Raw genomic sequence first — 72,089 nt, forward strand, 5'->3', positions numbered from 1 at the left:
GCTTTCGCCAACATCATTCTTTTGGAAACACCCATCGCCGATCCTACACCAAGGCAGACCAAACAGCAAGGATTAGTACTAAAACAGCTACGCGAATTCACGATACGCGAAGAGACGTGAAATGTAAGTAACATGGTACAAGTGTAAAACAAGCATAATAGTATGGGGAAACAAACGCTCGATAGCAGGCTGTTCATAGCAAGAAAGAGGAGGGGAGAGCCCCTTACCAAAATAGGTGGTCAGGGCGTGGGCATTGTACTCACTAGCGACCAGCTTCAAGGTATCAAAGACGATCCCCAACCCCGCCAAGGCTTTGCTTACCTCCCTATCGGCGGGGGATAGCTCCTCCAGGGTTTTGGCCCTGAGCAATTTGGGGCGTTCCGTCCAGTAAAGGGGGAAGCCATCCAAAGCTGTGGGATCATGCTTGGCGCAGCACACCCTGAAGAACTTCCCTTTCCAGTTCTTGTAAGAATTCTGGAAGAGGGAGAGGAGGATCCTGCCAGCGATCCCGGAAAAGCTTACCCAGAAGCTTTTCCCCTGTTTTTTCACCTCAAAAAAATGCAGAAAGACATCTACGGAAGGAGGAATGCCCAGGTATCCACAAAGAATTTGAAAGCCCCTCACAAATGCCCAGCTGTTGGGATGAAGCTGAGCGGGGGCGGTGTTGATTTCGGTAAGAAGCTCCCGTTCGAAGGGAGTGAACGGGAGACGCACTCCCACGCGCTTGAACACGGTCTGGTACATGAAGAAGAAGGGTTTCCCCTTTCTAGGTCTGTCGTCCAAACAAACAGGTTCCCCAGGCCTGCCGGGACGGACGGATATGTGGGCGTCGTGTGTGCGGCAGAAGGCGTTAAAGCTGTACAAATGGGGATCCCCCCGGTGAGCTTCCAGGTCCTGGAAAGAAGTCAGGCTGGTGCATTCACTCAGGAGCTCATCGGAGGCCCAGGGGTAGAAGGCTTTGTAGTTGAACTTGGGGGTCGTAGGGGAAGAATCAGGCTCCGCGTTCGCGCGCGTCATGGTGAAAATAGATAGCTGGAGAAAGAAGAGAGGAAAAAGGGTTTAGCAAGTTTAGCCATGGCAAGAAGGGGAAAGAACCCCAGGAAGCGTCACCCACGCGAGAAAAAAAAATCAGAGGAGGAAGAAGAAGCGGAGAAATGCAATAATACGTGAATAACAACAGTCCCAGGCAGTTCAATAAATCAATCTAATGCGACGAAGGGAAAGGGTCGTGAGTATCCGAGATCATACCTTTGCTATTAGAATGGAGGCAACAGAAGGGCACAGGAAGGAGAGAATCGCAGTTGCAGAGAAAGGAGTTTTGAAGGCGATGAACAGTGCGGAGTTGCAGAGTGAATGAATGTAACAGTAGGGTGAGCGCGGGGTTTGGAGTAACTTAAACGTTACATTTCGCAACTCAAGAGGCGCTAACCTAGGGCCGTGGGATCGTGCCACGCGTCAGAGGATCAATTGCTCAAGGAGAAGCGCGAAGGTCTCTAAAGGAGGTCCGCGCGATGGGCCACGTGGCGCGCGATAAAGGGTGGCCCAAAAGGTGTAATCATCCCCATTGCAGGGAATGTCCAATCGGCCATTAAGAATACCCCTGTGGTTCAGATAATGTCGCGTCATTAATTCGAAATTTTTGCTGAGTCAGCAGAGAATGACACGTCATCAAGAAAGCACGTTGATAGCGGGGGCAAGGCTTTAGTCTTTGCGCTGAAGACAAGTCTTCGGCTTAAGACTGGGGGGCTTGTGTACCGTCCCGTATCAGGGCGTTGACTAAGTCAAGGTCAAAGTCAACAACAGGAAAGTCAAAGTCAACTCGAGATGTCGCCCAGGTGTAGAGACGCCAAGAGGAAGCGTCGCCAAGGCAGGACAAGGCGTCGCTAAGGCAAGGCGTCGCCTAGGTGAAGGCGCCGCCTCGGTGAAGGCGTCGCCTAGGTGCAGGCGTCGCCTCGGTGAAGGCGTCGCCCAGGTGAAGGCGTCGCCCAGGTGAAGGCGTCGCCCAGGTGAGGGCGTCGCCAGATCAAACAGCGTAAAGCAAGGCAATCACGGTGTGGTTCCCCGATACCCATGGGTAGGAAAGACCATGGAGGGAGCAACGTCGTGGGAAAGCCTCTGGTCCCGATATCTCGGGAAAGTGATAAAGAGAAGGAAAAGGTGGCTTCAAGGCCATAGTGATAGTACCAGTGAAGGGCAGCCTGACTCGCGAAGTACCCCTGCCGCCGCAGAGACGCCTTCGGGACAGATACGACCCAAGAGGAAGGTCACGCCCAGGATAACCGGGTGCAGGGTGTGAGAGGAAGGCAGATACGCTCTCAGAGTAAGTGGCTAGATACTTGGGGGCATGAGTTGGCACCCAAAAAGCCACCCCTAGCGCAGTAGCACTCCCAGGCAGGAGGACCCACACGTAGAAACGTCCCCAGATGGGCAGAAACGCCCCCAGATGGGGTCAAGGCGTCGTGAGGCCCTCCACGTGTATGACAGCAATGCCGGAATAGAAACACCCTCTAGTCAGGTGCCAGGTAATTAAAGATATTCAATACAGTTTCCCTTTTTGGCATTCAGGTACTATTTTGGCTCCCAAGCGTTTCAACGTCTTAAATGCGCTACGTTTCATAATTAAGCGCTTTAATGAGCGCGTTACGTTTGAGTTTAAAAGCGCTTTAAGGCGCTTTAAATGCTGGGGGCAGTTTAAATAGCGCTGAGAATGTCGGAAAAAGGGTTGGAACCTTTGGCAAATTTACGAGAAACTCTCTGGTTGCTTGCCCGTGCTTGAGGATTACGTACAAGTGACTGGAGAATATTTTTGCCTAAAGGGGACAACACACACACACACAGATAGACAGTTTCTTTTACCACCTTCAGAGTGCCATACGCGGTGCTCAGATACGTGGGTGGACAGTTTTGGTGTTTCTTGCTGGCTGACTTGAGCGTCGGAGTGCAAACGGCCGCTAGGGCGCCTCTTTGTCCTCTTTTTTGCAGGAAATTCACAGGCAATCAGTGGGAAGGAGTCCTTAGCTGACGGTTGAGGTCGTGCACGAAGACGTCCCGGTCAACCGGACGGAACAGAACAAAATGAATGAAATTCATAGAATTAAATTTGGTTTTATTCGACGATGTAGAAAACAAGAATAAAACAAGGCTTTGAAATCTCTCCACAAAAAATACAAAAATTAACTAAATGATTATTCAAGGACAAGAGTTTGATTATAAGAACAAATAAAGAACTAAAAGAGATGAAAATAAAAGATGAAAAACATGTCACACTAACCTTATATTCAAACTAAGTATCTTTAATTTCTATTTCACTGAAAGGAATTTTATTTTCTATATTTTTAATTACAGGAATTATTAAGAGAACACTTTTCTAATATCTTCTTCTAATTTCTTGTGCATTTATTTTTTTAACTCTTTCTCCATAGTCTCGAGGTCGTTTTGTAAGCTCTTTTTCTTTATGTATTCTCCCATGATCTTTTGTAATAACTCATATTTTTATGACATAGGTTCTTATTGAATTGGGATCACATTATTAAATTAAAATTTGTTGTAATTATTATTTGATTTAAGGAGATTTCATGCATATTTTTTCTATCGTATATAGAATCTCATGTTTCCTTATTGATCATGACTGTACATGATCCCTTTAAGTTGAGGAAAACCTTAATTGTTACCGATAGTCACAAGGGTCAACTTATGACCTACCTACACACAATCCTTTCAATACTAAGCTGCGATAAGAGTGCATAAAGATTATGCATAACCCAGTGGCAAGGGTTGGAAATCCTAAGAGTCTACATGGGTCAACACAAACTCTTTCATTCGATGAGAGATGATGTCATCAATATTGATGGTTATTGTGCCCTATGTTGCAAAGTTGGTGCAAAGTTGGAGATGTGGATGGTAGCAACTATGTTGGCGAACACAAAATCACCCAAATGTATATAACTGAATTCAAATGTGGTATCTAAATACGCAATGACATAAGACTCTCCCGGTCTCCATATTTAAATTTGTGTCTCCTCACACATAGAGTACAATCAAGATTTAGGATGGGAAAGGGCGAGCGAGCCATTGATCATACTTTAATCCACAACGAGAGGGTGCTAGCTTTTTTCCAAGTACGCATTGATGGTCGTGTTGTAATTGTTATGGGAGAGAGATGGAGAAAAATAAAGAGTTCAAATAAAAGAGAGAAGGAGAAATAAAAGAAAAATAACTGACAAACAAAGAGGAAGGAAAAATAATGATAATAATAATAATATCAAAGATATTTTTCTAATTGTGCAAATATTGTTGTCTTATCTATTTAACAATGGAAGGAAGAGTTATCCATGAAATGTCTCCTCAACATGTCATTTGGTATCAATAAATTAATAATATTCATAAAATTGATCGTACAAAACATGAATCAAACACTCTTATATATAGGTGCAAGTGTTTTGGAAGACAAAAAGGTGGAGGGGTAGAAAAGAGACATAAGAGGGGCGGCCTAGGGTGTTGACCTAGGTCAATGTCACCCATTGGCTAGATTTCTAAAAGGTAGGGCTACATTCCTACCCTAAAGGGCCTGGACACAAGCCAAAATGATAAATACTTATTATGCTAAATGTATCCTACTCTACTGAAATTACATATAAAGAAACTAGTTGATGCTCAACTCCCATGGCTTGGGCTCTACTCCTTGTGATCCTCAGAGGGGTCTTTGAACATGTAGAGAAAAGTTTCTCTGCCATCAGTAGTAGAGTCTCAATCTTCTTAAATCCTCTTTGCCATGGACCTAGTTGTTGGTCCTGAACTTGGACCTGAGCTTGGGCATCTTCCATCATCCCCTCCCTCTTGAAGAGGATTTATCCTTAAATCACATGCTTCTGCTTCTTCATCTTCACTACATCCAAAAGGTGTTAGATCCATAACATCGAAGGTAGTATGTACTCCATATTGTTTAGACAGGTCAATTTGATATGCATTATTATTGATTTTTTTTTAGAACTTGGAAGGGACCATCACCTCGGGGGCTAAGTTTAGACTTCCTCTGATTAGGGGATCTATCTTTTCTAAGGTGAAGCCAAACCCAATCTCCCTCCTACAAAATCACCTTTCTCTTCCCCTTATTGTTATGTTTCATGTATTTCTCTATTTGTTGTTGTATTTTTTTCTTAATCCTCTCATGCATTTTCTTTATAAATTCAACCTTTGTTACTCCTTCCTTATGCACAAAATCTTGTGAATTAGGTAAAGGTAAAAAATCCAAAGGAGTAAGAGGATTGAACCCATACACAACCTTAAATGGAGAAATGTTAGTAGTTTTATGAACTACTCTATTATATGCAAACTCAATATGAGGAAGGTACTCATCCCAAGATTTGTGGTTTCCTTTCATGATTGACCTAAGCATAGTGGAAAGAGATCTATTTACAACTTCAGTTTGTCCATCCGTTTGAGGATGACAAAAAGTTGAGAAATTCAACTTAGTTCCAAGGCCTTCCCAAAGAGTTCTCCAGAAATGGCTTACAAATTTAGGATCTCTATCCGAAACTATGGTCTTTAGGTAAACCATGTAGTCTTACCACTTCTCTAAAGAAGAGCTTAGAGATGTTGCTAGCATCATCCACTTTAAATATAATATACGAGTTTAGAATGGTTTGTAGATCCTGATCTCTTTGGCCCGGAATTAAGCAGTTTTATTCTACTATACTTGATTATACTTCTTGGACTGTTGGTACAAGTACTTTTGTTAATTTCTGGAATGATAAATGGTGTTCTACTACTTCTTTAGGAAATATTGTAGGGTTATCTGATGGTCCTAGCATTCTAGATACAATCTATCAGTTTTGGACTGGTTGTAATTGGAATATTCCTTTGTCTTTATAGCAGATGCCTCTTTTTTTAATCAAATCATGGTTAGGGAGGAAAAGGATATTCCTAATTGGATTCTTTATGAGTCTGGTTGTTTCACTCTTAAATCAGCTAGGACTTTTTCTTAGAACCAGGAGTTCCCTATGGCTGGGGTAAATTCATTTCGTCTTCATATATTTCGCCTTCCAAAAATCTAGTACTCTGGAAAGTTTTTCATGGGAGGCTTTCTACATATCAACATATTTAGAATAAAGGTTTGCATATATGTTCTATGTTGTGAAAAGCACGAGGAATCTATTCGACATTTATGTTCTAATGTTTTTCATATTTGGAGTTGGGTTCGACAAATTTTTCTTACTTCTCATTTCTCTAATAAGGATTATCTTCTTTCTTTTATTAAGAGTGATGATAGTCGTTTGGTTAAATTGATTAAACTTGTTGTGATAACTTTTTCATTTGGATGATATGGCATATGAGGAATTATGCTAGATTTCAGGATAAGATTGATGTTTCTAAGGCTATTTTGGTAATTAAAGATTTAATTTGTCTAGTGGGAAATTCTTCTAAAGCTTCTAATACTCGTATTCGTAATGTTCTTCGTCCTCTTCTTGTTATATGGGAGTTCCCTGCACTAGGCTGGGTTAAAATTAACACTAATGGGGCTGCTAAGGGATATCCTGGTCTTACTACTTGTGGAGGTATTTTCCGTGGGAGTATGAGAGATTTTATTGGTGTTTTCTCTGTGTTTCTTGAAGTTCAGACTGCTATGGTTGCAGACTTTTATGGAGTTATACATGTTATGGAGGAAGCTCAAAAGATGGGGCCTACTAATGTTTGTCTTGAATGTGATTATGCCTTGGTTTGTGCTGCGTTTACTGCTAGGACTAATGTTTTGTGGATGCTTCGTAATCGATGGAATACTTGTCTTAATTACTGTGGGAAAATTAGGTTTAGGGTTACTCATATTTTTCGTGAAGGGAATGTGTGTGCTAATAAGTTAGCTAATTTAAGATTTATTCATAGATAATCATTTCATTGGTTTAATAGGCTTCCATCTAGTTTGATCTTAGAATTCTCTATGAATAAGTACAGTCTACCTATGTATCATTTTTATTCACATATAGGCTTTGGTCTAGTCCCCATAAGAGTGAAAAATGGGATTAAACCACTCTAATTTACTCCACTTCACATTTGCAATCTAAAATGGGCTTGAGATAGCTAAACTGCATAATTGTGAGGTTTTTACGTCCAATTTATGTCCTATAATTGTGAGTTTGTGACTCGGTTGGCTTATCTACATAAATCAAACAAATTAAAAAAAATGTAAAAAACACTTTTATAATCTTTTAATTCTAAATTTTAGTATCTTATAAAAAATAAGATTCACTATAAATATAATAATTAAAATAAACATAAAAACTAATAACAGGTTATGTAGGGATGATAATGTGGGTTTTAGGTCTACAAAATGTAGGTCGGGTTGGTCCTCTCTTGTAGTGAACCTAGACTGATTTCTCTGTCCTGTCCCGTGTAAGGATCCGCATAATTTTTTAAAAGAAATTCAATAAAAATGTTTATTATTGAAAAATTGAATATAAAAGAATTCAATCAAAATATTTGTTACTTTATGCATTACTACTGAAAATTTGAATAATAAAATTCAATAGTTATAAAAAAATATTGAACATAAATTGATTATAATTGAATAAAAAATTGAACCTATGTTTTCTCCTGATATAAATCATCAGACATCAATATTATTTTCTTCCATTTCAAACATAGACAAGCATCAATAATTCAATTAAGATAAAACATCAAACATCAATATTCTTCTATTTCAAAACATACCAAAAGATTAAACAACTACACTACTACATTAAACATAACCAATTCAAAAACATCAATATTCTTCCATTTCAATAATATTGGATGCATGTTAGTACATTCCTCATTCTTTCCAATACAATTTGCAAATTAAGATCCTATAGGAAAATATATAATAAACATATAATTAAAATTAATGGTTCAACCAATATGATCATCATACAAAATAAATAGTCATCGTACAAAATAAAATATGAACCTACTTCCATAATAAATCGGGAGAAAGAAATTATGGTTCAACAAGTTTAGACCAATTTGAAAGAATATTATTGACATTTTTTTCTTTCTATATTTTGAATAAATTCAAACATAAGTGTTTGACATAAGTACATAACTTTGTTTTTTTTTGCACGGGTCAGAGGACCAACCTGTCCCGCCCCGCTATTGGCCCGTGCGAGTTGCGCGTTATGCCCGATGGGTTGAATTACTGAGCCCACCTCGCGCTTTTTGCTTGCCAGTTGCGGGTCGGCCCGCATAACCCGTCCCACATTACCATCCTTAAAGTTATGATTTCTCAACCTTAATCTCAAAAACATAGAAAACATAAAAAAACATTGAATATTTATAAGTAAATTTGCAAATTGTTTATAAACAGGTCAAAAAAAATTAAAAGGTGTAATAATAATACATATAAAATTAGCAACCGAAATATTGATCACAAAACTTGGTGGCTAAAAAACCAAAGCATAAAATAGCAACCGAATTGGTTTAGTCGCTAATCTTCACAAACACCAAAATTAACGACCGAAATACGTTTCGTCCCTGTCATGGAAAAAAGTTAGTCACCGAATTAACGACCAAAGTTTTGTTACCTACATAATTCCTTTAGTGACTAAATATCGAATAGCGACTGACTAAAAAAATGGTAGCTAAGTGGTTTGCGAATAGGGTTTCTGAGGAATGTCCAAAGAAGCTTTAACCATTACACTAGTCAAATTTTGTTGTCAATTATTATAATTATTAGTAAGATTATCAATATTAATATAGTTAATAATATAAAATTTATTAACATTATTAATTATTATTAATATTATTAATATTATTAAGTATTATTAAATATTATTAATATTATTAAATATTACTAATATTATTAAATATTATTAATATTATTAAATATTATTAAATATTATTAAATATTATTAAATATTATTAAATATTATTAAATATTATTAAATATTATTAATAATATACATGAAATCTCCTTAAATAAAAAATAATAATTATAAAATAAATTAATTTAATGATGTCATCCCAATTCAATAAGAACCTATGTCATAATGAGATGAGTTATTACAAAATAACATGAGAGAATATATAAATAAAAATATCTTACAAAACAAACCCCACACCATGGAGGAAGAGTTACAAGATAAATGTACAAGAAATTAGAAGAAGATATTATAAAATGTTCTCTTACTATTTCCTATAATTTTCTTTTAAATAAAAATATAGAAAATATAGTTCCTTTCATAAAATAGAAATTAAAGATACTTAGTTTGGATATAAAATTATCTTTGGGAAATAAGTGTTTTGGTTGTCAAATTATGAGTACGAATCAAGCAAGGCCTAACATATTTGTATTTCATGTAAGGACCCAGTTTTGGAAGCTAGATGTCAATCAAACAAGTTCTAATTCTTCATTCCCTTAAGCTATCCACCCATTTGTAAAATAACTTGCATTGAATCAAACAAGTATGGCCTTGGGCTTTTCTCTCATTTTGTGAGTACTAGAGGCTAGTTCATCCTCCCTAGAATTTTATCTTTAGTTTTCTAAATTTAAGTGGTGATTTTCCTTTTTAAATTATCTTCCATTGTGAGAGTGTGGCACATTTTTCATCTTTTATCTTCTCCATATCTTTTTTTTCTTTATCATAATCAAACTTTTATACTTGAATATAATTTAGTTAATCTTGTATTTTCAGTGGACAGATTCCAAGAGCTTGTTTTCTACATCGTTGAATCAAACCAAAGTTAATTTCATTCATTTTCATCCATTAGATTGAATCATTCTTAATTGATTTGAAATATTCTCTACAAAAACTCCATTCTAATTAGTTTAGAGTCATCCTTAAATCATTTGCTTTTGTTTTAACCAAAAAAATCATAAATATAATTAATAATAATGAGTTTCAATTATTCTAATCATGATCCTAATTCAATTAATTATGACTAAAATTAAAGTAATAATTAATAAAAAATTAATTAACAAAAATTAGAAATTGAGAAACCCTAAATTAAGAAATCTATTTATAATATTAAAGAAGGGTAACCACACTTATATTTTATAAATAGAACCTTCATAATTAAGAACTATTTACACAAACCAGACAATAAATGAAACAAATATTTATTTGTGTTACATCTGTTTTATCACTTCAAATGTGAATTTATGCTTTGAGTGGTTGAATAAGTAGCCTAGCCATATATACAATTATCCATTGAAAAGGAAAGTTGAATGTTGCAGGCTGCAGGAAGATGAACTAAATTGTCAGGACGAAAGTTTAAATATGGTCCAGCATCCACCAAACAACTACAAAGGTTTTTTATAGCTTCATCATTGTTGGCTCTCTGAAATGCCACTCTTGCTCCATCACAACAACGAGGAGTTGGAGGATTTGAATAACTACTAACCAAATAAGACACACATTGGAAAAGTAAAGGTTCATACTCATTGCATGTACTTGGAACTTGTGCTGTGATCAATGTTGTTACTGTCAAACCATAAGCCATAACAAGCACCACAACACCAAACACTTTCTTCTCTCCCATTATGTTTGATATAGGGATTGATCGTCGTATATACAATGAAACTCAGAAGAAGTTATGTTATGGACATTAGTCTTTACTATATATCTTGCCAATTTTGGTTGCACCATTTTTTGTAGTAATTGTTTATTCATTACAGTAGGAATCCTAACCCACAAAATGAATAGTACGTTGACCTCTATTCATAGCATTGGAAAAGTCTATAAAGCCTCTATATTCATATATTTTCCAAATTTGTGCTTCGTGTGCAAAAAAACCACTTGTATTTTCTCTCTATTACAAATAATGAACACTAAAACATATATCCAAGATTATACATACTGATCATAGAAAATTATTTCACTAAAACTATAATTATACCGATAATTCTTCAAATCACAATTTCGCCACATTTTGGTTTGAGTTCTTTACCTCTCTATATGTCTTCAAACTACCTTTAAATTTCCTTTTTATTATATAACATATCTAACATGCAATCTGAACACGAAAATCAAACCTGTAAAATGATACAATAGAAAATAGTTATACACGTTTTCAATATATAGAACAAGTGATTTAGGAATTAAAAAGTTGTTGTTGCTTACAAATCACAACATTTCTAACATAACTTTCAAAATGAATACATTCATCTTTATTGTATTGGTTCCGTCACCCATGCTTCGTATGCTAAATGAACTAGAAGATGATCCATGGAGTCAAAAAAATTGGAGAAAATATATTAGTTCTAGTTTACACAATGTGACTTCAATCTTATCTTACCAAATATGTTAATTGACTTCTTTTAACATTGATGAACAAATTTTTTAAAGATATTAATCAACTCCGCTAACACATTCCATATTGATTTAGGCAATACTTTAAAAGAAATTGGAAATAATCATTGGATTCATTCTAAATAATTTACATTCCTTCATTTCAACACATCTACTTAATTCACTACAAAAAAAATTTGAAATTACATACAATTCAAATCCGTGTGTAATACACTAAATCCATATGTAAATCATAATTACATACGGATTACATACGGAAAAAAATTCGTATGTAGAACTGTCGTAGGTAACTGTTACATATAGATTTCAGATCCGTATGTAATTACATACGGAAAAATCTGTATGTAAGTGTGTGTAATTTTACATACGGATTTATTCATATGTAAGTTGTTAGAATTAATGAACATAACAAGAGGGGGAGGTGAATTGTTTAAGGAAAGTTTTTCGCAAATACTGGCTAAGAATGAAGATTAATGATGATTTACAGATCAAAAGAATCAGATTAGCCAAGAAAACAAATTGATTAAAAACTGTTATCTGAAAAACAATTGGTTGAAAATACGATTTAATTGATTGTTTGGCAGTAGAGATAAAATCACAAGTCAAACAATTTTTAAATGAGTGAGAGAGAGAGAGAGAAGATCACACAAATAATTATACTAGTTCATTCCTTACTAGAGCTACATCCAGTCCCCAGAAAACCACTAGGTATTCCACTAGGTAATCAACAATAGATTACAACACACCATAATCTCAAAGAGGTGATCTTGACCACTCAAGAACACACTCCCTCTTTCACTTCTTACACACACAGTCAGAAAAACCCTCTGACTTTACAGATACACAAATTACAAGTATTCAAACTGAAAAACAATTACAAGAGCATATGGAAAAAATTACACCTGATTACAAGAAATCACAGTTGTTCCTAATCCACTTTTTAACCAAAGCACAGCCCAAGGTAATCTTTCTTTCTTGAATCCAATCTTTCACAAAATGTATTATGAATCACTTTTCTCTCTCTCTTTTCAATTAGGGAGGGTAATCCCAACTTTATAGCTCTTCAAACTAGCCATTTTAAGCAGTTAAACATGAGCCAAAACAGTTTGAAAACAATTGAAAATAGATATAACAAATTTATAAAAAACTTTTAAGAAATTCAAAAATAAACCTATTGAAATGTCGATTTAACCGGTTGAATTGGTTTGACAGTTAAGTCAACCAAAGTCAAAACAGTTCAAAAAACCCTTCACACAGGTTGAGGGAAAAACAACCAATTAAAAAGATAAATCAACAGGTTGTTTTTCACTTAGCTTTGACAAACACTTTTCTTTTAAAACTAGATTGATTCAGTTGTGAATTTGATTAAGAGTGGATCTAGCAAATTCTAAACTACCTAGAACTAAACCCTAAACTCAACAACAAAGTTTGATAACACTGGAGATCAGTTCCACAACTCTATGTTAGAACCATCAGTTGTTTCCATATACATCTGATATGTAAGTAAGACCAAATTCAAAGCCTAAAATATTATAGAAAGAGGGAAAACAAATGCAGATGAATACAACTTCATTACATGCGGCAGTTTACCTTCAGACTAAAGAAAAAATAAAAGGAAAAGAAATACAACAACGGAAAAGAAAAAAACAACAAGCAACAAAAATTAATAATCTTAACAATAGTATCAATAAATAGTATCAATAAGGTCATTCTTCTTTAAGATTGTCTTCATGGTCTTCATTGTTTTCAAGCTGCAAAAATATATAATTATTTGGACCATAAAAATCTCAAGAAAATAAATTAATAAAAATACTAATATTCTTATTGATATTTATGCATAAATTTCACTATCAATATAAAAATAGGCATTTTCAATGGATATCCTTAATAAAAAATATCTATATGGTAAGTTATATATATATATATATATATATATATATATATATATATATATACATGTGAGTATTTTAATTACTTCTCAACTTCAAAATATTTCCACTATAGGAACAATTAACTGCAAGTAAAGAGAGCTACATTGTTTTTACTTGTTCTAAAAAACCACCTTTGTAAATTGAACTTTTCCTAAACTATAAATTTCTTTTACAAAAAAATATTTTTCTCTATTTCTTTTATAATTTTCCCTCAGATATGCTACTAAAGATTGAAATACTTACATGAGCATATCTTGACAGAGCAATTCTTTGATTTAACCATTGGATCGATGCAGCACAGCGTTGCATTCCAACTTACCAGCAGTTTGTTGCCATCCAAGAATCTAAACAATGCCAAAATTAAATATATTAAGAAACAAACAAAAAAAGATCTAAGAACAGACATGCTAGAGAAGGACTACTTGTTTCAAAGATTTTTACTTGGTACTGACTATCACGTGTGTTATAAGGAATACTCAGGCATGGAAAATCATCCACTCGGATGCCCAATTTTACTAATTGAACATTTTGCATTCAGTGAAAGCAACCACATGCATGTGATTTTCCCTCCCATGACTAAGATTATAAGAGAAGTGCAAAATAAATCAGTCCAAAAAATGTAAATAGAATATTTCATTTTAAAATTTCAGAGCTTATAGAATTTCATAAAATAAATAATTCGGAAAGTCGCAAAATCTTTAAAAGGACCATAAAGATTGAGCATTTAAAGGACCATAAAGATTGAGCATTGTAAAAATTTCAAGTTGTTATCACTTGTAATCTCCTTTTGAACATTAACAAATGTAACATGTGATACATATCCTGTGACAGAGATGGCTGGAGGAGAACGAGGTCCGCGCCAAGGTGAATGGGGGGAGGAGCAGAGGAGGAAACCTGTTTCACACATATATCATTTGCCTTCAAACTCCTGTAATACATTTTTCTTTTTAAACTTCCCAAGTACCCATGGTGAATATGATATGCTGAAATTTTTTCAGAGATAGGTTAGGGTGAAAGAGGTGTTCATTTCTGGACGTCGAAACAGGTGGGGAAGAAGGTTTGGGTTTGTGAGATTCTTTACGGTGCCAAAAAAGCTTAGACTAGAGAAGGAGCTGGATCAGATATATATTGGCAATATGAAACTTTATGTTAATCTGTCAAAATATAGGAGAACTGGGATTTCTCAACAAGGTGGGGCGCTATTTGCGAATGGTAAGGGTAAAAATCATCATAACCGTGCACAGGTGCAGTCGAAGAGTAAGGAGGTATGGAGAGAAATAAAAGGGAAGGGCGTGCGAAGGGATCATAACGTGAAGCACTCATAACTTGATGTTGTTAGGAAACCTCCGCAGGACTAGTGGAAAGGCCCAATCATTGAGACTACATCAAAAGTTCTACCCTGGATGTCTAACAGTGCAGTAGGATGGATGATACTAGATATGAACTTCGTGTCCTTATGTGAAGAGTTTATCAAATGATGGATGTCTATGATTAAGGTGAGATATATGGGCGATAATCTTGTCCTCTTGACCTCTGAGGAAGGAGAACGGATGAAAGATATCATCAAGTTAAACAACAACTGGTTTACGAGTGTGTTTGAGGATATACAACCTTGATCTGAATCATATGTAGCGGGTTACAAGTTAGTATGGGCTAGGTGCTATGGTATTCCCATTCCTATGTGGAATAAGGATTATCTGTCTAAGGTTGTGGGAGAAGTGGCAGAGTTGATATCCGTTGGCGAAGCTACTAAGCAGTGGGAGAACCTTGAATATGCACGTATCCAAATAAGGGTGTTAAAATCGTGTAGAGTTGGTGTTTCAAAAGGATACCAGATTAATGGCCAAATATATAACATTTGTATTGTTGAGGAGGAACCCGGTCAAGGGGGAAGAGTGTGCAATTGTCCTGCACATAATTATGCTTCCTTGGACAACATATCTTCAATGGAAACTTTCATTGAGGAGACCATTTTTTCGAAAAAAGCATCTGATGAGGGGGATGTCAACGCCGTCGTTACTCTCCGGCGGAAAGAGGAGGCTAAGGAGGAAGGAGAAAACTCACAAAAGACAAATTTGAAACTAATGAAGGAACATTCTCAATCTAAAAGGGGGAGGCAGAGTAAAGGCGAATTACCTTACGCAAATGAGGTAATGCGTGAATAGGGGCATTCTGATGTTGAGGCAGCTTTATCTATACAAGAGAAGGTCAACGCAATTTGCTCCCTTATACATAATTCTTTGTCTGACCTAGCCCATTGCGTCTAGTGTTTTAACTCTCCTTCAGTTAAATTCGAAATAAGAGCGACCCAATTTTCTAAATCCCAAGATGAAAATATTGGGTTATTGGGCTTACCGAACCAGGGAGTTAGGGTAGGTATGAAAGAGGTGTGTGCAAAGCCTGGGCAAGGGAAGTCGACATTGCCGGTCATAGGTTGCTTGAAATCGGCAACGAAGGCTTCTGTGAATTTCTATCGAGGGTTGAACGAGGAGCTTAAATCTGGTTTATCTCATCTAGGCGGCTCTATTCGAAGTGGCGAGGCTACATGAGGATCATCGTCTTATCCTCCGTTCAACCATATTTGTTTTTCTAGTGAACCAAGCAGTGTGGGTAGCTTGATGCCAGAGAGGAGAGGTTCGACCAATAACAAAGCTATCGCAAATGTGGAAGAAGGATCCAAAATGCCAGAGAATGTTCGTAGGCTGCGTGACCTTTGGGAACAGGGTATGAAGCAATCTCGCCTACGGTGGATGTCCAAGGGAGGTTTGGGGCCCCTTCATTACAGAATCAATTCCTCATCCAGATTAAGTCGTTGATCCTTTGCTGAGTCTGATAGTGATATTGAACACTGTAATAACTGGTTAAGGTTCGAGGATAACGTGGCTGAATCTGCTCGTATCTGGGATGCGGGTAAACATCTAGGCTTGAAGTATTCGGGGGAGGAGGTGGATGTAGTAGTAGAATTGGAGTGTACGGAGGTAAGGAGTAAGGAAGTTAAAAAACGTGCTGAGGAGGGTACTAGTCATGTTGTATAATAATCATAGTCAATCTCAATAGTAGGGGCCTAGGGGGGGGGGGGGGGGGGGGGGGGAACCAAAGAAAATTACTTGAAACATATTCCGATAGTAGATGCTTCTCGCTTTGGGGGGACAGTAATATTGGCTGGGTGCATTATGAAGGAGACAATGGAGCAGAGAGCATTTTATCTATGTGGCATAAAGATAAATTTTGCTATGACTCGCCATGTAGTAGGGAATGATTTCATTGCAATAGTAGGTCAGCATATTAAATCAAGTAGTATTTGTGTCGTGGTTAATGTTTATGCAACTTGCAACTACAGAGATAAAGTTACTTTATGGAAAGTTCTTACGTCTCTCAATAGGACTTATCAAAACATGGTAGGGTGTTTTTGCGGCGACTTTAATGCCGTAAGAAGGGAAGATGAAAGGAAAGGAATCAGAGGTAGTTCTGATGGAGATCAAGAAGAAGAAGAGAATGGGGTTGAAGTTGAAGATGCTTAAAGACGTATTAGCTCATCATCCTTTTTACCTCAAAGGATAACAAGGAGCAAAACTAAAGAGTTAGGAAGTAGACTTCAAATGTTTTCTCTTTTTGTAGTTTCTTTTGTATAAAATTTAAAATACATAGAGTAGTGTTTAGTAAGGTGCTAAAGAGGGAAACCTAAGACACCTCTTATATAAAGCATCTATAGGCGTTGGCTTTTTGAGAATTTATGAATAGGTATAATGAATTTTGAAGACCTAAACCTAATTAAGGAATGATAAAGTATCTAAGATATTTATAAAGGAAATAAACATTAAGAGACAAAAGCAATAATATTAAATAAATTACAATACTAAAACAATAAGTGGAATACGTCAATGATTAATTTGAATTTATTTTTTATACTACTAAAAAAACAACCTTTTGTGACAAAAACTAATTCGTAACAGAGCAGTTCAAATTTTCTTGCAAACTTTTTTTTATGAGTTTTGTGATGAAATAAAAAGTTGCCATAGATAGTGATGTTAAACATACTCTCACAAAGTCTTATTGTGTCATAAATAATACTTAAGAATACAACATATTTATCCATCACAAATTGTGAGAAAAATAAAGTATAAAATTCCTTTAGTGAGTTAATAATCGTTTTAAGTGACAATGGCGTGGATGAACACACCACTTAATGTGGGACAATTGTTGTTGAAATGAAAGGAATAAAGTTTCAGTTAAAGAAAAAGAAAGATTTCTTTAACTGAAAGAGTTGGTTCTCACTCAATGTGAGTTTGGAAGTGATTAAGCTAGATAGTCTCATATCTCTTAGGTGAGTTTAAACGCGCTCAAGCCAGAGCACAAGTTTGGTCGCTTAGAGCAAATACTTTTTGCCTAGGTAAATGAATGAGGTTGTGTCACTTGAAACGAGTACTTGATGCTTGTAGCGATATTTGTTGACATATGCTTACTTAAGCATGATATTCATTAGGCTTAAGCCATTGATTTATGAAACACACTTTTAGAATTAAATGACTTAAGCATTGAAACAATGTCGCTTAAATGAGTTTGAGTTGTAGCTTAAGCGAGTAACTAAAATGACACATTTTAATAATCACAATTTAAAGTAAGTAATCTACTGATAAATTTTTAAAATGGAACATATTAAAATTATAAAATGTTTTACATGTGTATGAATTGTTCAAAATATAATAAATTAAAAGTAATAAATATTACAATCCAAAGATTATTATAAGTGAATAAATTTAAAAGAAACTAGTGTTCATCCTAGTCATCATTATCATCATCATCATGTTTCCCTGTTATGGTAGGAAGAGATCTTAGTTTTTCTAGAGTAGATGGTACTTATAAAGATAGGTAACATAGATTGTATAATTTATTCTCTAAACAAACACGACTCTTATTTTTTAGTAATTAACATGCTTCAAGCTCTTATTTTCTTCAAAAAATTTGAAAACAAGATGCCTCAACTATTCAATTTCACCTAATGTAATCATCCTTCTTTTGTTTATTCCTCTGGAAACATCGTTGAAGATGTCATCATTGTTGAAGATAGGCTTTGATGTCTCTATATCTACGAGGATTGCTTGAAGGCTTAGCTGCTGCTTGTGTGTGTGGGTTCTAGGTAGTCTGAATTTGTAAATCCACTATTAGTTAGGATCCAAAGTTGTTTTAAATCAAATCCTTTTTGCAAAAGAGTGTTTTACAAAGAAGTGGAAAAACAACCAGTTGTTTTATCATTTCAATCGGTTGTTTTACACTTAGTGTTTTTGAAACAGGTTTTGACAAAGCTTGAAATTGGTTGATTTTGCTGTCAAACCAATTCAATCGGTTGTTTCGACATTTCAACTGATTGTTTTTTTGAAAATCCTTAACAAAATTTGTTAAGTTTGGTAAATTTGTTTTTAAATGATTCAAAACTAATTTGACTCTTTCATTAAGTGATTTTAACTGCCTTTTTGGAGTTTAAATAGTTTGTTTTACACTCCTGGTAGTAAGATATCAAATTAAATGTTTGAAATCAATTTTCTCCAAGATTTACATCAAGCTTTGATTTGACTTGTTTAAGAGTGGAATATGACTGTTGTGTAATTTTTGAATTCAATCTGTATTAGGTGTGATCATTCCTTATTCTGTCTTGGATTTGTATTTCTGTAAAGACCTGGTGTTGCATAGAGTTAGAGGGTGTTCTGATATGTGGTGTGTTTTTTGTCAAAGGAAGTGTGTGTTCTTGAGGGGTTCAAGATCATTTCTTTGGTGTGTGGTTTGTAATATATGGTTGATTGCTTAGTAAAATACGCAGTGGTTTATGGGGACTGGATGTAGCTCTTGGTGTAAGAGTGAACCCGTATAAATTTTTTTGTGTGATTCTCTCTTTCCCTAATCTCACTGAATTTGTTTTAACTTGTTTTTATTAACTATTGATAAAAACAACCGGTTGAATCGCATAAACAACCGATTTATTTTCTGGAAATCAACTAAAATACTTTTGTATCTTGAATATCTCGATTCCTTTAACTTTGATTCTTCATAGGCTTTCTCTATATCTCGATGCGAAAAAACGTTTATAAACAATTCAACCCCCTCCTCTTGTTTAAGGCCTACAATTCCAACAATCATCAAATGGATGAATGGACACACCATTCTCATATGTGTATTGTGACAAGTCTTTGTCATCAATAAACTTTTTTTTTAGTCCTCTTGACAAATAAAAGTGAGATTCTATAGTAAATAAGGCATAAATGTGCATATGAATTAATGAATTAAAATCTTCAAATGGTAAGAAAATATCTAACTAAAAACAATTTTTTTAGGCCTTAAATGACACACATGCATTAGTTTTAGCAATCTTGTGGGTGTTTTGGAAAATATCCCAACAACTTGGAGTAATATTTGTATTTTGTTTCTGAAATGAAAGATTAGAGTTAGATTCATTTCTAAGTGGAATAAAATATAAAAATAAAGGGTATTAAATATTAGTCATTTAAAGTGCTTAATATAGCGATTGATCCTCCTATATTCAGTGAAGCTCAAAAGAAATTATGTTATGGGCATTAGTCTTTGAAATATCTTGTCAATCTTGGTTGCACCATTTTTCGTAGTAATTTTTGATTCATTACCATAGGAATCCTAATCTGCAAAATTAACATCATTTTGAACTCTATACATAGCATTTGAAAAGTCTTTAAAGCATCTATATTCATATATTTTCCAAATTTGTGCATCATTTGCAAACAACCACTTATATTTTCTCTATATTACAAATACTGAACATTGAAACATATATCTAAGATTTTACATACTAATCATAGAAAATTAGGTCACAAAAATATAATTATACCGATCATTCTTCAAATCACAATTTCACCACATTTGGGTTTGAGTTATGTACCTCTATGTATGTCTACCAACTACCTTAAAATTTCCTTTTTATTATAAAAGAAATCTCACATGCGGGTTGAATAGGAAAATCAAACCTGTAAAATGATACAATAGAAAATAGTTATACAAGTTTTAAAAAAATAAAACAACTAATTTAGGAATTAAAAAGTTGTTGTACTTGCATATTTTTGTTGTTGCTTACATGTCACATAACATTTTTAACATAACTTTCAAATGAATACATTCATCTTTATTGTATTGGTTCTCCCACTCATGTTTCATATGATAAATGAACTAGAAGATGCTTCATGGAGTAAAAAACATTGGAGAAAATATTTGTTCTAGTTTACACAATGTGACTTCAATATTATCTTCCCAAATACGTAGATTGACTTCTTTCAACATTGATGAACAAATTTCCCTAAATAAATTACTCAACTCGATTAACACATTCCATATTGATTTAGACAATACTTTAAAAGAAATGGGAAATGATCATTGGATTCGTTCTAAAGAAATAATCAACTCAGTTAACACATTACCTCGTGTCAACACATCTTCTTAAAGTGGAAGCTTACGAGAAAACAAAAAGAAAAACCATCAATGTCACATATAAGAAAGATGATATAATAATTGATAAGTCACTGACTATAACCCTAAGTTACCATAATAAGATAAAGATTTTAGTTCTTATAACTAAGAACTCCATAATGTTCTCACAAAAAAAAAATTAATTTTCTTTCAAAATTTATATATGTAATTTTTATTCCATTCAAGTACATAATTTTATAGGATATATTATGTGTCACTCTAGACAACCATAATAAGACCCACTAAACTACACATTAATTTAGACTAAGTAGTCTTAAATGTCCACTACTAATTAACTCCCACTAGTGTTGCCTTTCATTCCCATTATATGCATCATTATTTTTTACCATGAGAACTAAACTTTTCCCATTCTTTTATGGTTTTTTATCTTCCCATGTGTCCATTCAATCTCTTAATCAAATAAACATAATTAAAATTACAAACAAAACCCAAAATTATATCGACCCTTATAAATAATATAATTTCATCCTTCTTCAAGAGCATTCATCCTCAAATTTCATGACTACACTTCCTCCAATAGAAAGAATAAAGTCAACACCATGATAACAAATAATCCTTTTATTAGTTTTCCATTCAAGAATTGGAATCCCAATAAATATTATTGTTTGGTTGATTCCAAATGAGGTGTTGTAGAGACATTTCATGACAATTCTTCCTTGCATTATTAAATAGACAAGACAACAATATTTGCACAATTAGAAAAAATATCTTTGTTATTATTACTATTGTGATGATTATTCTTCCTTCCTCTTTATTTGTCACCTATTTTTCTTTTATTTCTCCCTTTTCTTTTATTTTAACTCTTTCTTTTTCTCCATCTCTCTCCCATAACAATTACAACATGACCATCAATATGTACTTGGAGACAAACTTGTACCCTCTAGTTTTGGATTAGAGTATGACCAATGGCTTGGTCACCCTTGTCCCATCCTAAATATAGATTTCACTCTGTGTGAGGGGGCATAACTTTGAATATTGAGACTGTGAGATTCTTATTGCTTATTTAGAGACCACATTTGAATTCACTTTCAAATACTTGGATGACTTTTGTATTCGCCAATATAGCTCCTTCTATCCACACCTCCAACATTGTGCCAACTTTACAACATTCAGCATAGTGACCATAAACATCAGTGTTGATCAATGATGATCTTGAAGCTTTGATGTCTCCAAATCCATGGTGTTTGATGGAAGGTTGGAGTTATTGTGTGGATGGGTGGGTTTTAGGTAGAATGATGTGTAATCCACTCTTTGTTTGAATCTAAAATAGTTTGGAATCAAAACCTTTTTGAAAAAGATTGTTTTATGAAGAAGTGGAAAAACAACCTGTTGTTTTGTCATTTCAATCGATTGTTTATCACTTCGAGGTTTTTGAAAAGGGTTTGAAGTTGTTTGACTTGGTTGACTTTGTTGTCAAACCAATTCAATCGGTTGTTTCGAGGATTCAACCAATTTTTTGTTGAAAATCCATAACAAAATTTCTGTTATGTTTGCAAATCAGCTTTAAATGTTTTCTAACTGAATAAGCTCCTGCTTTAAATGTTTTTAACAACTTTTGGAGTATTTAAAGAGGTTGTTATACTCTCTTAAAGTTTGATAATAGTTTTGAGACATTTGTGAAAGTGTGAAAACAAATTTGAGTTTTCAAGATTTGCATTCAAGCTTTTGGGTTTTCTCAAAGAAGTAGAATATGATTGCTGTAATCTTTTGATTTGATCTTCATCGGGTGTAATCTTTTCTAAATCTATTGTAATTCTGAATACTGGTGTGTAAGTGCAGAATCAAAGGGTGTTCTTATTTCTAAGGTGTTTGTGTGCCAAAGGAAGTGTGTGACTTGAGGTGTTCAAGGCCACTTCTTTGGTGGTGTGTTTGTAATCTGGATGTAGCTCTATAAGAGTGAACCAGTATAAATTGTGTTAGAATATATGACCTTAACCAAGAGGGGGGGGTGAATTGTTTAAAAGAGATTTACGAAAACTTTTGAATGTTTAATGAAATTCTGTGAAGAAATCCAGAAGAGGAATCAAGTTAACCAAGAACACAAATTATTTTAAAGAAAAACACAGAAAAACAATCGGTTGTTTCTTCGAATCAATCAGTTGTTTATACCAGTTAAAACTTAAACAACTTAAAAACAAAATTTAAAGGAGTTCAGAGAAAGAGAAATGTACACAAGTAGTTTATACTGGTTCACTCTTACAACAAGAGCTACATCTAGTTCCCAGAAACCACTGGGTAATCCACTAAGCAATCAAACCAAATTACAAACACCACACACCAAAGTAGTGACCTTGAACCCCTCAAGAAACACACTACCTTTAGCAAACCACACTAAGAGTATTGATCTTGAACACCTTAAGAACACACATAAATACAAAAGATTGAGAAAGGATTACACTTGATCAAAGTACAATATGAAAAGAATACAATTGAAAACCTATTCCACTCTCACTTGAAAATCCAAAGCTTGATATGAATCTTGAAAACTTAAGATCAAATACGTCAAATTGAATTTCTCAAAACTGTTTCTTACCCTTTAGAAACATATAACAAACTATTTATATTTTCCAAAGATTGGTCAAAACATATAATGAAGGAGCGTATTCAGTTAGAAATCATTTAAGACAGATTCACCATTCAAAACATAATTCTGTTAGGATTTTCAAAGAAACAATCGGTTGAAACCACAAAACAATCGATTGACAGGTAAGTCAACCAAGTCAAACAACTTTAAACCTTTTTCAAAACATCCAAGATCAAAACAACCGATTGATTCGACAAAGCAACAGGTTGTTTTTCACTTAGTTGAAAAAACATTTAATTTCAAAAAGGTTTTAATTCACATCAGTTTTAGATTCAACAAAAGAGTGGATCACACTTTAATCTACCCAGATCCCACCCACACATAGCAGCAACACCAGCCTTTCATCAAACACGTTGAATTTGGATTCTTCAAAGCTCTTGATCACTCTTGATCAACAAATTGCTTGTGTGCTTTTCTCTTACCCTGAACTCATTTAAATTTTGCTTTTAAGTTGTTTTTAATTTTGCTGATATAAACAACCGATTGAATTGCAAAAACAACCAGTTGATTTTTTGTTAATCAACTTAAACAGTTTTAATGGATTGCTTTCTGGATTTCTATATCTGTGATTCTGCTTTGATCTTCATTATACCTTCAGAGTTTGCGAAAATCTTTCATAAACAATTCACCCCCTATTGTTTAAGGCCATATATTCTAACAATTGGCATCAAGAGCTTGGTACTTGAAAAATACTCAAGTTTGATCCTAAAAATCTTTTTCTTATGGCTGAAAATTACCCTTTGGGATGGTGCATCAATAAACAGACCACCTTTGTTATGTGGTTTGATTACCAATTTTGGAAGGTATGTATGAAGATCTCTGTTGAATCTCTTGATAAAGGAATATGGGATGCAATTGAAAATGACCTTTTTATTCCTAAGCTTGAAAAGGATGGTGTTTCTATTGAAAAGCCTTGGTCCCAATGGACTGGTGCAGAAAACAAACGAGCAAAGTTTGATTGCATTGCAAAAAATATTATCACCTCTGCCTTAAATTCTGATGAGTTTTTCAGAGTCTCTCAATGAGGATCTTCTAAGGAGATGTGAGATACTCTAGAGGTAACTCATGAAGGAACAAATGATGTAAAGAGGGCAAGGAAACATACTCTAATCCAAGAGGATGAGATGCTCAGAATGCTCAAAGGAGAATCAATTGCGGATGTGCAAAAGCGGTTCACTCACATTGTCAATCATCTCATGAGTCTTGGAAAGGTCTTTGACAAAGAAGAGTTGAATATCAAGATTCTCAAATGTCTTGATAGATCTTGGCAACCTAAAGTCACGGTTATCTCATAATCAAGGGACTTGACATCTTTGACTAGAACCTCCTTGTTTGGAAAGCTTAGGGAGCATGAGTTGGAGATGAATACACTCAACATTCAAGAGAGTGAAGATAAGCATGTAAGAAAATTGTCTTGAAAACTGCCAAGCAAAAGAACAATCAAGGTTCAAGTGATGAGAGTGAAGGAGAAACTCTTAGTTTGTTGTCCAAAAAGTTCAACAAATTCTTGAAGAAGAACTGCAACAAAGACTCCAATAAAGAAAGGTATGGCAACAAGAAAACTAGTGATTTTAATGCTAACAATTATACTTGTTATGGTTGTGGAGAGCAGAGCACATAAAGGATGAATGCCCAAATAAAGAGAAGAAATCAAACAAGAAGGAAAAGAAAGAAAAATCAAAAAGAGCCTACATTGCTTGGGATGAAAATGATGTCTCTTCATCTAGCTCCTCATTAAGTGAAGATGAAGAAGCTAATATGTGTTTGATGGCCAAGGAAGAGGATGATGCAAGTATTGTAAGTTCTTGTACTTCTTTAAATGCTGAAAATTATAGTAAACTTCTTCAAGATTTTAAAGAAACACATGAGGAAGCTAATCGTTTGGCACTCTTAAACAACCGATTGAAAGGGTTGAATAACTAGCTTGAAAACAGAGTCAAGGCACTGGAAAAAAAGTTGGAGAATTCAAAAACTGATTTTGAAAATCTAGAAATGCTTTACAATAACTCTTCTTGCAAGTGTGACTTTCTTGTTTGTGAAAATTGTGAATCTCTTGAAAAGAAGGTTCACTATCTTGTGAAAACTGTGGATAGGCTTTCAAAGGGTAAATCCAACTTTGAGAATGTCTTGGCATCTCAAAATTTTGTTTTTGGAAAAGCAGGCTTAGGTTTTAATCCATAGAGTAAGAAGAATGAGTTTTCAAAGTCTTTTTCAAAACTGTTAGAAAAACAACCGATTGAAAAATCGAAACAACCGGTTGTTACATGGTTTTATTGCATTAAGAGAGCCCACTCTATTAGATTCTGCAATATTAGGAAATTTTTTTTTCCTAAAGATGTTATGAGATGGATTCCCAAGAATTCTGAGGTTCCTCATGATAAAGCTAATGTCAAAGAACCCACATTTGTAAGGGGATCAAATCTTGTTGCTTGATTTCATGGTTTTGCAGGATTACTAAGAGATCAAGGAGTCTTGATTCATACGATCAAGCTTATGAAGGGACCTTCTGGACTTCCAATTACTGTGTTGTACCAGCTTAGTCCTCTTGGAGGCCAAGTGAAATTTCTTAATCATGGACAATTACTTATTGAAAGAACTACTTTGTCAAAAGGATAAGAACTTCCTTGTTTTTATTTTCTTCTCTTGAATTTTTCTTTAATTCTGTAGTATGAAAAATATTGATTGATGTCTTTATCTTTCATTTATGTAATGTGTATATGAAGCCTTTCTTTCTGATTCATCTTTGCCTGTCAATTCTGAATTTGTGAAACGCTTAAGTTGCTGTCACAGAAAAACAACCGATTATTTTCACGAAACAACCAATTATTTTCACGAAACAACCAATTTTTTTCCCTCTGACAACACTACATTAAATTGAATTATTTTTTTTTTGCATTCTGTCTATTCCAGATTCTTTCCTCAAGCAGTTATGGGTCAAAGTGCATTTATCATGGGTCTGATTTTGTTCAGAATGGTGTTACTTTTGTCATAAATAGAATATATTCCATAATTTCTTGGAAAATTAAGAACCTTTATGACTAGTCAAAGTTTTCATGTGCTTCCATGTGAAATCTGCCACTGTGTAGCCTTGGACCAAATTCTCTTTCTTGAAGACTGAAACCCATTAAATGCCAAGGATTGGAACTGTCTTTTGTGACTATATAAACTCATATGCAGTTGTTTCTCTTCACAAAAACAACCATTGCCACATCTATTGTTGGTTTGTAAATATGCCAAAAGTCTCATTCTGCTTTCTGTTTTTCTCTTTGTCTTCATGGAACCCACACCCCCTTCATCAAAAAGAATCAAAACAAGGGCTATAAGAAGGGGAGGACGCATTGGTGCATGGTTCTCGGGTGAAGATGAAAAGATTGAGAAATATCTTCATGAAACAAGTAGGAAGACAATAAACAACCCAAAGCTTATCTCTTTCAACTGGTTAAAGGAGAAGAAGTTGGTTGAGCTAAGAAGTCTTATCAAGGAACATATGTTGAAGAGGTTCTTGGAGATGTCAGGGAACATATATCCTAATTTTATAAGGGTATTCTATACCAACCTTCAATTTGTTGGAAATAACCTTGTTTCTCATGTAAAAGGGGTTGATATGGGGATTACACATGAAGTATGGAATGCCATCACTGGATTAAAGTATGCAGGGCTATGAATCAACAAAGGAAGCATTGGTGTGGTGGAGGAATTTAACAAAATACAGGTTTACAATAATTGCTTGAAGAATCCTCAAACAAAAGTGAGAAATTTTTCAGTGGGAGGTCTTAAATTGAATGAAAGGATAATTTCCTTGATTGTGACATGGAGGCTCACACCTAGGGGGAGAAATCATTCTGTGCTTACTGAGGAGGATCTTGTAAACATGTATTGCATTATGAACAAGGTCAAGATCAATTGGATCCACATCATCAAGGAGCACATGCAAAAATCAATGAGGTTAAGTGACTATCACTATCCATATGCTGTATTGATTTCTAAATTCTTGAATTATTTTGAAGTGGACCTTGAGAAAGAACAGACTGAAGTTGTGAAATCATCTCTTGAAGTGAACAATGGTTCACTTAGCAAGATGGGTTTCACTAAGATTGGTGGAAAATGGGTGAGCAAAGATGGTGATCAAGGTGGTTCCTCAAGTGGTGTGCAAGCTGGACAAGAAGAGGAAGATCTTGATGCTGCTAAAGGCTTTAGAGTTGATGCTAAAGAAGAACATGATGTTGTTGATATAGGTGATGGAACAAGTACTGGAAATCAAGGAGAAAGGATTCTCTCAATGTCTCATTTTGAGAGGTTTATGGTTAATAGGATGGACAACTTTGCCGAAAACCAAAGGAATCTCCATGAGTTCTGTGCTACAAATTTTCAGAACTTTGATGACAGATTCCAAAGCATGGATACACGTTTCTAGAACCTTGATGAACATATTGAAGCTGTTCAAAACCAACTTTTTGAGCTGCATATGGAAAGGAAGATTGAAGCAAAGTTTAGTTGTTGTTTATGCTTAAGTTGCTTTAATTGTTGGAAAATTTCTCTCTTAATTCTGTTTTTATCCCTTTATTCATTTTATTTGTGAAGACAAATAGGGGAAGAAGGTGTTCGTTTATGTGTTGTGTATGCTGCTTCTACAAACTCTGATTTGAAGTTTATATTTTGCTGCATTCAATCTATTTTTGTTGCTGCTACACTCACTGATTTTGGCATTATTTTGGACTAGTTTTGTTGTTGTTTTGATTGTGCAGAAAACTAGTGTGTGCGCCTTGATAACCTATTGCTATATATGCTCTATGTTTGCATAGTTTCTGTTTTGCAAGTACTAGTTCAGATTCAAACAAATCAACACAAGCAAACAGGGATTTGTCTTCATCAAATAGGGGGAGATTGTTGATCAAGGATGATCTTGAAGCTTTGATGTCTCCAAATCCATGGTGTTTGATGGAAGGCTGAAGTTGTTGTGTGTGTGGGTGGGTTTTGGGTAGAATGATATGTAATCCACTTTTTGTTTGAATCTAAAACAGTTTGGAATCAAAACCTTTTTGACAAAAAATTATTTTATGAAGAAGTAGAAAAACAACTTGTTGTTTTGTCGTTTCAATCAGTTGTTTATCACTTTAAATGTTTGACTTGGTTGACTTTGCTGTCAAACCAATTCAATCGGTTGTTTCGAGGATTCAACTGATTGTTTGTTGAAAATCCATAACAAAAGTTTTGTTATGTTTACAAATCAGCTTTAAATGTTTTCTAACTGAATAGGCTCCTGCTTTAAATGTTTTTAACAGCTTTTGAAGTATTTAAATAGATTGTTATACTCTCTTAAAGTTTGATAACACTTTTGAGACATTTGTGAAAGTGTGAAAACATATTTGAGTTTTCAAGATTTGCATTCAAGCTTTTGGGTTTTCATTTAAATAGGGATTAAATAATTTAGAATTATTATTTATTAATATTTATATTAATTCAAGAATTTATTTATATACATATTTTATTTATGTAGAACATTAAATAATTTAGGATTTATATGTGTTTAAAATTTTAAATAATTTAAAAATATTATTTATTATAAATTTTTATCCAAGTATGACATTCAATAATTTCGAATTTTTATTTATTTATATTTTTAAATAATTTAGGAATTTTATTTATTATATTTTTTTATTTAAGTTATGACATTTAATAATTAGGATTTGTATTTATTTCTAATTTTAAATAATTTATGTATTTTATTTATTGAAAATTTTATATAAGTACTACATTTATTAATTTAAGATTTGTATATGTTTAGAATTTTAAATAATTTAGGATTTTTTATATCCATTTTTTTATTTAAGTATTACATTAAATTATTTAGGAGTTGTATTTGTTTAGGATTTTGAATAATTTAGGAATTTAATTTATTTAAAAAATTATTTATTTAAAACATTAAATTATTTAGATTTTGTATTTATTTAGGATTTTAAAAACTTTAAAAATGTTATTTATTTTAGATTATTATTGAAGTAGGAATTAAAATTATTTAGGATTTGTATTTGTTTAGGATTTTGGAAAACTTAGAAATTTGTTTAAATTTTTATTCAAGAGAAATTAAATAATTTAAGATATGAATATATTTAGATTCTTGAATAATTTAAGAATTTTATTGATTTTCAAATTTTATTTAAAAATAATATTTCAAATTTTTGAATTTTTATTTATTTAGTATTTTGAAAATCTTAAAAATTTCATATTTTTATTTAAGTAGGTTATATACTTTTTTTTTGGTCAAGTTTTTTTTGTTATGATAGGTTATATACTCTTGGTAGAATTTATTCAAAATCAATTACGTTATGTTTGGTTTGATATTTGTTTTTTTTAACCTGGGATGTTTCAACTTTTCCATGATTACTCACTTTGTTGTTTTAATACTTCAAGAGCTGCCTAATAAGTTATTTATTATGCTAATGTCACACATTAAATTTTATTTACATTATAATTTTTTTATCTGTTGTAATTATTAATTTTATTATTTATATTATTATTAATATTTAAATTTTGTTTATCAGTTGTTATTATTTCTAGAAGATAATTCACATTTGTTGCTTGAATATTTGTTTTTTGAATATTTATTGCCTTTGTCATTTTTCATGCTTTGACGGCATGGTTTGCATTGTCCAAGAAGAGTCCTTTGACCTTTATATTTGGGATTCTGCGTGGTGAAAACCCATCTCCATGAGTTCAACAGTAATGAAAGTTAACTTAAACCCTATAAACAACATACCTCACCGCAGATGTTAATTCTTCCCTTGGTTTGCAGCCTTAGTATTTCATCTCAATCTGAATCCGACATGGTCTGAAGAAGGCGTGACATTAGAGAACCAAGAACATAAAAAAAGAACTGGAGAAAACGAACCAAAAAATATTTTGGCAAACAATATGAATATGTATGTTATGGATGCACAAAAAAATGAAAAAAAATGATAAAAGAATCACCTTTTCTTCGAAAAAGATAAAAGTTTGTAACTTTGATTAGAAATCCTAAAAACATCAAAAAGTAAGAAACAGTTAGATCTGAGAACATAAATAAAACTGCATAAAAAGTAAGAAAAAGATAACCAAGAACATAAAAAAGAATTGGACAAAACGAACCAAAAAACATTTTGGAAAACAATCTGAACATGTATGTTATGGATGCACCAAAAAATGAAAAGAAATAATAAAAGAATCACCTTTTCTTCGAAAAAGAACTTTTATGAGAAATCCTGAGAACAACGAAAAAGTAAGAAACAGAAAACCAAGAACATAAAAAAAAAAACTAGAGAAAATGCAAAAAACAAACAGTTTGGCAAACAATATGAAGATATATGATATGGATACACCAAAAAATGAAAAAGAAATGATAAAAGACTCACCTTTTCTTCGAAAAAGATAAAAGTTCACAACTTTGATAAGAAACCCTAACAACAGTGAAAAAAAAGTAAGAAACAGAGAACGAGGAACATAAAAACAACTGGAGAAAACGCAAAAAAAAAAAAATGACAAAAGACTCACCTTTTCTTCGACAAAGATAAAAGTTCACAACTTTAATAAGAAACCCTAACAACAGTGAAGAAAAAGTAAGAAATAGAGAACGAAGAACATAAAAACAACTTTGAGGAAATGCAACAAACGAAGAAGTAACAAATCAAGATCAGTGGAGCAAATAAATCATAAAAGAGATGAAGAGAATCAGAAGAAACATTAAAAGCAAGCAACTTTGATAAGAAACCCAAAAAAAAATCATTTTTATGTTGTGAAACAATGTAAAAAACACATAAGCAACAATATCAAGAACAAAGAGATGGAAAGAATCAGCAGAAACTTGAAAAGCAAGAAACTTTGATAAGAAACCCCAAAAAAAATATCATTTTTATGTTGTGAAAAAACATAACAAATAGAGAAGCAACAATGTCAAGATTACCGGAGCAAAGAAACCGTAAAAGAGACGAAGAGAATGACAGAAACATCAAAAGCAAACAACTTTGATAAGAAAACAAAAAAAAATCATTTTTATGTTGTGAAAAAAGTAATAAACACTAACATATACACTGCAAGAAAAAAAAAAGCATATCACCTAGGTGCTTGAACATACGATGGATTCCACTACCAGTTGTTGCACAGACTAAAGAAAACCCAAATAAAATGAAATAGGGCGAAATGTGAGGCATAGAGCAAACCCAGAGAAGAAGAAATCCAAGAAAGGGCGAAATGTGCCCAGAGAAGAAGAAACCCAATAAATGAAAATGCTTGAGAGAAACGAAAAGGCAACGAAATAAAGGTGGAATAGGAGAGAGAGAGAGAATAAATGAGAGACGAGAATGAGAGAAACCAAAATAAAAGAAAGAGAAAGGCGGAAATGAGAGGAGAGAGAGAGTAAATGAGAGGGAAATGTGAGTGATAATAAAGTGAGAGAGAGGGAAATGTGGGTGATAATAAAATGAGAGTTTTGTAACACGTATAAGTTCTACAGCGTGCCACTTGTCACTCACATAATGAATTTGAGATTACTATTTAAGTTAATATTTGAAATTTTTTCTTTTTGATTTTTTTTTGAAAAGTTACTCCGAGAGTGCCTTCTATTTGTATTATAGATTGATTGATATCCACCCATTTGTAAAATAACTTGTTTTAAATCAAATAAGTATAGCCTTGAACTTTTCTCTCATTTGTGAGTTCAAAATGCTAGTTCCTTATTTCTAGAATCTAATACTTAGTTTTCTAAATTCAAGTAGTGATTTTCCTTTTTACATTTATCTTTCATTGTGAGAGTGACGTGCTTTTCATCTTTTATCTCCTCCATCTCTTTTATTTCTTCATTTGTTCTTATAATCAAACTTTTATACTTGAATAGTCATTTAGTTAATCTTGTATTTTCAGTGGAGAGATTCGAAGAGCTTGTTTTATTCTTGTTTTCTACATCGTCAAATAAAACCAAAGTTAATTCTATGAATTTCCTTCATTTTCTTCCATTATATTGAATTGTTCTTAAATCCTTTTGAATGTTGTTTACAAACACTCCATTCTAATCAATTTAGAGTCATCCTTAAAGCATTTGCTTTCGTTAAAACTAAATGAATCATGAATATAATCAACAATAACACGAGTTTCAATTATTCTAATCATGATCCTAATTCAAGTAATTATGACTAAGAATAATAAAATTAAGGCAATTAGTTAATAAAACAAACAAAGTAATATACAAAAAAATTAGAAATTGAGAATCCCTAATTTAAGAAATCTAATTATAGTCTCAAAGAAGAATATCCATTTATAAATAGAACCTTCAAAATTATTAAGCAAATTGTGAATTTATACTTTGAGTTGTTGAATAAGTAACCTAGCCATTTATACAATGATCCATTGAAAAGGAAAGATGAATGTTGCATGCTGGGGGAAGACTAACCAACTTGTCATGACGAAAGTTTAAATATGGTGCAACACTCACTAGACAGCTACAAAGTTTTTTTATAGCTTCACCATTGTTGGCTCCCTGAAAAGCCACTCTTGCTCCATCACAGCAATTAGGAGTTGGATGATCTAATGAACCAATCAAATAAGGCTGACATGGGAAAAGTAAAGGTTGATACCCATTGCAAATGCTAGGAACTTGTGCTGTGCTTGGAATTTGTGCTCTGCTCAATGTTGTTATTGCCAAACCATAAGCCATAACAAGCACCACAACACCAAACACTTTCTTCTCTCCCATATTCTCTTGATTATGTGCCTACCTTGTTTTCACTTTTTATGAATTTGTGTTCAACGCATAACTCACTTATATAGACTTAACAGTAGTTGAGTTTTGGAATAATTTCATCATATTTTCTTTTCTTTTCATATCCGTTATATGGTATATATTAAATGTGGCTTCCTTGTTTTCACTTTTATCACTTTGTGTTCAACGCATAACTCACTTATACAGACTTAACATTAATTGAATTTTGGAATAATTTCATCATATTTTATTTTCTTTCCATATCCGTTATATTGTATATATTAAATGCATTTATTATTTACAAAAAATAATTAATAAATATTAAATTTTAATAAATGTAATACTTAATATATATACTGACACTACAAGAAAAATTCAATTTATCTACGGAATAATTTTGTAGGTAACAACCAAGATTCATAGGTAAATCAGCATTACTTACGGATTACCCACGAAACAAAATTCGTATGTAATCTGAGCATAGGTAATTTACCTACGGACAGTGTATCGATAATGTGTCCACAGATAATTTAATATACTTTATTTTTAAAATTTTAATTATTATTATTATTCAATATACTTTATTCAACATTACTTTTTTTAATTAAATATTATTACTATTAAATATTATAACTAATAAGTATAATAATAATCATAACATGACAACAAAACTTGACTAATGGTTAAAACTTCTTTGGACATTCCTCAAGGGACTTGGCTTTGACTTCCACATGCTGCAATTTAGTTCTAACTTTAATTATAATTGTCATAACATATATAAGGATAAAATAGGAAAAAAAAATTAAAGATGGGAATCCCCTTTATAACTAATGAAATTAAATCAAGTATTGATATAAGGATAAACTAGGAAAAAAATTAAAGTTAAAGAGGAGAATCCCCTTTATATATACATATAGATTATGAAATATTATTAATAATTTTAAATATTATTTAATATTATAAATAATATTAATTTTATTAATATTTTTATTAATAGTATTTATGTTATTAATAATATGTATAGATATTTTTATTTATATAACATTAATAACTTAATATTATTTAATTCACTTTATTAATAACATTAATAATTTAATAACTTAACATTATTTAATTTAACTTTATTAATAACTCCTTCCCCACCATAGAGACCAAAGTAGAATTGACGAGTACGATACGTCAAGAATTAATGGAGGAGATCAGAAAGGAGACTGGTCGGATGCAGTTAGAGTTGCGATAGGAGTTTCTATCGCAACAATTTTATGCTGAGTCAGTTGACACGCTTGTTAGTCCCTCTCCCAAGAGCACAAAGAGAAGTTGTGCGGCTCTTACAACATCAGGGGAGGATATCATTGGCCAGAGATGAGCCAATGTGAGCTACTGGTAGACTGCGACATGCTTCCTTAGGTGGTGGCCATTGGAAAAGTCTATCAAGAGGCCACCACCTTACATAACGTTCCTCTCTCCCCTGATGTGGTGAAGGTAATAGTTGAAAGAGTACGAGTAGCTGATACTTGTGTTCCACTACCTTTAGATGAGGTAACAATTGTGGCTGGTGCATTCCAGATATTCATAGCCTAGCCCAGATACCTCATTCGAGTTATACCAGAACCTCTAGTAAAATTTCATTTCATTATATTAATTTATATTTATATATTACATCTAATTTAATACAAATGTTCTTTATTTTGTAGAAACATCGTCGGAAACCAAGTTCGAAAAAGAAGCATGAGGTTTCGATTGACGATCCTATAGCTTCCTTAGTTGCAACTGCTAGAGAGATTAGTTAAGACACTTTGGAAGATCTGTGGGATGATACGTTTTTTGAAATAAACACTGACATGCCAATGTACATATACATGCCAGATATGTTAGAATTTGTAGTTGGGGATCAAGAGCTCAATATAAATATAATTCAATTTTTTATCATGTAAGTATCTTTACCAATATTTCAATTTACTTTATGTTAAATTATTATTGATTATGGTTTAACTAATAACTTGTAGGTCTTTGCATGGAGTTTCTATCACTGATGGGAATGAAGATGCATATAGATTTTGTCCCGACCAGTCCTCGGTCATCAACCCAGAGACTGACCTCAGACATCGCGCATTGATGCTTAATGATGGAAGGGGGCCACGTGAGGTGGACCCCAGACGCACCTACCAGGGAATTGGTTACTCTTTGATATTTGTATCCTAAGCCCCGAAGTTGGAGATCGATATCGAACCCCACCAGTAGGGGAAGAAGATCGGACATTGGTCGTCAGGACGTTGTAGAGGGCCACGTAAGCTGGGCCCAATAAGATAACAGTTAAAGACAAGAGATATGTGAGAAGCCTAAGTCACGAGGGATCCATGCATGTGGTGTGTATGAGACATTAAGGCGCAACACATGTGGATAATCCTAGGAGGCGTTAAGGCCCATTAGGGTTAGGCTTTCCAGGGAAAGCTGCATGCATGGGACGTGAATACTTAGGGCACCCACGAAGTAGATGGCACTAAAGATTAGGTGCACAAGTTGGTACCTAAGCGGCCACTCTAATATTCGTTGCACTTCAGTTAAGGGAAGTTCATGTGCCAGATACGCTAAGATTCTATGGATAGCGTCGCAAGGACATTCTCCAAGGAACCCTAGTCAAGGGTAACAACACAAAGGTAAACCCTAGTTTCAGCATATATAAAGGGTGTCAAAACCCTAGTAAGGTACGCAATTTCTAAGACTGAAGCTAATATACATACTTGGTGTTTCTTTGCCCTAATACTGACTTGAGCGTCGGAGTGCAAACGGCCGCTAGGGCGCCCCTTTGTCTTTTGCAGGTGAGTGGTTTCTTGATCAAGAATGCACGTTTCTCAGGCAAGATTGAAGGGCCAAAGCATTTGTTGAAGTCAACAGGCGGAGCGAGTCAACCGGCAGGAACATTTGGCGCCCCGTGGGGCCCGTTAAAACAAGGTCCCACTCACAGCTACGTTAAGAGTCTTTACCAACAATGTGAGGAGTACGAGGCAAGCAACTATTAGATCCGCAGGAAGGGTACCCTCTGGGGGGGACAACGTTACCATGCAACAAATCTTGGATACGATGCGTGCCCTCCAAGTAGAAGTAGCGGCTTCCCGAGTGGACAACGCAAAATTGCGCAGAGCCAATGAAGAACTACGTAGGGATTTGCAATATGTAGGGGAATGCGCAACAAACGAACGTGCCCCTCCGACACCACCTAGGGCCAAAGCACCTGTTAGAGTCAACCGGCGGAGCGAGTCAACTGGCAGGAACATTTGGCACCCACCGTGGGGCCTGTTAAAACAAGGTCCCACTCACAATTACGTTAAGAGTCTTTACCAATAATGTGAGGAGTACGAGGCAAGCAACTATTGGATCCGCAGGAAGGGTACCCTCCGGGGGGGGGGGGGGGGGGGGGGGAAGACAACGTTACCATGCAACAAATCTTGGATACGATGCGTGCCCTCCAAGTAGAAGTAGCGGCTTCTCGAGTGGACAACGCAGAATTGCGCAGAGCCAATGAAGAACTACGTAGGGATTTGCAACATGTAGGGGAATGCACGACAGACAAACGTGCCCCGCCAGCACCACCTAGGGCACGTCCCATGCCGTTCTCATGAGAAATCATGAATACGACGTTACCAACGACGTCTCTAGGCCCAAAGGTCTCCTTCACAGGAGTAGAGTGTTGAAGATGGATGAAGCTTGTCTCTGCCTACCCTTAGTGTGTTTGATGTAGATTTTAGCTGGTTTGCTTTGAAGGTTGTAATGTGTCTTAGATGATCTTGTACTTTAGGTTTGTGTGTGTTCAAGGTTGCCTTTTGCTACATGACCCATCCTAGATGCCAAATCAAGGGAGCAAGATCAAGCACATGATGTGGTTAAATGGTTTTGAAAAGTTTTTTAAAGGTTTCTTAAAAAATTTGATGCAGTACAAAAATAAATCTGTTTTCTTGAGAAACAATAGGTTTATTTTTGCTCTGTTAAAAGGATTTTCGAAATTCAGTTAGGGCACCAAAGGTAAAGCTCAGTGTTATTTCAGTTAAGCTGAGCTGGTAGTTTTGTTAACATTTAACCTGTTGTTTTTAGATTTAATCTGTTGTTTTCAAAACTGCTCTGGAACTGCTTTTTGAAAAGTGGTTAGAAACTGTTCTCTATAAAATAAAATGCCCTTCTCACATGAAGGTGTGCTGAGCAATCACAGTTTTAACAGAGACAAAAACGTTTCTTGAGTGAGAAAGAGAATTGAAAAAGAATTTGCAATGGTTTTTTTCAAAGGAAAATACATGTGTGCTTGTTCTTGAAGAACCTTGTGCTGGATAAAGGTGTTGGTGCTGTCTTGAAGCAAATAGAACAACTGGTTTATGTTCTTGCAACACAACTTCAGGTGTAATCCTTCCCTTATTCATTCTTGTAATAGGTGTAAGTGTTAGTCACTCTTTGATAGTGTTTCTTGGAGTGCAAGGTGTGCTGGAATAGTGTTTTTCAGCCTTGTTTGTTGAAGTTCTTGAAGGGTTCAATAACTGCTGTGTATGTTGTAATTGATTGCACGTGTTTTAGTGGATTCCACCTTGGAGTAAGGTGAACTGGACATAGCTCTTGATGAGTGAACCAGTATAAAAATTCTCTTGTGTTTCTCTCCTCATCCCTGCACTTATTTCTAAGTTTTCACATAATCTGTCAAGAAAGGAATCTGTTCTTTTGAATATAAATCTGTTAATTCTGGACCTGATAATATCTGCCATTCTAGCTTGTTAATCAATCTTCTAAACATAAATCAAGCTGCTATGTGAATATGTAATATGGCTAAAGTGTGAATTGGTTGTCTTGACTGAACTGTGACATTTGGTCATTTCCCTAGATGCTTTATGTTAAGTAAAATTGATTAATCTTGTGATATAATCCGCAACTTTGTAAGCTGTAAAAGTTAATCAATTTGTCTATGCTATTCTTGCTGGTTGATCTAAATCTTGTTGATCAAGTTCTGTTTGTGCTAAAGTCATTTGGAAAATCAATCTGTTTCATTTAGAATCAATCTGTTCTTTTTACCTCTAATATACTGAAAACAGTTTGTGCTTGCGAAAATTTGATAAGCTCAATTCACCCCTCCCCTCTTGAACTTAGACACTGTTTAACTATAACATAGAGGACCCAGTGGCCCATCTCACAACGTTCCACACCCAGATGATGCTCACTGGAGGATCTGACACCATGTACTGCAAAATGTTGATGAGCACACTATCAGGCGCGGCGTTGGAGTGGTTCGTTAGCCTTCCCGACGAACACATCACCAACTTCAACCAGTTTGCTACATTATTCAGAGAGCAGTACCTTGTGAACAAGGCCCCCACCCGACTTTCTTATGACATTTTCAATGTCAAACAGTACCAGGGGGAGTCCATGAAAGACTGCCTGAACAGGTTCGGTGTTCAAGTGGTGAGATTGAAGCCCACTGATGAAGCCATGATGGTACATGCCTTTGTCAAGGAAATGCTGCCGGGACCTTTCAACGAGTCACTACTAAGGTTCTACCCGAAGACGTTCTGATATGATATCAAAAACATGATAGAGATATGATATGAACATGTTATGGATTCAACAAGAGTTGGAATATGATTAGGCACTTTTTAAGAATTGGATCAATGTTCTTAACATTCAAGAACCTACCAAAACACAAGTAACTAAGCCAAACTCACATAAAAACCCATTTTGAACAACAAACCCATGGATAGAAACTCAAGAACACAACATATAACATTTATACCCATGGAGGACGTGACCAAAACAGCAAGAACAACCAATTTGCACCGATTAAAATTGAATATAAGTGTAGCAAATGAAAGAGGACATCATAAGGAAGAGATTGCACCGATTGAAAGTGAAAACAAACAAGTATAACAAAAATGGGTAATTTGGAATGAAGGGAAAATGGACTTATGTGGATGAAGCTCTTGGAATGTGCATGCCACTTGAAGGATGGGGTGCTTCAAGATGAGTGTTGTTGCCGCCACTTGAGAGCCCAAGAATTCACTTAAGATAAGAAGACACAAGTCTCTCTCAATTTCACTCACCAATTTGGGAGAGGTTCAGTACTCACAAAACCAATCTTATTATTTCAAAGACCTAAGCACCCCTTTTATAATAGAGAGGGCTGGTCACAAAGTACAAGAGAAGCTTTTGAAAGGTCACCTTCCAACTCCTTCTATTCTAGCGCCTAAAGGAGTGTTAAAAGACAACTTTCTAGTTTCTTCCTAAAAACTAACGCCTAAGGTACTTATAAAAGAGGTTTCTTTTTGGTTTCCCTCTTAGTACCTTCCTAAACACTACTCCTATATGTTTTACAAATTTATACAAAAGAAATTACAAAGAAAGATATTAATTGAAGCCCATTCTTGAATTCTTGTTGGCTTTGGGCTTGATCCTCTCTTTATTTAATTCTTTAATTTTTTAGAAGACTAGAAGGAAGAACTTTAAATGTTTGGGTGGATGGCCTCTTCCTCCATTAGTAAAATCCTCTCTTACTTGATCTCCATTACATTCACAGAGATTAGACGTCGTGCGTTAGCACACATCGCCGCAGACGATCGAGTAGCGCAGAAACAAGGTCTTGTCGGCCCTGCCCGACCTCGAGCGGTAGCACGACCTCCACCAATGAGGGTGCATGAGGCAACCATGGAGAAAAAGGGGGCGGGAAAGCCCTATGAGCGGATCCACACACGCGCGCGAAAAGACCCACCCCCGAAACATAACTTTCGTGTGGAACTCAAGGAGTTGATCGCCATCTCGAACATAGTAGCAAAATTGAAGCTACCGGCGAAGACAGATAGGAAGATGGGGCCCAACAAGAATGCTTGGAGTGAATTGCACCAGGCAAATGGTCACTACATACGAAATTGTTTGGCCTTGGCGCATCAACTAGATGAACTAGTGAAGAGCGGTTTCTTGAAGGTCTATCTTCAAGAGGCACAAGACGATCAGGCGTTGGTAGCTGCGGGAGTGGATCAGGGGCACGAGGTTCCTATCCACGGAGAGGTAAACACTATCTCGGGAGAATTCTCAAGAGGAGGGTGCACTGCCTCCCAGTGAAAGAAGTACGCACGAAAGGTGATGGTGGTGGAGATACTACAGACGGACTTGATCCCTGACGTCGACCTAACCTTCACGAAAGTCGACCTCCAGGATGTCATACCTCATGATAATGATCCGGTGGTAATCTCGTTGGTCACAGCTGGGAGAAGGGTGCATTGTGTCCTTGTAGACCTAGAAAGTTCGGCAAATGTTATGTTCCTAACAACCCTCAACCGGTTGCAACTGTCCACGAACGAATTAAAGCCCTACACCGGATGTTTGTATGGTTTTGCATGGGACAAAGTGGTGGTTCGCGGGCACATCGAGTTGAGGACAACATTCACAGATGGCACGTCTTCACGCACTACAAGCATCAGGAACCTCGTCGTTAATGCTCCCTCGGCTTATAACATATTGTTGGGGAGACCGAATTTAAACAGGTTGGGAGCAGTTCCCTCCATGAGGCACATGAGGATGAAATTGCCTTCCCTCGAAGGGGCAGTGATCACCATCAAGTCTGACCAAAGGGAGGCTAAGAAGTGCTACGAAAATAGCCTCAAGACAAAGAGAGGGGTGTTTTCTGTCACAACTAGACCACCGAGGGAAGACAAAGTGACCCGTGAAGAGATCGTACGAGAAAATCGACCCGAGCTTGCTGGAGGTGTGGTGGAGAAGGAGATCGGAGGAAAAATGTTCAAACTTGGGCAGTCTTTGTGTAAGGAGTCACAGGATCAAGTCGTCGGGGTCATAATGCGACACCTCGACGCATTCGCATGGACCTCTGCCGACATGCCCGATATCGACCTTGATTTCCAGTGTCATCGCCTCACTATGGACCCCAAGGTCCGACTTGTCTGCCAGAGAAGGCGAAAGTTCAACAAAGAAAAGCGTCAGGTCATACGGGAAGAAACGGAGAAGCTCCTAAAGGCTGGCCACATCAGAAAAATCCAGTACCTCGAATGGCTAGCCAACTTGGTACTAGTAAAGAATGCCAATGGGAAATGGAGGATGTGTGTCGATTTCACGGATCTCAACAATGCCTGCCCAAAGGATTCTTACCCGCTGCCCAATATCGATGCCTTGGTGGACAGTGCCTCTGGGTGCAGGTTACTCAGCTTCCTGGATGCCTTCTCTGGCTACAACCAGATCATGATGCACCCCAAGAATGAGTGTAAGACCGCGTTCATGACAGATTTGTCTTGTTATTGCTATAAGGACATGCCCTTTGGGCTAAAAAATGCAGGGCCACCTACCAATGACTAATGGACAGAGTACTAGCGCCCATGTTGGGGCGGAATGTCCAAGCGTACGTAGATGACATGGTGGTCACCTCCCAGCAGAGGGAGCAACACGTAGCTGATCTAGAAGAGCTATTCACTACGATAGCAAAGTATAGGCTAAAGTTGAACCCGGAGAAGTGCGTGTTCGGAGTGGAGGCAGGAAAGTTCTTGGGTTTCGTACTCACTGAACGAGGAATTGAGGCAAATCTCGAGAAGTGCGCTGCCGTAATAGCTATGAGAAGCCCAATCTTAGTGAAAGAAGTACAACAATTGACGGAGCGCATGGCCACTCTGTTCAGATTCGTATCGGCAGGAGGAGACAAGGGACACCCTTATTTCCAGTGCCTGAAGAGGAACAACAGGTTCGTCTGGACCCGTGAGTGTGAGGAGGCATTCGTCAAACTGAAGGAGTACCTGGCCAACCCTTCGGTGTTATGCAAGTCAGAGTTAGGTATCCCATTCTATCTATACTTCGCAGTTACAAAAAGGGCGATCAGTTCGGTCCTATTGCAGGACCAAGACTAAGTACAGAGGCCAAACTATTTCGTCAGCAAGGTATTGCAGAGGCCGGAGGTGAGATACCAGGTGATGTGATTCCACTAGCCATATAGAGAAAGGTTCTTGACCTTCTTAGGAATCACCTTGAGTTGGACATTATAGAGGCACTTTTCTTAGAGTTGGATCATTTGTTCTAAGACAAGAACTCACCAAAAACTAGTAACAAATCCCAAACTCATTTGGATGAACCAATTTTAGTCAAATTGAACCAAAAAAGAGGAGAAACTAAAAGGAATCGAACAAAATTGAATAAGCACACAATTGAACCGAACAAAAGTGAAATTAAAAGGCAAGAACAGAACATAGGTGCTGGAAAAACAGAAAAACCGAACCAAACAACTCAAGAACACAAGACAACATGAACAATTGAAAGAGAAGAAAGGAAGAAGAAGAGAGTGCTCATGAAGATGGAAGAATGTTGGATGATCTCACCACTAGAAGTGTGGAATGCTCCTAGATGAGAGTGATGCCGCCACTTGAGGACTCCAATGATCCATCAAGATAAGACTAGAGAAGAAGGCTCCAAAAGCTCTCCAAAGTTCACTCAAAATTTGAGTAGAGTTTTCTTAGATTAATTCCAATCTAAATTTTACAAAGAGAGCACCTCTATTTATAGCCTAAGGTGCTGAAAAAGCAAGCTAAACAATTTCAAAATTCCCTCCCAAAACATTCTAGAACCGACGCCTATTCCATGCATGAGGAAGGTGTGACTCTTTCCTTCACTATGGCACCTCCTATTCTACTCCTACACCTATCTACTAATACACCCCCCTAAAGCTCCTAACTAAAGCCTAAAAGATGCTAAAACAAAAGAGGTTTCTAATGTTTCCCTCTAAGCACCTTCAACTAAAGAAATTACAAAAAGAGAAAATAAATGTCCTCTAGCTCTTAAAGCTTTGAACATGCTTCTTGTAATCCTTTGAGGTGGACTTTGACCTCCTTGGGCGTCTTCTATTTGTGCCTCCACCTCGTCTTGATCTTGTTGATTGGCCTCCATGTCCTCTTGAGCTTGATCTCCATCATACTCCCCGAGTTGGAGAGAATTCGACCACGAATTCTGGAGACCTACAGAAAAAGGAGTTAGATCGCTGACATTAAAAGGATGACTACCCAAGAATGTATCAGGCATATCTAACTCATAAGCATTGTCATTAATCCTCTTGAGGACTTGGAAAGGTCCATCCCCTCGAGGCATTAGTTTGGACTTCCTTTGAGTAGGAAAACGATCCTTCCTCAAGTGAAGCCAAACCCAATCGCCCTCATCAAACAACAATGCTTTTCTCCTTTTATTGGCAAGTTCAGCATACTTGCCAACCTTCTTCTCAATTCTCTTCTTGATGTCTTTATGCAAAGTTTTCACAAAAGAAGCCTTTTCATCCCCATCTTTGCACAAGACATCTCTAAGAAGGGGAATAGGAAGAAGATCAAGAGGTGTTAGGGGATTAAACCCATAAACCACCTCAAAAGGAGAATGGGAGGTGGTAGAATTTACTACTCGGTTATATGCAAACTCAACATGGGGTAGTAAATTCTCCCACACTCTAGGATTCCCCGAAATAAAGCATCTCAATAGTTGTCCCAAAGTTCTATTCACCACCTCGGTTTGACCATCAGTTTGTGTGTGGCAAGTGGTAGAAAATAAAAGCTTAGTTCCAAGCTTGCCCCACAAGGTCTTCCAAAAGTGACTCAAGAACTTAGGATCTCTATCGGACACGATAGACCTAGGAATCCCATGCAAGCGAACCACTTCTTGGAAGAAGAGGTTTGCAATGTGGCATGCATCATCCACTTTGTGGCAAGGAATAAAGTGAGCCATCTTTGAAAAACGATCCACTACCACAAAAATGGAGTCCTTTCCCTTTGATGTCTTGGGTAAGCCTAAGATGAAATCCATAGATATATCTACCCAAGGCATTGAAAGGATAGGAAGAGGAGTATAAAGACCATGGGGATGCATTTTAGACTTAGCTTTGCGGCAAGCTATGCATTTATCACACAAACTATGAACATGTTTATGCATATGTGGCCAAAAGAAATGTTCATGCAACACATCCAAAGTTTTAGCAACCCCAAAATGTTCTATTAAACCCCCCTCATGAGCTTCTCTAACAAGAGATAATCTAATAGAGCTTTGGGGAACACAAAGACGTTTTCCTTTAAAAAGAAAGCCATCTTGAATAAAAAAGTCTTTGTGTCCTCCTTTAAGACACTCTTGATAGATGGGAGAAAAATCAAGGTCATCATGATAAAGTTCCTTAATGTGATCAAAACCAAGATATTGAGAGGTTAAAAGATTTAGCAAGGTGTATCTTCTAGAAAGAGCATCCGCCACAATATTTATTTTGCCTTGCTTGTGTTTGATCACATAAGGAAATTGCTCAATGAATTCCACCCACTTAGCATGCCTCTTGTTAAGTTTGTTTTGGCTTTTCAAATATTTAAGAGATTCATGATCACTATGTATCACAAACTCTTTGGGAAAAAGATAGTGTTGCCAAGTAAACAAAGCCCTAACAAGTGCATATAATTCCTTATCATAGGTGGAATAGTTGAGATGACTTCCCTTCAATTTCTCACTAAAATAGGCTATGGGGTGGCCCTCTTGAAGGAGAACAGCCCCAATACCTATGCTTGAAGCATCACACTCAATCTCAAATGTCTTAGTGAAATTAGGAAGGGCCAAGATGGGAGCATTAGTCAATTTTTCTTTCAAAGTATCAAAAGCATTTTGTTGTGCTTCTCCCCAATGAAAGACCACATCCTTTTTCACTATGTCATTGAGTGGTGCGGCAATGGTACCAAAGTTTGGGACAAATCTTCTATAGAAAGAAGCAAGCCCATGAGAACTTCGGACCTCATTCAAAGATTTCGGTGTAGGCCAATTTTGAATGGCCACCACCTTTGTTTTGTCCACATGGACCCCTTTACAACTCACAACAAACCCTAGGAATTCTATATGATCAAGAGCAAACATACATTTAGCAAGGTTAGCATACAAATGTTCCTTCCTAAGGGTTTCCAAAACTTGCCTAACATGCAACCTATGGTCATTCAAAGTTAAGCTATAAATGAGAATGTCATCAAAGTAAACCACAACAAACTTACCAATGAAAGGTCTAAGAACATGATGCATGAGGCGCATGAAGGTACTTGGTGCATTAGTTAAACCAAAAGGCATAACTAACCACTCATATAAACCAAAGTTGGTCTTAAAATCCGTCTTCCATTCATCACCCGGTTTGATACGGATTTGATTGTAGCCGCTTTTAAGATCAATCTTTGAAAAGATTTTAGAACCATGTAATTCATCCAACAAATCATCTAGTCTAGGTATGGGATGCCTATACTTAATGGTTATGTTATTTATGGCCCTACAATCCGAACACATTCGCCATGTGCCATCCTTTTTTGGCACTAAGATGATAGGCATAGCACAAGGACTCATGCTATCTTGCACCCACCCTTTCTCAATCAAAGCCTCAACTTGTTGGCGAATTTCCTTGGTTTCACTTGGATTGGTCCTATATGCTGGACGATTTGGTAAAGAAGAGCCCGGTATCAAATCAATTTGGTGCTCCATCCCTCTCAAAGGTGGAAGTCCATTTGGAGGATCTTGAAACACATCTTGGAACTCTTCTACCAAATTTTCCAAGCAATGAGGACTATCAACAAGTGATTCTACTCTAAGAGTTCTAGGGATGGCCAAAAAAAGAGGATGATGAGCCACTATTTCCCTTTCAATTTCACGCCTAGACACAAGGAGTGTAGGCTTAGAACTCTTATCTTTTTTTTATCTTTTTTATCTTTTTAACTCTCCCTCTTTTTCTTCATGATAACTTGGTCCTCATGGACTTCTCTTGGAGAGAGAGATTTTAAAGTAACCTTGTGACCATGGAATTCAAAAGATAGTTTGTTGGTAAAGCCATCATGTAAAACTTTTCTATCAAATTGCCAAGGCCTTCCCAAAAGAACATGAGTGGCTTCCATGGGCACAACATCACATAATATCTCATCTTTGTATTTTCCAATGGAAAAATGGATGAGGACTTGTTTATTAACAATTATTTCTCCTACTTCACTAAGCCATTGTAATTTGTAGGGCTTTGTATGAGAGATAGTAGGCAATCCAAGCTTATCTACTACTCTTGTACTAGCCACATTTGCACAACTACCCCCATCCACTATCAAGGAAAAAATGTTGTTTTGAATAAGACATCTTGTATGGAAAATATTTTCCCTTTGACTTTCATCAAAAGGTTGTGAAACTTGTCCAAGAAGTCTTCTCACAACTAACAAGTCCCCTTCAAGTGGACATTCACTCTCTTCCTCACTAGATGCATGAGAATGCAATGAATGCTTTGGAGAATCTGAATCATGCTCACTAACTACAATGCCCTCATGCATGTACATACTTCGTTTGGAAGGACAATTTGCAGCAATATGACTATAACCCATACATTTAAAGCATTTAGTATTAGATGTTCTAGTGGGAGACTTAGGTCTAGAAGTAGATGGCTTAGATTCCTTGGGTTTGAAAGAAGAATCTTTGGAAGGATGTTTAGAAAAAGAAGTTTTGTTTCTCCAAGACTTGGAGTAGTATCCATCATTGGAAGTATTTTTAAAAGAGTTTTTCTTAGCAAGTTGGGCTTCCACCTTCATTGCAAGATGAACTAAAGAGCCCAATGATGTATACTCTTGTAACTCAACAATGTCTTGAATATCCTTCCTAAGACCACTTACAAACCTAGCAACCATGGCTTCTTCACTTTCTTCTAATTCAATTTTAAGCACAAGCGTCTCAAGCTCCTTATAATATTCATCCACATTTAGCGTGCCTTGTTGAAACCGTTGGAGTCTCAACATGAGGTCTTTCCTAAAATGTGGGGGCACAAACCTAGCGCGCATATGATCCTTTAAAGAGTTCCAAGAGTCCACGGGAGGACCCTTGTGATAGATAATGTCCTTTACAATTCCATGCCACCATTTCATGGCATAATCACTAAACTCTAGGGTGGCTAGCTTGAGCTTATGCTCATCTTGGATCTCATGGATCTCAAAAATTTGTTCACACTTAGCCTCCCAATCTAAATATACATTTGGATCACTAGAACCATTAAAACAAGGTAGCTTGACCGAAGGAAGCTTGGACTTTGCATCATGGTAGAAGCCATTGCCGTAGTGAATTCTTTCCCCTTGGTGATGATGTCTTTGTCCATGGACTTGGGGTGGAGGTCTCTTTCTCCTATGCTCATCTTCACGGCCAACATCATTTGAAGAAGCTCTTGAAGATGGTCTATGAGAATGATGTCCATCATGGATAGAAGGAGATGGTCTAGCTTGTTGGACCTCCATCTTTGGCATTTTCTCCTCCAACCGTCTAATTGTTCTTTGAGCTTCATGTAATTCACCAAGAATTGAAGCTTTGGAAGGAGAATTCTGCTTGTAGGATGCATCACTTGAAAATCCAGCCATTTGTAATTAAAAACAGCAAACACACAAAACAGCAAACAAGTTAAAAAATTAGCAAAAACAGTGAGCTTTGCAATTGAAACTGCCGAAGTGAAATGAGGTAGAAAAAGAGGTCACTCTCAAAGAAATAATGTTCTTGCACCAATCTGATCTTGAGGCCTTGGAATCCTCAAATGAAAGATGTCAAAGCAAGCACACCAATCTCAAAAGCAACCACCACAAAACCAATGAAACAATAAAGACAAACAAGAAAAGGTATAAGCAAAGAAAGGTAATTGCAAAAGGAAAACTATATGTGAGACAAACTCAAAGAGTAAGAATGAAAGACAATCAATAAAATAAAGAACTCAATGAGAAAAGTAGGCACACAAAAGAATACTTAAGGAAAAGTTCTAGAGTAGATGAAGAAAACAAAAAATTAGCTACTGGAAAATTTTTTTCAAAGGCAAACTGTGCTTGATATTCACTGATTTAACTGGAATGATGTAGAGCGAACTGGATTATGAAATTTAAACCACAGAAACTTCAAGATGTTAAATCAATAATTGCACTGGAATCAATTAAAAAAAGTAAGCCAATTGAGAGAAATAAATTTTTCAAAATCGCTGCCAGATTACCGTATTTTTTTCGGCAGAAATGTACACTTTTTTTATTTTATTTATCATTTTTTGTGTACTTTGAATTTTTGAATGATTCTTTTTTCTACTCTTTTCTAACACTTTGAATATCACAAATCCAGAATTTCATAATTTTCCAGTCAGTAAATCAATTGCAATAAGGAAAAACAGTAAGCACTTTTTTTCAGAAACAGAGGAATCCTAATAGGAATAAAAAACAGAATTATGAACTAGCAAAGACATAATGGAAAATGATGTATTGGAACTTATATAGGTCTAGAATACAAGTATGAACTCAATTCTAAAAAAAAAATGCACAAAGGATCAACATCAATTCAGAAAATTATATGACACTAAAGCAAGAAACAATCAAAAACAATAAAAGTACTACTAGAAGTAATGACAATTATGGAATAACATGACTAAGACAAAACTTGACATGATTACAAAATTAAAAGACATATGACAAAAATAACAACAAGTGAAAGGAAGCTTAAGGTAAACTCTAGGAAGGAGAATGCCATTCCAAAAGAGCAACCATACTCATATGAATAATGAGTGCCATAAACCTTTTCACAAGCACTTGGTATAAAAGAAAAACAGCAAGAATACTCAATTAAAATTCTAAAACAAAAACTTAAATTGCAAGAAATTAAAGAGATCTTGAAATAAAGTGCACACAACTCAACAATTAAACAAGAATGAACCTAAGACTCATGATACCACATGATGTGATTCCACTAGCCATATAGAGAAAGGTTCTTGACCTTCTTAGGAATCACTTTGAGTTGGACATTATAGAGGCACTTTTCTTAGAGTTGGATCATTTGTTCTAAGACAAGAACTCACCAAAAACTAGTACCAAATCCCAAACTCATTTGGATGAACCAATTTTAGTCAAATTGAACCAAAAAAGAGGAGAAACTAAAAGGAACCGAACAGAATTGAATAAGCACACAATTGAACCGAACAAAAGTGAAATTAAAAGGCAAGAACAGAACATAGGTGCTGGAAAAACAGAAAAACCGAACCAAACAACTCAAGAACACAAGACAACATGAACAATTGAAAGAGAAGAAAGGAAGGAGAAGAGAGTGCTCATGAAGATGGAAGAATGTTGGATGATCTCGCCACTAGAAGTGTGGAATGCTCCTAGATGAGAGTGATGCCGCCACTTGAGGACTCCAATAATCCATCAAGATAAGACTAGAGAAGAAGGCTCCAAAAGCTCTCCAAAGTTCACCCAAAATTTGAGTAGAGTTTTCTTAGATTAATTCCAATCTGAATTTTACAAAGAGAGCACCTCTATTTATAGCCTAAGGTGCTGAAAAAGCAAGCTAAACAATTTCAAAATTCCCTCCCAAAACATTCTAGAACCGACGCCTATTCCATGCATGAGGAAGGTGTGACTCTTTCCTTCACTTTGGCACCTCCTATTCTACTCCTACACCTATCTACTAATACACCCCCCTAAAGCTCCTAACTAAAGCCTAAAAGATGCTAAAACAAAAGAGGTTTCTAATGTTTCCCTCTAAGCACCTTCAACTAAAGAAATTACAAAAAGAGAAAATAAATGTCCTCTAGCTCTTAAAGCTTTGAACATGCTTCTTGTAATCCTTTGAGGTGGACTTTGACCTCCTTGGGCGTCTTCTATTTGTGCCTCCACCTCGTCTTGATCTTGTTGATTGGCCTCCATGTCCTCTTGAGCTTGATCTCCATCACCAGGCCTTAGAAAAAGCAGCCTTAACGGTGGTATTCTCAGCAAGAAGACTCTACCACTACTTCCAGAGCTTCACCGTGATAGTGATGACGGACCTTCCAATCCGTAAGGTTTTGCAAAAAACCGGATGTGGCGAGGAGAATGGCACGATGGGCGGTGGAACTTTCTGAATTCGACATACACTACGAACCTAGAGGCCCCATCAAGGGTCAAATCTATGCCGACTTCGTAGTGGAACTCTCCTTGGCAGCCACACACCAGAAAGGGGCAAATTTCAGGTGGGTACTCTCTGTAGATGGTTCCTCAAACCAACAAGGTAGTGGAGCAGGTCTTATCTTGGAGGGAACGGATGGGTTGCTGATTGAGCAGTTCCTACGGTTCTCCTTCAAGGCCAGCAACAACCAGGCGGAGTATGAGACCCTGATCGCGAGAATGTTGTTGGCTAAGGAGATGGGAGCAAAGGGGTTGTTAGCAAAGAGCGATTCCTTATTAGTTACATGCCAGGTCACGGGGGAATACCAAGCTAAAGACCCTCAGATGGCCGCATACCTTGAATACGTCCAGGTCTTGAAGGAGTCGTTCGAAGTGTTCGAGTTAGTCTATGTACCCAGAGAACAAAATGCCCGAGCTGACTTGCTTGCAAAACTCGCCAGTTTGGGCAAGGGGGCAGACAAAGGACGGTGATTCAGGAGACCCAGAAAACACCCCGAACCACCACGGGCAATACGACAGAAATCCACCAAATTAGCACATTGGAAGGGATGAGAAAGAGTCATCGATCATTGATACAAGAGACAGTGAAAACACCCAGAATAAGCAGGTACCCAGTCGTTGAAGAAATAGCGCCGCAAGTTTGCCAGGTTGAGTTAGGAGAAACCTGGATGATGGCCTACCAACGCTACTTAGCTGATGAGATACTCCCGTTAGAGCCCGCAGAAGCTCGGAAAATCAAGAAAAATTTGAGCAAGTACACCCTGATCAATGGGAAATTATTCAGGGACGGATTCACCCATCCTATACTGGTATGCGTGGACGGTGAGCAATGCACGCGCATCATGGAAGAACTACACGAAGGCATATGCGGTAGCCACATCGGTGGCCGATCTCTCTCGTTAAAGGCCATTCGTGCAGGATATTATTGACCAACCATGAGGGAGGATTGCACGAGATACACCTAATGGTGCAAGCAGTGCCAACAACATGCAGATTGGCACAAAGCGCCCCCAGGGGAGTTGAGATCGATATACAGCCCATGGCCATTTCATACCTGGGGAATCGATATTCTGGGGCCTTTCCCTTTGCCGGTACGGCAGATGAAGTACCTCGTGGTTGCCATAGAATATTTCACAAAGTGGATCGAGGCCGAACCAGTGGCACAGACACGACCCATAAAATCCAACACTTCGTGTGGAAAAACATAGTGTGCCGCTTCGGAATCCCGAAGAGGTTGGTATCCGATAATAGTACCCAGTTTACAAGCCAACAATTGGGCAAGCTATGTACGAAGCTGGGGATAACGCAAGTATTTCCATCAGTAGAACACCCCTAGACGAACGGACAGGCCGAGTCGGCCAACCGAGTTCTGCTCAGAGGTCTGAGAATAAGGCTGGACAAAGCCAAAGGGATCTAGGCAGAAGAAGTTCCTAGAATTGTGTGGGCCTACCACACTACCCCTCTGTCCATAACCAAGGAAACGCCATTCATCTTGGTGTATGGTTCGGACGCTATGATCCTAGTAGAAATCCAGGAAAACTCACCACGTTTCTAGAACTTCGTGGTCGAGGAGTCGAACAAGGAAAAAAAGGTGAACTTGGACCTACTGGATGAAGTGAGGGAGGAAGCAAGGATTAAAGCTGAAGCCTTGAAAAGGAGGGTGGAGCTCCAAGCTGAGACCTCGGCAGTTCCAGGTCGCCGACCTGGTGATGAGGAAGGCCCACCTGATAGAGATCAAATAAGAGAGGATTTTACTAATGGAGGAAGAGGTCATTCACCCAAACATTTGAAGTTCTTCCTTCTAGTCTTCTAAAAAATTAAAGAAGAATTTAAATAAAGAGAGGACCAAGCCTAAAGCCAAAAGAAGACTACAAGCTTTCAAGAATGGGCTTCAATTAATATCTCTCTTTATAGTTTCTTTTGTATAAATTTGTAAATAATATAGAATAGTGTTTAGGTAGGTTCTAAGAGGGAAACCTAAAGATACCTCTTGTGTAAAGAATCTTTAGATATTAGCTTTAGAAAAATCTAGAAAGGTATCCCTTCCTTCTCCACTTTAGGCGCTAGAAGTGGAAGAGTTGCAAGGTAACCTTGGTTAGCTTCCTTTGTAAGCTTCTTGTACACTCGTGACCAATCCTTCTCCTATAAAATGAGGGCTTGAGTCTTTCTAATACAGATTTGATATTTTGAGTACAGAAATTCTCCCCAATTGGTGAGTGATTGAGAGACTTGTGTCTTCTCTTACCCTAGTCTTATCTTGAGAGCAATCTTGGAACCTCAAGTGGCGGCATCTACACTCATCTTGAAGCTTTGCATCCTTCAAGTGGCGTGTTCCTCTCCAAGGACTCCAACCACATAAGTTCTCTTCTCCTTTCCATCTTATTCATCCATTTCCATTCCCAAATAAACTCTAAAAACATGTCTTAGGCTTTTCTAATCATTGTAATCGGTTCTTTTACTTGTTCTTGCACTTTTGTTCGGTCCATTTGGTTCCTAACATGTTTTGTTCGGTTCATATCATTCTTTGGCTGTTTTAATCGGTTCATTAGCTTTCTTTCATGCTTTTGTTCGGTTAATTTGCTTTCTAGTTAGTTTTAATCAGTTCCTTTGCTTCTTTGTTCATTTTAATCGGTTCATTTGACAAGAAATGGATTTCCACATGAGTTTTGGCTTGTTTGCTTAAGATTTGGTGAGTTCTTGAATGAAAGAACATTGATCCAATTCTAGAAAAGTGCCTAATCATATTCCAACTCAAGTTGACTCCATAACATGTCTATGAAACATCTCTATCTTGTTATTGGAATCATATCACCACCCGTACCAATTAGAAAACAAGTTATCTCCTTAGCGGACCGGTCCTTTCAGAATAACGGAGGCCCTCGGTGATGGAGATCAAGCTCAAGTGGACATGGAGGCCAATCATCAAGAGCAAGAAGAGGTTGAGGTTCAAGTGGAGGACGCCCATGGAGGTCAAAGCCCACCTCAAAGGCTTACAAGAAGCATGTTCAAAGCTTTAGGAGCTAATGGACGTTTATTTCCTCTTTTTCTAATTTCTTTGTATGAAGGTGCTTAGAGGGAAACATTAGAAACCTCTTTTGTTAAAGCATCTTTAGGTCTTTAGATTAGGAGTCTTAGGGGGGGTGCGTTAGTAGATAGGTGTAGAAGTAACTAGGGAGGTGCCAAAGTGAGAGAGAAGGTCACACCTTCTTCATGACCATAGTTGGCGCCACTTTCATTAGCTTTTGGGGGGAATTTTGAATTTAATTTGCCTTGCATTTCAGCACCTCTAGGCAATAAATTAAGGTGCTGCCCTTGTACATTTCAGATTTGAATTTTGATTAGAGAAACTATACTCAATTTTTGAGAGAGCATTGGAGAGCTTTGTGGCTTCCTCACTAGTCTTATCTTGAGAGTTCAATGGTTACCTCAAGTGGCGGCTTGCACACTTATCTTGGAGTCTCCATCCTCCTAGTGGCGTGATCATCCAACCATTCCTCCATCTTTATGAGCTTTTCTCTTCTCCTTCCTTCCTTCTCTTTTTATTTTCCTTTTTGAATCCATACAAGTTTTGTCTTAGTCATGTTTTCCCATAATTGTCATCACTTCTTGTAGTACTTTTATTTGAATTTTTTGTTTCTTGCTTTGGTGTCATATAATTTTCTGAGTTTGATATTTGATCCTTCGTGCATTTTCTGTTTTAGAATTGAGTTCATACTTGTATTTTAGACCTATACAAGTTCCTATATGTACCGTCCCGTATCAGGGCGTTGACTAAGTCAAGGTCAAAGTCAATGACTGGAGATTCAAAGTCAACTCAAGGTGTCGCCCAGGTGTAGAGACGCCAAGAGGAAGCGTCGCCAAGGCAGGACAAGGCGTCGCCAAGGCAAGGCGTCGCCTGGGTGCAGGCGTCGCCAAGGCAAGGTGTCGCCTGGTAGAGGTGTCGCCCAACCAGGGCGTCGCCAGATCAAACAGTGTAAAAGCAAGGCAATCACGGTGTGGTTCCCCGATACCCATGGGTAGGAAAGACCATGGAGGGAGCGACGCCGTGGGAAAGCCTCAGGACCCGATATCTCGGGAAAGTGATAAAGAGAAGGAAAAGGTGGCTTCAAGGCCATAGTGATAGTACCAGTGAAGGGCAGCCTGACTCGTGAAGTACCCCTGCCGCCCCAGAGACGCCTTCGGGACAGATACGACCCAAGAGGAAGGTCACGCCCAGGATAACCGGGTCCAGGGTGCGAGAGGAAGGCAGATACGCTCTCAGAGTAAGTGGCTAGACACTTGGGGGCATGAGTTGGCACCCAAAAAGCCACCCCTAGCGCAGTAGCACTCCCAGGCAGGAGGACCCACACGTAGAAACGTCCCCAGATGGGCAGAAACGCCCCCAGATGGGGTCATGGCGTCGTGAGGCCCTCCACGTGTACGACAGCCATGCCAGAATGGAAACACCCTCTAGTCAGGTGCCAGGTAATTAAAGATATTCAATACAGTTTCCCTTTCGAGCATTCTGGTACTATTAGGGCTCCCAAGCGTTTCAACGTCTTAAATGCGCTACGTTTCGTAATTAAGCGCTTTAAAGAGTACGTTACGTTAGAGATTAAAAGCGCTTTAAGGCGCTTTAAATGCTGGGGCAGTTTAAATAGCGCTGAGAATGTCGGAAAAAGGGTTGGAACCTTTGGCAAATTTAGGAGAAACTCTTTGGTTGCTTGCCCGTGCTTTAAGGTTACGTACAAGTGACCGGAGAATATTTTTGCTTAAAGGAGACAACACACACACAGATACACAGTTCTTTTACCACCTTCAGAGTGCCACACGCGGTGCTCAGATACGTGGGTGGACAGTTTTTTGGTGTTTCTTGCTGGCTGACTTGAGCGTCGGAGTGCAAACGGCCGCTAGGGCGCCCCTTTGTCCTCTTTTTTGCAGGAATTCACAGGCAATCAGTGGGAAGGAGTCCTTAGCTGACGGTTGAGGTCGCGCACGAAGACGTCCCGGTCAACCGGACGGAACATTTGGCGCCCACCGTGGGGCCCGATATAAAACATCAGTCCCATCACAAGTTCGAGGAAAATTTACCAAACTACAGTAACGTTGAAGGAGGTTGGAGTGACAATGGCCCCCATCAGACGAAGAGCAGTGCGCGCAGCCCCAGCAGACCTATCCATGCAGCAGGTCCTGGAAATAATGAGGGGGCTGCAGCAGGACATGGCGGATTCGAAGATGGAGCAGGAGCGCATGCAGGCAGATCTTGACGCCTCGCATGAGCGCAACGAAGAGCTCCACCGTGTGAATGAGGAGTTGCGCCAGGGCCTGAGAAACGATCGGAGGCGGCCTGGGCAGGACGAGACGGAGAACCATTCCCCACCAAGGGAGTTTTCCACTCCTTTCTCGCAGGAGATCCTAGATGCAGCGATCCCGAACACGTTCGCGGGACCCAAGGTAATCTTCACTGGGATGGAGGACCCAGAGACGCACCTCGCTGCATTTCACACGCAGATGGTCCTGATAGGCGGTTCTGATGCTGCCAAGTGCAAGCTCTTCATGAGCACCCTAACCGGGATGGCTATGGACTGGTTCATTAGCCTCCCCGAGGGCCACATCACATCTTTCCGCCAATTGTCGCGGTTATTCAGAGAACAGTATTTGGCCAACAAGGCCCCGCCGCCGGTCTCTTACGACCTGTTTGACGTGAAGCAGTATCAGGGGGAGACCCTGAAGGAGTATATCAATCGCTTCGGGGCCCAGGTCGTGAAGGTTGGTACAACAGAGGAGCCTATGATCGTGTACGCATTTGTGAAAGGCGTATGCCCCGGCCCCTTTGGAGAATCTATTATCCGCAATCGCCCTAGGACTTTCGCTGAATTACGGCGTAGGGCGGTAGAGCATATTGCTTCGGAAGGGGAGGTATGTGTGAAGCGCACCAGCGCCGTGCCCTCACGCCCGAGGGGACCGGCGCAAGTTCAACCCGTCAGAGTCAATGAGACCACGACGGGGAGAAAGAAGCCAGAGGCGAGACGCCCCTACGAAGCCAGAAAGCCCCAGCCCCGGGGCCCCGCAGGAGGCGAACGCCCCGCCAGAGAAAGAGCAAGACCGGCGAGGTACAACTTCGTAGTTGAGTTGAAGGATTTGATCGCCGTACCCAACATAGCCGAGAGGCTGAGGCGACCGGCGAAGACCGACAAGGTGTTAGGGCCCCGCAAAGACTCTTGGTGCGAATTTCACGAGGCTTTCGGGCACCAAATTGATAATTGCCTGTCGTTGGGCTACCAGCTAGATGAGCTGGTGAGGACTGGGTTTTTGAAAGATTATGTCGCAGAGTCCACCACGACTGCCACCCTGCCGCCGCCGGCAGATGAGCCAGCACACGAGATGCCTGTGCTTGGCGAGGTCCACACCATTGCTGGAGGTTTTTCCGGCGGAGGACCCACCGCCTCCCAGCGGAAGAAATACGCGAGGGGGGTGAATTCAATCGAAGAGAGGCTCTCGGGGGAGCCCTGGGAGTCAGATATTGTGTTCACAAGAAGAGACCTCCGAGATGTGGTGCCCCATGACAACGATCCCGTTGTCATCTCAGTCGTCACGGCTGGAAGGAAGGTCCACAGAGTGCTTGTTGATCAAGGAAGCTCGGCAGACGTCATGTTTCTGTCGACCTTTAATAAGTTACGGTTGTCCCCCGATCTGCTGAGTCCCTATACGGGATGCTTGTATGGGTTTGGGGATAACCAGATAGAGGTCCGGGGGTACCTGGAGTTGAGGACTACGTTCACAGACGGAGAGGCCTCCCGTACAGAGAGCATTCGGTACCTCGTCGTGAACGCCAATTCTGCCTACAATATTTTGCTGGGCAGACCGGCGTTAAACCGTCTGAGTGCAGTATCCTCCACCCGTCACATGAAGATGAAGCTACCGGACCTCAGTGGCCGGGTGATAGTCATCAGATCAGACCAGGAGGAGGCGAGGAAATGCTACGAAAACAGCCTGAAGACGAAGAGAGGCGTTTTCATGGTGTACGAACGTCCGCCGACGCGGACGCAACGATGATTGAGGCGACGCCCGCTGGGCTGACGCTTGAAGAGGCCATAGCAGAAAGGGTGATGCTCGAAGCAGATGTGCCAATGGAGGAGGCGCCCGTGGAAGAGGCGGTGCCCCCCGAAGAAGCGGCGCCCGTAGAAGAAGCGGCGCCCGCCGAAGATGATAATAGGGAGCAACCTGCAGCTAACACCCTAGAAAGAGAGATTGGCGGCAAAGCTTTCAAGTTAGGAAGCTTGCTAAGTCCAGAAGAACAGGAAGGGGTGGCAGAAGTGATTTCGCGCCACCTGGATGCCTTCGCATGGTCCGCCTCGGATATGCCGGGCATCGACCCCGATTTCCTGTGTCACCACCTCAGCATGGACGCCACGGTCCGCCCCGTGCGTCAGAGAAGGAGGAAGTTCAATGAGGAGCGACAACAGGTGGTGAAAGACGAAACGCAAAAGCTGCTGAGTGCTGGCCACATTAGGGAGATTCAGTACCCTGAGTGGCTCGCCAACGTCGTCTTGGTGAAAAAGGCGAACGGAAAGTGGAGAATGTGCGTTGACTTCACGGACCTGAACAAGGCGTGCCCAAAGGATTCCTATCCGTTGCCTAGCATCGACGCCCTAGTGGACAGCGCGTCTGGCAGCAAGGTGTTAAGCTTCCTGGACGCCTTCTCAGGGTATAACCAAATCAAGATGCACCCCAGAGACGAGAGCAAGACTGCGTTCATGACTGAAACATGCAGTTATTGCTATAAGGTGATGCCCTTCGGGCTCAAAAATGCGGGCGCCACGTACCAGAGGTTAATGGACAAGGTCCTGGCGCCAATGCTTGGGAGGAACGTATACGCCTATGTAGACGACATGGTGGTGGCGTCGCAGAACAGGGTGCAGCACATGGCAGACTTGGAGGAGTTGTTCAACACAATATCCAAATACCGCCTCAAGTTGAACCCCGAGAAGTGTGTTTTCGGGGTAGAGGCCGGTAAATTCTTGGGTTTTCTGCTCACCGAGAGGGGGATAGAGGCGAACCCCGACAAATGTGCGGCTATTATCGCCATGCGGAGTCCGACATCGGTAAAGGAGGTTCAACAGTTGACAGGGCGGATGGCGGCGCTTTCGAGGTTTGTTTCCGCCGGAGGAGAAAAGGGGCACCCGTACTTCCAGTGCCTCAAGAGAAACAGTCGCTTTGCATGGATTGAGGAATGCGAAGCGGCTTTCGTTAAGCTGAAGGATTACCTGGCGACGCCTCCAGTTCTCTGCAAACCGGTAACGGGCGTGCCCCTCCGGTTGTATTTTACTGTAACAGATAGGGCCATCAGTTCTGTGTTGGTCCAAGAGCAGGACCAGAGTCAGAAGCCCATCTACTTTGTAAGCAAGGCCTTACAGGGAGCTGAGACAAGGTACCAAGCACTGGAGAAGGCGGCGCTGGCGGTAGTGTTCTCGGCTAGGAGGCTCCGTCATTACTTCCACAGTTTTACGGTGGTGGTAATGACCAACCTCCCTATACAGAAGGTGCTGCAGAAGCCCGATGTGGCAGGAAGAATGGTACGCTGGGCAGTGGAACTGTCAGAATTCGACATACAGTACGAGCCTAGAGGATCCATCAAAGGGCAGGTGTACGCGGATTTTGTAGCAGAACTTTCGCCCGGAGGTGAGCAAGAGGTGGAAGCGAGTTCACAGTGGCTGCTCTCGGTTGATGGCTCCTCAAACCAACAAGGGAGTGGTGCGGGAATAGTGCTGGAAGGACCCGACGGCATACTGATCGAGCAGGCCTTGCGTTTTGCCTTCAAGGCAAGTAACAACCAAGCAGAATATGAAGCCCTGATTGCAGGAATGCTCTTGGCCAAGGAGATGGACGCACAGAACCTCCTAGTGAAGAGCGACTCCCAGTTGATTACGGGGCAGGTGTCGGGTGAGTTCCAGGCGAAGGACCCCCAGATGGCGGCGTATCTAAAATACGTCCAGTTGTTGAAAGGGGCGTTCAACGCTCTTGAGTTGATACACGTCCCGAGGGAGCAGAATGCCAGAGCTGACCTGCTCGCAAAGCTGGCCAGCTCAGGCAAGGGGGGTAGACAGAGGACAGTGATCCAGGAGACCCTCAAAGCTCCGCGTCGATTCGTGGAAGACAACAGGGTGGATGTCCTCCAGATTTATGCATCAAGGGGAAGGCCGAGGAGTCATTCCTCATTAACCCAAGATACGCAGAGGGCGCCCCGCATCAGTATATACGCGGGTGCGTCTGAGGAAGAGCAGATGCAGGTTTGTGTCCTGTCCACAGGAGACACCTGGATGACGCCCTATAAACGATACCTGGCGGATGGGGCCCTTCCAGTGGACCCTGAAGAGGGTAAGAAAATCAAAAGGAACGCCGCAAGATATACCTTGGTGGATGGGGTGCTGTTCAGACACGGTTTCACTCACCCTATCCTAACGTGCGTCAGTGGCGATGAGTGCACCAGGATAATGGCGGAGCTACATGAAGGCATCTGCGGAAGCCATGTAGGAGGAAGGTCCTTAGCCTCCAAGGTAATACGCGCAGGTTTCTTCTGGCCAACAGTGAAAGAGGATTGCGCACGGCACGCCCAGCGGTGTAAGCAATGCCAAAAGCACGCCGACTGGCACAAGGCGCCGCCAGAAGAGTTGCGGTCCATATACAGCCCGTGGCCTTTCCACACATGGGGAATTGACATCTTGGGCCCTTTCCCACTGGCAATCAGGCAGATGAAATATCTGATCGTCGCCATAGAATACTTCACTAAGTGGATAGAGGCAGAGCCCGTGGCACAAATCACTGCGCATAAGGTACAGCATTTTGTGTGGAGAAACATCGTGTGTCGCTTTGGCGTACCCAGGCGCCTGATATCTGACAACGGGACCCAGTTCGCCAGTCAGCAGTTGAGAAATCTGTGCGCTGAAGTGGGAATCAAGCAAGTGTTCGCGTCGGTCGAACACCCCCAGACCAATGGACAAGTAGAGTCAGCAAACAGAGTTCTACTGAGGGGGTTAAAAAGAAGGTTAGAGAAGGCCAAAGGGGCGTGGGCGGAAGAGGTGCCAAGGATTGTATGGGCATACCACACCACGCCCCAATCCTCTACTATGGAGACGCCGTTCAGTTTGGTGTACGGGTCGGACGCGATGATTCCAGTAGAAATACACGAAAGCTCACCGCGTTTTCAAAACTTTGTGGTGGAGGAATCTAATGAGGAGAGACGGGTAAACCTGGATCTGCTAGAAGAGGCCAGGGAAGAAGCTAGAATAAAAGCTGAAGCGATGAAGAGAAGAGTGGAGCGGCAATATAGCTCTAAAGTAAAGCCACGACAGTTTCAGGTGGGCGACCTAGTGATGAGGAAAGCTCACCCTTACGAGTTGGAGAATAAGCTGTCTCCCAAGTGGACCGGGCCCTTCAGAGTTACTGAGGCTAAGGGCAACGGTTCGTACAACCTGGAGACTTTAGATGGAGGCTCTATCCCGCGCAGTTGGAATGCAGCCAACTTAAAATTTTATTTCAGTTGACCTATGTAAGCAGCATGTAACAATTTAGTTGAAGGGGACGCTCTTTTTCCCTTTCGGGGGTTTTTTAATGAGGTCACCCTAATAAATGGAAAAACCAGTTGAGAAAAAGAAGTGCCTTGGTTTTCAGCCTTTATTTTTCCTTGTTAGAAGTAATGTGATGCGCCGCCTAGGCCATGGTGTCGCCAAGGAAGAAGGCGTCGCCTAGGTCTTGGCGTCGCCCAGAAAGAAGGCGTCGCCCAAGTAAAAGCATGCATCGTTGGCAGAACGAGACGAAAGGAAGTCGCGCGGTATATGAAGCATATGCAAAGTAAAGTGGCGTTGTAAAGAATTATGATATTGAAAAGTTGTTGTTACAAGCAATGTTCAGTACAAAATGCAAAAACAAAATGCAAAAACACAAACAAGCCACTTCTCAGCGCTCATCAGAGTCATCACTGGAGGAAGGCGAAGCCCCTTTCCCAGCCCGCAGCGCTCGAGTAAGTCGTGTCCTCTTTTCTTGGCCTATTTTCGAACCTGCACAAAAGGAACAGATGTATTAGCGACACCGTGAAGGAAGACAGGCACAGCTAGAAAGTAACGAAGGCCGAAGTTGCCCAAGGCAGTGGTTCCCACATATGTACTTCTCAAGAGTCTTAGCGTTGAACTCCAAGCTGATCACCGTAGCAGAGTCAAAGCCTCCCGCCTCAGCAAGAATCCGGCAAGCTATTTGATCACTTGGAGCCAGATTCTTGAGGGGTTTGGCTTTGAGGGCCTTTTCCTCTCTCACCCAGTATAGTGGAAACCCATCCAGAGCGTCGGGAACAAGATCAGTACAGCAGATCTTGAAGAACCGGCCTTTCCACCCGGTGAACGAGTTTTGGAAGGGTGTAAAGAGAACCCTCCCGGGCACATTACTGAGAGTTACCCAGAGGTTGTGTCTCTGTCTCTTCACCTCAAAAAAGTGAAGAAAGAGGTCAACCGAGGGTGCACAACCCAGAAACCCAAAGAGGACATCGAAGGCCTTGACAAAGGCCCAGCTGTTGGGGTATAACTGGGCTGGAGCCACGTTGATCTCCATCAGCAGTTCCTTCTCGAACCAGGAGAAGGGTAAGCGCACCCCGATGGTCTTGAACACCACCTGGTAAAAGTAAAAGAAAGGGACCTCGTTGTTGGCCCGTTCGTCTCCACACACTGGCTCCCCCAGAGTGCAAGGGAGCACAGCGATGTCGTCATCGTGCCTCCTCGCGAAGGCCCGGTGGTCGTAAGAACACAACTCCCCTTTGTGTTCCCGTACGGCCCTGGTGGAGAGCAAGCATGAACACTCATCAAGAAGTTCGCTCGAGGCCCAAGGGTACAAGTCTTTGGGACGGACCCTGGGGGAAGCATCGTGAGAAGACATTCTTTAGCAAGATCAGGATGGCCAGAAATGCAAGGGTTGAGCGAGGGGAGCGAAGGTTAGAACAGCCCTTCGACAGAGAAGAAAGGGTGCAAGAAGAAAGGGTGCAAGAAGAAAGAACGCAAGTAGGTTATGAGAAGTGAGAAAACGATGAAGATAGTTCCATAGCTTGAAGAGTTAAATAAAGCGGTTAGAGCGCCAAACGACGTGAATGGATGCACCGCACGATTGATACACGTGGCAGAAGATGAAAGGATGACGCTGGCACCTCTGGTTTAAATCAGAAAATGTCCCGTCAACAGAATATCCAATGGTACGATCCGCCGTCGAAAATGAGCCAGGGGTACAGCAGGAGTCAGAAAATGAAATGACTAGATACCCCACCAACCATGTAAGCAGCGCCACGTGGATCAAGTCGAATGACAGAAGGTCCCATCAGCTATACAAGGAGCGCCACGTGGATGGCACAGGCAAAGCCTTGGGCTCTTCGCTGTTATCAGGCGTTGACCAAGGCAAGAATTAAGGTCAATGACGAAGTAAAGGTAACGCCCGAGGCGTTGCCAGGAAGGACGTAAAGGGCGACGACAGACGAGAAGTCGCGGGCGTCGCCAACCCAAATACCGACTGGCGTTACCTCCCCGATACCCCCCAGGTAGGAAAGACTGAGGAGGGAGAAGAAATCAGAGAAAGGCAAAGTTAGTTGCAGGCGTCGCCTCCCCGATACCCACAGGTAGGAAAGACTGTGGAGGGAGACGAGACCGTCAAACGCCAGCGAGTCACTAGCAGGGTGTTCCCCGATACCTATGGGCAGGAAAGACCATGGAGGGAACAAAAACCCCACAGCACTCAGCGTTTTAGACACCCGGGGACGATACGGTGCTGCTTTAGCAGGCCTCTCCTTAGGCGTGGGCGCCGAGCGTTAAGAGATCAAAGAAAGAGCCTTTCGGTATCATAGACGTCCCGTGGACGATACGACGCCACTTAGTGAGCCTCTCCATGGGCGTAAGGGTTGGCGGGCAACCTTACCCAATCATACCAAACCGCCCAACGAAGTGTGAGAAATGGGCAGAACACAGATAAAATAATTGAAGCGTATGAAGGGAAAAGATGAGAACGAGATCGCATAGGCAGAATCGTATGTGACAAAGAAATAAAGACAACCATGCGAACGTCCCAAATCAGTAACAAGAGTGCGGATAGTTCAAAGAATTACAAGTTTTGGCAAATAAAATCAAAAAGCGAAGGTAAAGAATGAAGAGTTAAGCTTGAAGAGGAAGGTGGCGGATGAGGGGCAGCAGTTCAGTCGTTCAAATCCATAGGCACGACCTTCCCGTCGACTACGTGGTGTGTGGGGTCGCAGTTCGAAAGGTTGACGCCAGGGTTCTCGCAGGACGCCTGGGACAGGGCCTCTTGGAACCCCTCCTCGAAGGTGCCCGCCATCTCCTGGATAAGGGACTTTTTCTCCTTCTCCAGTTCCTCAATGGCGGCGTCTCCAGAGGCCACATGCTTCTCCAGAGCCTCTTTCTCCACGCGAAGCCGGCTAACCTCGACCTGCAGTTTGTCGTAGTCAACTCGGAGAAGGTCCACAGCTTTGGCCTGCGTGGCCATTTCCTCCTCCATCCGCTCCACCTTGCCAGCCTGTTCACAGCAACGGTCCTTCAGGTCTTTGTGAGTTTCTGCATCCGCTTTGACCACTTCCTGAAGACCCGCCACCTGTACTTGGAGAGCAACTTCACGAGCGTAGAAGTCAGCCTGGAGCTCCAAGGCCTCTGCCAGTTTCCTCTCAGTTTCTGCCCTGGACTCTTGTGCTTGCTTCAGGGAGGAACAATAAGCCTCGTTCTGGCGTCCCAGGATCCTCATCTCCTCCTCCAAGGTAGTTGCCTTCGTTTCCAAGGCCTGGAGAGTTTGAGCTTGCAAGACAGCGTTTCTGGCCTGGGAGCGCCATTCAAGAGCCACCGCCAAGAAGGCCCCCAAATAGAAAGGCATACCTTCCCTCCTGTCGGTACCTTCTGGCATAGTCCCACCACTGAAACCCCTCATCAGATGCATGATTGGAGGGGGAATGGCAATGAAGTCGGGGGCGGCAGCGTTGGGAGCCGGGGAAGCAGTGGTTTCTGGCGGCGGCAGAGGCGGCGCAGATTCAGCACCTTCGCCCCTTTCCTCTTGGAGAATCATAGGAGGGAGTGAGGTTGCGCTTGGAGGGTTGTCCATAAAGGGGTTCCCTCCCTGTGGCGACGTCTCTACCAGAAGAGGAACCCGCGCGGATTTTCTCCTTCTGAAGGGCGCCACACCCTCCGATTCCTCATCGTCTGACAGAATCTCCAAAACCCTTTTCCCTTTGTCAAGGGGGGGTGGAGTCGGTGACGAGGCCGCAGCTAGGGGAACAGCGGCGATAGGCGAAGGAGAGTTGGGGGTTGGAAGCAAGTCGGAGCCAGGTGGAGACGTCGGAGATGGGCTAGAAGCAGCTTCAGCAGTGACTGGAGGCGGCGGTGTCGGAGCCGGTGGGAGAATCGGATTGGCAACAGGGCTGGAGGAGACGCCTGCCTTGGCGGCACGAGCCTCCTTCAGTGCTTTCGCCAACATTATTCTTTTGGAAGCGCCCATCACCGATCCTACATCAAGACAGGCCAAACAACAAGGATTAGTACTAGAGCAGTTATGTGGATTCACAATACAGGAAGAGATGCGAAATGCAAGTAACATTGTACAGTGAAAAATGGTAATGCAGATAACCATAACAACTAATGCATCATAAATCGCCAAGAGCAGATACCTAAGTATGTAGAAAGCCCATGGGCATTGAATTCGTTCGCGATGAGCTTGGCGGTATCGAAGACTATCCCCAGTCCCGCCAAGGCTTTGCATATATCCCGGTCAGGCGGGGCAAGTTCGTCCAGAGCCAAGGGCTTCATAGTTATGGGTTTGTCTGTCCAGTACAGGGGAAAGCCCTCTAGAATGGTAGGATCGCGCTTGGTCGCGCGTACCTTGAAAAATTTCCCCTTCCAGCCTTTGAACGAATTCTGGAAGAGCGTAAGGATGATGCGCCCGGCGATCCCAGAAAAGCTCATCCAGAGGCTTTTCCCTTGCTTCTTTACCTCGAAGAAGTGAAGAAAAACGTCCACAGAGGAGGGAACACCTAGATAGCCGCAGAGAATTTGGAACCCCCTCACGAAAGCCCAACTGTTGGGATGGAGTTGGGCGGGAGCAGTGTTTATCTCTGTCAGTAGCTCTTTTTCGAAGGGAGTGAGGGGCAGACGCAGGCCCACCCTCTTGAGCACCATCTGATAGAGGAAGAAGAAAGCGCACCCCCAAGTATCCCGTGAGTCCGCACAAACGGGCACCCCAGGTCGCACCCGGCTTACCAGGACTTGGGAGTCGTGATTTTTGTGGAACGCATTGAAGTTATAGAGGGCAGGGTCCCCCCTATGAGCCTCCACGTCCTCAACAGAGTTCAGGGGGGAACATTCGTCCAGAAGTTCGTCGGGGGCCCAGTCATATTCGCCCTTATAATGAGACTTGGGGAGCGGGGGAGGCGCGGTGGTCTTGGTTTTCGCCATCAACGCCAATGCTGAAGATCAAAAGAGAAAGAAAGGGTTCAGAGAAAAGGGGTTTTGGGGAGAAGAAAAGGGGAAAATGGAAGAACCCTAGGAGCGCCCTACCCGCAAGAGAACGAAGGGAAGCGAAAGGAACAACGAAGCATACAAACAATATCCAGAGAAATACGAGAATAACAACAGTCCCAGGCAGTTTCCTATAATGCGACAACAGTGAAGAATTGAGAGTGCTCGAAACCATACCTTTGCTGTTGAAATGGAGGCGGTAGGAGAGCGCAGGAAGGGGAGAATCGCAATTGCAGAGAGAAGAGGTTTTGGAGGCGATGAACAGGGCAAAGTAGCAGAGTGAATGAATGTAACAGTAGGGTGAGCGCGGGGTTTGGAGTAACTTAAACGTTACATTTCGCGACTCAAGAAGCGCTAACTAAGGGCCGTAGGATCGGGCCACGCGTCAGAGGGTTGATTGCCCAGGGGAAACGCAAAGGTCTCTAAAGGAGGACCACGCGATGGGCCACGTGGCGCGCGATCAAGGGTAGCCCAAAAGGTGTAATCATCCCCATTTCAGGGAATGTCCAATCGGTCATTAAGAATACCCCTGTGGTTCAGAAAATGTCGCGTCAGTAATTCGAAAATTTGCTGAGTCAGCAGAGAATGACACGTCATCGGGAAGGCACGTGGATGGCGGGGGCAAGGCTTTAGTCTTTGCGCTGAAGACAAGTCTTCGGCTTAAGACTGGGGGGCTTGTGTACCGTCCCGTATCAGGGCGTTGACTAAGTCAAGGTCAAAGTCAACGACTGGAGAGTCAAAGTCAACTCAAGGTGTCACCCAGGTGTAGAGACGCCAAGAGGAAGCGTCGCCAAGGCAGGACAAGGCGTCGCCTGGGTGCAGGCGTCGCCAAGGCAAGGCGTCGCCTGGTAGAGGCGTCGCCCAACTAGGGCGTCGCCAGATCAAACAGTGTAAAAGCAAGGCAATCACGGTGTGGTTCCCCGATACCCATGGGTAGGAAAGACCATGGAGGGAGCGACGCCGTGGGAAAGCCTCAGGACCCGATATCTCGGGAAAGTGATAAAGAGAAGGAAAAGGTGGCTTCAAGGCCATAGTGATAGTACCAGTGAAGGGCAGCCTGACTCGTGAAGTACCCCTGCCGCCCCAGAGACGCCTTCGGGACAGATACGACCCAAGAGGAAGGTCACGCCCAGGATAAACGGGTGCAGGGTGCGAGAGGAAGGCAGATACGCTCTCAGAGTAAGTGGCTAGATACTTGGGGGCATGAGTTGGCACCCAAAAAGCCACCCCTAGCGCAGTAGCACTCCCAGGCAGGAGGACCCACACGTAGAAACGTCCCCAGATGGGCAGAAACGCCCCCAGATGGGGTCATGGCGTCGTGAGGCCCTCCACGTGTACGACAGCCATGCCAGAATGGAAACACCCTCTAGTCAGGTGCCAGGTAATTAAAGATATTCAATACAGTTTCCCTTTCGAGCATTCTGGTACTATTAGGGCTCCCAAGCGTTTCAACGTCTTAAATGCGCTACGTTTCGTAATTAAGCGCTTTAAAGAGTACGTTACGTTAGAGATTAAAAGCGCTTTAAGGCGCTTTAAATGCTGGGGCAGTTTAAATAGCGCTGAGAATGTCGGAAAAAGGGTTGGAACCTTTGGCAAATTTAGGAGAAACTCTTTGTTTGCTTGCCCGTGCTTTAAGGTTACGTACAAGTGACCGGAGAATATTTTTGCCTAAAGGAGACAACACACACACAGATACACAGTTCTTTTACCACCTTCAGAGTGCCACACGCGGTGCTTAGATACGTGGGTGGACAGTTTTTTGGTGTTTCTTGCTGGCTGACTTGAGCGTCGGAGTGCAAACGGCCGCTAGGGCGCCCCTTTGTCCTCTTTTTTGCAGGAATTCACAGGCAATCAGTGGGAAGGAGTCCTTAGCTGACGGTTGAGGTCGCGCACGGTCCCGGTCAACCGGACGGAACACTATACATCATTTTCCATTATGTCTTTGCTAGTTCTTCATACTGTTTTTCATTCCTGTTAGGATTCCTCTGTTTTCTGAAAACGTGCTTACTGTTTTTCCTTATTTCAATTGATTTACTCACTGGAAAATTCTGAAATTCGGGATTTTTGTTCTTCAAATTGTTAGAAAAGAGTAGAAAAAAGAAGTACTCAAAAATTCAAAGTACACAAAAAATGATAAATAAAATACAAAAAGTGTACAATTCTGCCGAAAAAAATACGGTAATCTGGCAGCGATTTTGAAAAATTTATCTCAATTAATTGGCTTACTGTTTTTGAATAATTCTAGTGCCATTTTTGAGCTAAGATCTTGAAGTTTGTGTGGTTAAAATTTCATAATCCAGTTCGCTCTATATCATTCCAGTTAAATCAGTGAACATCAAGCACAGTTTGCATAAAAAATATTTTCCAGTAGCTAATTTTTGTTTTCTTCATCTACTCTAGTGCTTTTCTTTAAGTATTCTTTTGTGTGCCTACTTTCTCATTGAGTTCTTTAATTTTCTTGCTTGTCTTTTGTTCATTAATCTTTGAGTTTGTCAAACATCTAGTTTTCGTTTTGTTCTAGCCTTTCATTGCTTATACTTTTTCTTGTTTGTCTTTATTGCTTCATTGGTTTTGTTGTGGTTGACTTTGACATTTCATTTGAGGATTCCAAGACCTCAAGATCAGATTGGTGCAAGGACATTATTTCTTTGAGAGTGACCTCTTTTTCTAGATAATTTCACTTCGGCAATTTGGTTGCCAAATTCACTGTTTTTGCTAATTTTGTTTCTTAACTTGTTTGTTGTTTTTGTGTGTTTGCTATTTTTATTTGCAAATGGCTGGATTTTCAAGTGATGCATCCTACAAGCAGCATTCTCCTTCCAAAGCTTCGGTCCTTGGTGAAATTACATGAAGCAAAACGCACAATTAGGCGTTTGGAAGAGAAATTGCAAAAGATGGAGGTGCAACAAGCTAGGCCATCTCCTTCTATTCATGATGGGCATCATTCTCATAGACCTTCTTCAAGAGGTTCTTCCAATGATTTTGGCCGTGAAGAAGACCATAGGAGAAGGAGAACTCCACCCCAATTTCATGGACATAGACGTGACAACCAAGGGGAGAGACATCACCATGGAAATGGCTTCTACCAAGATGCAAAGGCTAGGCTACCTTCGGTCAAGCTTCCTTGTTTTAATGGCTCTAGTTATCCTAATGTATATTTAGATTGGGAGGCTAAGTGTGAACAAATATTTGAGATCCATGAGATCCAAGATGAGCATAAGCTTAAGCTAGCCACCTTAGAGTTTAGTGATTATGCCATGAAATGGTGGCATGGTGTTGTAAAGGACATTATCTATCACAAGGGTCCTCATGTGGACTCTTGGAACTCTTTAAAGGATCACATGCGCGCTAGGTTTGTGCCCCCATATTTTAGGAAAGACCTCATGTTGAGACTCCAACGGTTTCAACAAGGCACGCTAAATGTGGATGAATATTATAAGGAGCTAGAAACGCTTGTGTTTAAAATTGAATTAGAGGAAAGTGAGGAAGCTATGATTGCTAGGTTTGTGAGTGGTCTAAGGAAGAATATTCAAGATATTGTTGAGTTACAAGAGTATTCATCATTGGGTTCTTTAGTTCATCTTGCAATGAAGGTGGAAGCCCAACTTGCTAAGAAAAATTCTTTCAAAAATATTCCCAATGATGGTTACTACAACAAGTCTTGGAGGAACAAAAAGTCTTTTTCTAAATTTCCTTCCAAAGAATCTTCTTTCAAACCCATGGAACCTAAGCCATCTACTTCTAGGCCTAAATCACCCACTAGAACGTCTAATACCAAATGTTTTAAATGTATGGGTTATGGTCACATAGCTGCTAATTGCCCTTCTAAACGAAGTATGTACATGCATGAAGGCATTGTATTGAGTGAGCATGATTCGGATTCTCCTAAGCATTCATTGCATTCTAGTGCATCTAGTGGGGAAGAGAGTGAATGTCCACTTGAAGGGGATTTGTTAGTTGTGAGAAGACTTCTTGGCCAAGTTTCACAACCTTTTCATGAAAGTCAAAGGGAAAATATTTTCCATACAAGATGTCTTATTCAAAACAACATTTGCTCTTTGATAGTGGATGGGGGTAGTTGTGCTAATGTGGCTAGTACAAGAGTAGTAGATAAGCTTGGATTGCCTACTATCTCTCATACAAAGCCCTACAAATTGCAATGGCTTAGTGAAGTAGGAGAAATTGTTGTAAATAAACAAGTTCTCATCCATTTCTCAATTGGAAAATACAAAGATGAGGTATTATGTGATGTTGTGCCCATGGAAGCTACTCATGTTCTTTTGGGAAGGCCTTGGCAATTTGATAGAAAAGTGTTACATGATGGCTTTACCAACAAACTTTCTTTTGATTTCCATGGTCACAAGGTTACTTTAAAATCTCTCTCTCCTAGAGAAGTCCATGAGGACCAAATCATAATGAAGAAAAAGAGGGAGAGTGAAAAAGATAAAAAAGATAAAAAAGATATGAGTTATAAGCCTACACTCCTTGTGTCTAGGCATGAGATTGAAAGGGAAATAGTGGCTCATCATCCTCTTTTCTTAGCCATCCCTAGAACTCTTAAAGTAGAATCACTTGTTGATAGTCCTCATTGCTTGGAAAATTTGGTAGAAGAGTTTCAAGATGTGTTTCAAGATCCTCCAAAAGGACTTCCATCTTTGAGAGGGATTGAGCACCAAATTGATTTGATACCGGGCTCTTCTTTACCAAACCGTCCAGCATATAGGACCAATCCAAGTGAAACCAAGGAAATTCGCCAACAAGTTGAGGCTTTGATTGAGAAAGGGTGGGTTCAAGATAGCATGAGTCCTTGTGCTATGCCTATCATCTTAGTGCCTAAAAAGGATGGCACATGGCGAATGTGTTCGGATTGTAGGGCCATCAATAACATTACAATTAAGTATAGGCATCCCATACCCAGACTAGATGATTTGTTGGATGAATTACATGGTTCAAAAATATTTTCAAAGATTGATCTTAAAAGCGGCTACAATCAAATCCGTATCACACCGGGTGATGAATGGAAGACGGCTTTTAAGACCAACTTTGGGTTATATGAGTGGTTAGTTATGCCCTTTGGTTTAACTAATGCACCAAGTACCTTCATGCGCCTCATGCATCATGTTCTTAGACCTTTCATTGGTAAGTTTGTTGTTGTTTACTTTGATGACATTCTCATTTATAACTTATCTTTGGAGGACCATAGGTTGCATGTTAGGCAAGTTTTAGAAACCCTTAGGAAGGAACATTTGTATGCTAATCTTGCTAAATGTATGTTTGCTCTTGATCATATAGAATTCCTAGGGTTTGTTGTGAGTTGCAAAGGGGTCCATGTGGACAAAACAAAGGTGATGACCATTCAAAATTGGCCTACACCGAAAACCTTGAATGAAGTCCGAAGTTTCCATGGACTTGCTTCTTTCTATAGAAGATTTGTCCCAAACTTTGGTACTATTGCCGCACCTCTCAATGACATAGTGAAAAAGGATGTGGTCTTTCAATGGGGAGAAGCACAACAAAAAGCTTTTGAAACTTTGAAAGAAAAATTGACTAATGCTCCCATCTTGGCCCTTCCTAATTTCACTAAGACATTTGAGATTGAGTGTTATGCTTCAAGCATAGGTATTGGGGCTGTTCTCCTTCAAGAGGGTCACCCCATAACCTATTTTAGTGAGAAATTGAAGGGAAGTCATCTCAATTATTCCACTTATGACAAAGAATTATATGCACTTGTTAGGGCTTTGTTTACTTGGCAACACTATCTTTTTCCCAAAGAGTTTGTGATACATAGTGATCATGAATCTCTTAAATATTTGAAAAGCCAAAACAAGCTTAACAAGCGGCATGCTAAGTGGGTGGAATTCATTGAGCAATTTCCTTATGTGATCAAACACAAGCAAGGCAAAGTAAACATTGTGGCGGATGCACTTTCTAGAAGATACACTTTGCTAAATCTTTTAAGCTCTCAATATCTTGGCTTTGATCACATTAAGGAACTTTATCATGATGACCTTGATTTTTCTCTCATCTATCAAGAGTGTCTTAAGGGAGGACACAAATATTTTTTTATACAAGATGGCTTTCTTTTTAAAGGAAAACGTCTTTGTGTTCCTCAATGCTCTATTAGATTATCTCTTGTTAGAGAACCTCATGAGGGGGGTTTAATGGGTCACTTTGGGGTTGCTAAAACTTTGGATGTGTTGCATGAACATTTCTTTTGGCCTCATATGCATAAACATGTTCATAGTTTGTGTGATAAATGCATAGCTTGCCGCAAAGCTAAGTCTAAGATGCATCCCCATGGTTTATATACTCCTCTTCCTATCCCTTCAATGCCTTGGGTTGATATATCTATGGATTTCATCTTAGGCTTACCCAAGACATCAAAGGGAAAGGACTCCATTTTTGTGGTAGTGGATCGTTTTTCAAAGATGGCTCACTTTATTCCTTGCCACAAAGTGGATGATGCATGTCATATTGCAAACCTCTTCTTTCAAGAAGTGGTTCGTTTGCATGGGATCTCAAGATCTATAGTGTCCGATAGAGATCCCAAGTTCTTGAGTCACTTTTGGAAGACCTTGTGGGGCAAGCTTGGAACTAAGCTTTTATTTTCTACCACTTG

At 39.5% G+C, this 72,089-nt stretch overlaps 3 protein-coding genes across 3 annotated transcripts; 2 read left to right on the forward strand and 1 right to left on the reverse strand.

The window, feature by feature from the left end:
- Window positions 1-32,652: 32,652 nt before the first annotated feature.
- On the reverse strand, window positions 32,653-33,021 carry LOC137833355 (non-specific lipid-transfer protein AP10). The gene has a single exon (XM_068641707.2). It carries the CDS (start codon window positions 33,019-33,021, stop codon window positions 32,653-32,655), a length of 369 nt encoding a protein of 122 aa, XP_068497808.2.
- A 5,190-nt stretch (window positions 33,022-38,211) lies between these two features.
- LOC137833356 (uncharacterized) lies at window positions 38,212-38,574 on the forward strand. Its single transcript, XM_068641708.2, has one exon. It carries the CDS (start codon window positions 38,212-38,214, stop codon window positions 38,572-38,574), a length of 363 nt encoding a protein of 120 aa, XP_068497809.2.
- Window positions 38,575-40,134: 1,560 nt separating this feature from the next.
- LOC150027222 (uncharacterized) lies at window positions 40,135-41,358 on the forward strand. Its single transcript, XM_090303879.1, has one exon. It carries the CDS (start codon window positions 40,135-40,137, stop codon window positions 41,356-41,358), a length of 1,224 nt encoding a protein of 407 aa, XP_090160005.1.
- The last annotated feature ends 30,731 nt before the right edge of the window (window positions 41,359-72,089 follow it).

Source organism: Phaseolus vulgaris, chromosome 6 (assembly GCF_051622355.1).
Source record: "Phaseolus vulgaris cultivar YP4 chromosome 6, ASM5162235v1, whole genome shotgun sequence".
Taxonomy (NCBI): Eukaryota; Viridiplantae; Streptophyta; class Magnoliopsida; order Fabales; family Fabaceae; genus Phaseolus; species Phaseolus vulgaris.

Bases quoted from the DNA above. Each gene is read 5' to 3' on its own strand.
- LOC137833355 (XM_068641707.2), bottom strand. From the start codon at position 33,021: ATGGGAGAGAAGAAAGTGTTTGGTGTTGTGGTGCTTGTTATGGCTTAT.
- LOC137833356 (XM_068641708.2), top strand. From the start codon at position 38,212: ATGATGCTCACTGGAGGATCTGACACCATGTACTGCAAAATGTTGATG.
- LOC150027222 (XM_090303879.1), top strand. From the start codon at position 40,135: ATGGTGGTGGAGATACTACAGACGGACTTGATCCCTGACGTCGACCTA.